We start from the raw sequence: 62,252 nt of genomic DNA on the forward strand, positions 1-62,252 counted from the left end.
AAGACATCAAAAAGCAGAGAGAATTTGTGAGGGGAAACTTGCATCTTCTGTGCCATGTGTAGGTAGGTGTAAAAGATGTTTTTCATTTGCCTGTGGAGAGTGACCTCTGCTGGGAATGTGAAACAAATGACAGAGATATTTCACACACACACACACACACGCATAAAATGTCAAGGTAACATTATTCCTCCATGGGAATTATTTGTGAGATGCAGTGATATAAAGGCTAATATAATTTTGAGACAATATTTTGTCGACAAATGCAAGTGAAAACTTGAAACCTTCTAAGTTAAGGTCCACTTCTGTTTCCTGGCTGCTTTCTGACTCTACACGAAAGCAATTACAATCCAGACAAGGCACCTAGCTGTTACTTTCAACTAAAATTTGTGCATTTCGAGAAGGCTATGCTCAGAATTAAATTAAGGATCGCCTTTCTACCAAGCTATGGGATTGTCCAATATTGCGGTAATTTGTTTGGAGTCAAACCAGGAATTTAAAGTGATATTGCCTATGCCTTGCATACAAGCAACTAGATATAAAAAGACAAGGCTTTTTCTCAATGCACTTTCTTGAGAGAAAGCCCAATTGAAAACAGTGATGCTTACTATTGAGTAAATAAGCATAGGAGTCTGCAGTTAATCGGGTATCTTTTAGAATAAAGTATTTTGACAGGAAAGGAAACAAAGATTTTTGTTCTTGTTGATATTCATTTTGCCTGTTAAAAGCACAAGGAACATTTTAGCATTAATTAATTTATGTTGTGGTTTTTTTGATGCATTGCCTCTACATGGTGATTGTGACTACTCAGAACATCCAGTTGATGTTGGCAATGTTATCCAGGAATATGTGCTTTGAAGACTGCTGAGTTTAAAGATAAATTCACCAAAATCCAATGTTTATTTTGTGATTACAGTGGTACCTCGGGTTAAGAACTTAATTCGTTCTGGAGGTCCATTCTTAACCTGAAACTGTTCTTAACCTGAGGTACCACTTTGGCTAATGGGGCCTCCTGCTGCTGCCATGCCGCCAGAGCACGATTTCTGTTCTCATCCTGAAGCAAAGTTCTTAACCTGAGGTAATATTTCTGGGTTAGCGAAGTCTGTAACCTGAAGCATATGTAACCTGAAGTGTATGTAACCCGAGGTACCACTGTACATGGGAAAGTCTTCATGGCTCGGAGGAGGGATTTAAGATGGTGGCCTCTCAGGAACCAATCCATATGTTATTTTTTTAAGTGCTACAGGACATTCAGGATGATAATACAATTTCTCTTCTGGAAATTCTTTAATAGACTTTTCATATTTTCCATACAAGGGATTTTTTCCAGCCGTAACTCACCAGAACTCAGTTCTAGCACCTCACAGGTGGGCACCATTGCCATTATAAGAGAACAAGGGAGCTATTCATAGTGAGTTCTGGTACCTCTTTTTCTAGAAAAATAGCACTGGACTCAACTATCAGGTTACACTGGTACCGCGGGTTACACACGCTTCAGGTTACATACGATTCAGGTTACAGACTCCGCTAACCAAGAAATATTACCTCAGGTTAAAAACTTTGCTTCAGAATGAGAACAGAAATTGTGCTCCAGCCGCACGGCGGCAGCAGGAGGCCCCATTAGCTAAAGTGGTGCTTCAGGTTAAGAACAGTTTCAGGTTAAGAATGGACCTCAGGAACGAATTAAGTACTTAACCTGAGGTACCACTCTACTTTTGACTGTGCACTGTAACATTCAAGCTTGAACTGGAATCCTGAGATTAAGCCTCATTGAGCATGCATGGAATTATCCCACATGCCTAGAAAAGAAACCTGCAAAAGTTACTGTCCAAGGCAGAAGGAAAGGTAGCCTGCCCACCCACCCATATACATAAAAGTAACACTGATTTCTTTAAAAAAAAAAAATTAATTAAGAACTTTCCTAAAGCATCTTCTCCTGGTCGCCTAGAGATCTGTACTCATCATAGGTGACTAGGCAAGTTACAAGCCTAGTTACAATCATCTTTCTAATTGAAAATTTATTTCCTCTGAATGTAAAACAAATTTTAATAGCGGTTCTGTAATCATTCCTAGCCAACAGCATCCGAGAGGATGCGTAGGGGGACGGCGAAGGGAAGGGTACTGAAAGAGATTGTTCAATGAGTCCTGAGTGAGCTATTTGGCATGAGCCGCGGTTCAGCTGCGTCTTTTCCGAAGCTTTTATTACAGTCTCCAGAGCTATGTGGTTTCTTTCCTGTGACTTCCCGGGTTTCATATCGCCCGTTCAAATGGTTCTGCACAGTCTAAATGTTACAAAGCAACACTGTACAACCAGATGGCTCTCGTCCATTTCGCAGCTTGTTAAATGTAATTTGTTTAGCTTGGTTGTTCAATTAAGTCCTACGTAGCAATAAACAGAACTGTGTATTATCCAACATACAAGAAAATGATTTAAATAATAAAGATTTCTCTCTCTCTCTCTCTCTCTTGTCTGTTCTCATTACCATGAGCAGTGTAATATATCTTGCCCATTTAATGTTTTGAACTGGCTTTCTAAATTACAGATGACACCCCAAACTGGGGCAGGCAACGGTAGCCATATTGAAAATGTTACTAGTTGGGAATCATAGTAGATTTCCATACCTTAGTTGCATTAGATGATTAGTCATCTAATACTAATTACCGTATTTTTTGCTCTATAAGACTCACTTTTTCCCTCCTAAAAAGTAAGGGGAAATGTGTGTGCGTCATATGGAGCGAATGCAGGCTGCGCAGCTATCCCAGAAGCCAGAACAGCAAGAGGGATTGCTGCTTTCACTACGCAGCGATCCCTCTTGCTGTTCTGGCTTCTGAGATTCAGAATATTTTTTTTCTTGTTTTCCTCCTCCCAAAACTAGGTGCGTCTTGTGGTCTGGTGCGTCTTAAAGAGCGAAAAATACGGTACTAAGGCTGGATCTATACTGATTATAAAAAAACGCTTAAAAGAAGAAGCGTTATATACCTCTCAATGCAATTTTACATTGCTCTACAGGGCCCTCTGGTGTCACATGATTATAACGCATTTGTAACGTTTGAAATTGACCAGTATAGATTAGCCTTATCATATCTGATAGTCGGTTCCAACTGGGGGGACCTGCAGGCTACCAAGTACCAACCTTGGGAATGAACTGGGGATGCTGCCAGATTTGCAACCCGGCAGTGCTCCATGGATGCGCCATTGGAGAGAACTTGCACCTCTACGAGGGAACTGTACAGATGGATGCAGACCATCACTGCAAATCTATGATGCCTGCATATTTTGCCCTCATTGGAGCCCCCAGGCACTGAGGTCACCAGAGCTCTACAGACATAGCTCCCATGCCAGCAGATTAATGTAACAAGGAATGCCAAAAAGTTGGGCGTCACTTAACACATGCCATGTTCGGCTTTGCAAATCATGACTTATGGGCAGATTTCAGTAAACATCAACCTGGATTGCATGGATTTGCTGAAATCATGATTGCCGTGTATCAATTTATTTGTTTGCTTATTTCATAAAATGTATATGCTGCTGGTAAAGACCCTGATGTTGGGAAAGATTGAGGGCACAAGGAGAAGGGGCCGACAGAGGACAAGATGGTTGGACAGTGTTCTTGAAGCTACTAACATGAGTCTGACCAAACTGCGGGAGGCAGTGGAAGACAGGAGTACGCTGGTCCATGGGGTCACGAAGAGTCGGACATGACTAAACAACTAAACAACAACAACAACAAGCTGTTCATATAAAAACCTCATATCCAAGCTATTTATTTTCAGAAGTAATCAACAGGTTTTGTTGCAATTAACCCTCAGTAAATAGCGATGGCAACATATATTGCTGCAATGGAGATATTTCAACTCCCCTACCCAGACATCGTTTGTCACCTGATAAAGCTATCTACAATTATATGTTGAGCATTAACATTTCCTAGTCTATCCCTGTAGGTTTACTCAGCATTCTATCAACACAAAACTACGTATCTCTTGCTTGAAAGAATTACAGGCTGACAGCTGCTTCCCAGGTGGTCACGACATACAGAATTACCAACCAAAGTCATGTCAGCATCTCTGGAATGAAAGATAGTACACAGGAAAAGATTTATAAATTATCCCACTTGCTACAATGTGTTCCTTATGGATGCTTACGGGGTAGGGGGCAGAGAGGGAGAGGAAGAAATGAAAGAGCTCAGTACATTTAGACTTATAACTTTGCAGCTGAGGTGTCTGGGCAAGCTTTCTACCCCAGAAATAAAATAATGTATTGTTAAAATAGGGACGCGGGTGGCGCTGTGGGTTAAAGCCTCAGTGCCTAGGACTTGCCGATCGAAAGGTCGGTGGTTCGAATCCCCGTAGCGGGGTGCACTCCCGCTGTTCAGTCCCAGCGCCTGCCAACCTAGCAGTTCGAAAGCAACCCCTGGGTGCAAGTAGATAAACAGGGACTGCTTACTAGCGGGAAGGTAAACGGTGTTTCTGTGTGCGGCTCTGGCTCGCCAGAGCAGCGATGTCACGCTGGCCACGTGACCCGGAAGTGTCTTCGGACAGCGCTGGCCCTTGGCCTCTTTGAGTGAGATGGGCGCACAACCCTAGAGTCTGTCAAGACTGGCCCGTACGGGCAGGGGTACCTTTACCTTTACCTATTGTTAAAATAAGGTTTAGTAGAGCACTCTTGTGGAGTTGCATGAAGGAGTGGTAGGTACATCTTTAACATATACGCTATTCTTTACAACAGTTTGTCAGTAACCTAAGAACTTTATGTAAAAGTTACCACATTTGTCTCTTGAAATCAGCCCCAACCCTACTGTTAGGCATAGTGAAACGGACGCCTCAGGTGGCAGATGCCGAGGGGTGGGGATTGGACAGAGCTATGTGTGCATCATGTCGCCTAAATTGAACTCCTTAAGCTAACCTGCTGCCCTCAGGTGCAATGGAAGACCCATGGTTGAAATCCAGATTCAGCTGCCAGTGTGGTCAGCTTGTGTATCTGGAATAAGGAAGGGGCAACATCTTGCCCTTCGCCTCAGGCAGCAAATGTTTGAGGTCGGCCCTGATTGAAATACTACAAGTACTGAGGATATCTAACAAGGAAGACTTTTTATTATGTTAAGTGCTTTACTATATCTTTATTTGCTCAAAGAGGTACTTCACTGTCCGGAGCCCTCTGGAGACATCTTGGCAGGGCTGGTGAGAAGGGAAGAGGGAATGGGATGAGAATGTAGACCTGAATCTTGGGGAGGGGGCCAGCAGTCTGGGAGGGGCCCAATGTCTTTGAATGCCCTGACTGCCATGGTAAAACCCCCTGACTTGATTCTGGCACAGCCGCCTGTTAGTGAAGCACCCCAAACATGGCCTGACTTGGTATAAGGAAGCTTCTTCTGTGTTTTTTTTCTTTATTAAATTTGTTAATCATTTTATCTTTCCCAGGTCACCCCAAGGTGCCTTACAACCAGCCAACTAAATAAACAACAACAACAAAAAACCCCACACATATAAACCGGGGGAGTGGGAGGGAAATACATTAAAAACACCCAACACACTTCTAAAATGCCACTGAGAGTTAAAGGCCTGGTTACAGAGGAAAGTTTTGCCTGGCACCTAAATATATATAATGGCAGCGCCAAGCAAGAACTTTCCACAAATAGGGAGCCACCATGGAAGAAGGCCCACACTCATGTCGCCATGCTCTAGACTTTCTCGACCTGTGGTCCCCAGATGTTGTTGAACTACAACTCCCATCACCCCTAGCTAGCAAGGCCAGAGCTCAGGGATGATGGGAGTTGTAGTCCAACAACATCTGGGGACCCACAGGTTGAGAACCGCTGCTCTAGACCTTTCGTGGAGTAGATGCATAAAAAGGGCCTCAGATGATGGTCGCAGGGTCCAGGTCGGTTCATATGGGTCCCCATATGTTCCTGTTAAATGACCCCCTGAAGTTTACTTCACTATTGGGATGTCAAGGCAGCCTGATGCACCACTGGATAGCATATCTTGCACCAGTGCTATTTTTCTAAAAAAGAAGTGACAGAACTCACCATGAACTCACCTTGTTCCCTTATAATGGCAATGGCACCCACCTGAGAGGTGCCAGAACTGAGTTCTAGTGAGTTCCAGCTGTGAAAAAAGCCCAGTCCTGCACTGCAGTCTTAACTACCCTAACCTAATGGTTTGGAAAACAGCTTGAAGCGGACTTTCATCTTTAATTCATTCACGTTTGCAAGAATATTGTGCCTTGACATGTATAATTGGAAACAGCACGAAGAGTCAGACCAGCTAGGCACATGACATGCACAAAGAAAGAAACGAGACTGTAAATCTTCTGCCTTGTAACATGCTCCCTTTTATCTCCATAATGCAGCGTTATTGGTCCAGGCGTAATACAACTTCTCAGAAACAATTCCCTCCTATCACCCAGCTGCAGGGAAAACAGCGAGGAGTCTGGCCAGATGTGCAGGAAGGAGTGGGCAGCTTGTGCAAAGGGATGATGTGGCATGCACACTTTCCTCGAGGAACATGGAGCTGGGGAATAATTGTGCTTCCTAAGTTTATATTTCAACAGCGTCATCGGAACTAGAGGGATTAAAAGAGGGAGTGCAAGGGGTCAACTGAAAATTGAAAAAAAGAAAAAGAAAACTTTCCTTGGCAGTGTTGGTGTTTCATTAAGTGAAGTATAATAAAGCACAAGTTATATATTGGGGAGTTTTGACTCCGCCATTGTTTTATTTATAAATAGTGGATTAGCATATATGAACAGTACTTAAAAATTAAAGCAACATTGTGCATCCTATCTTGCTAAGTTCCCCTTTCCTTCGCTTCAGCAAGGCATCTGCAAAACATGTCTGTATGCAAACTTGCAACACTAGGACATACTAAACTTTGCTGAATGCATTACAATGGTATCTCGCTTCAGGTTACATGCACTTCCAGTTACAGACTCCGCTAACCCAGAAATAGTACCTCGGTTTAAGAACTTTGCTTCAGGGTGAGAACAGAAATCGTGCAGCGGTGGTGCGGCGGCAGCAGGAGGCCCCATTAGCTAAAGTGGTGCTTCAGGTTAAGAACAGTTTCAGGTTACGAACGGACCTCCAGAACGAATTAAGTACTTAACCCGAGGTACCACTGTATCTGCATCCAGAACCTCGATTTTATTTGCTACAATAAACCCCTACTATGCAAGCAAAGTTGCTGTGTTTCTCTCACTCATATTGCAAAGTGAATCTCATAACATCCAAACTCAAAACCAACTCAGCTTATTGGCTTTTAAAAACACTTACAAGCAAAAAAATTACACTTTATATTAGGCAGTGAAATGCATGTCTTAACAGAGTAAAGCATATACATTTTATCATTGAATTTAGATCCAGATCCAGTCAAATGGCTGCAAGCAGTATATTTTTGGTGATAAAAATGCAGGTTTTCATGAAGTAAACACAATGGTTTGAAAGGAAAAGATGAGTCAACTCCAAGGCTAGGCAAAATATGAATTTTAGGATTAATTTTGTCAACTGACAATTGCATGAATTGAATTCTAACATTGTTATTGCAATCATTTCCCCTCTAGGTCTGAATCTCAGGAATAACAAATAACGATAAGAGTCTTGCTAGAAATTCATGCAAATACTTCGTCAATGTGGGGATACTTTTGACTATTTATAAGTCATCACCTTAGCATCTAACCTCCCAGTATTTTCTCTCTCACACTTTTCTTGCCCTTAAGTGACGTGAGACATAACGGTAAAGGTAAAGGACCCCTGGACAGTTAAGTCCAGTCAAAGGCGACTATGGGGTTGTGGAGCTCATCTTGCTTTCAGCCCAAGAGAGCTGGCGCTTGTCCACAGACAGCTTTCCGAGTCATGTGGCCAGCATTACTAAACCGCTTCTGGTGCAATGGAACACCATGACAGAAATCAGAGCGCACAGAAACGCTGTTTACCTTCTCGCCACAGTGGTACCTATTTATCTACTTGTACTGGCGTGCTTTTGAACTGCTAGGTTGACACGAGCTGGGACAGAGCAATGGGAGTTCACCCCGTCGCAGAATTCGAACCGCCGACCTTCTGATCAGCAAGCCCAAGAGGCTCAATGATTTCAATTACAGCGCCACCCGCATCCCTGTGATGTGAAACATAATGCCTACCAACACTACACTAAAGGTAAAGGTACCCCTAACCATTAGGTCCAGTCACGGACGACTCTGGGCTTGCGGCGCTCATCTCGCTTTATAGGCCGAGGGAGCTGGCATTTGTCCACAGACAGCTTCCAGGTCATACCAATACCTATTTGTTAAGTTGTGGGTGAACATATCAGACGACACAGTGATTCTTCAAACAGCTCTTGTTTATTCACAGGCCAGGACAGAACTGAACTGAAGGGCTCAGTCAGCCTGCTCATATAGAGCTCCAGTACCACGTTACTGTAACAACTTTCTAAAACTATCCAATCACCGAACGTCACTTTCGACCCTTCATTTGCATAACTATCTACAGTATCCCCCTGCTGGCCCAGGGTGAGAACTTCAGTACATAACACTATTTTTACATGGTGTCTGGGAACCATTGGCTATAACATCACATCAGGAATATGGCAGACCTCCTGTTGCCTCAGAGAGCAGGCTGGCTCACTGTCTTTTAAATTCATGGTGACATTATTTTCTGGGAAATCATTGAATGTACAATGCTGACACCAACCCACTATTTCTTTACATTTGTTGTGCAAAATGGCTACCCACAATCAGCTTACAGTTTAAGGATATGCCAAACCATCCCTTTCCCCCTAGTTATCACCTTCACTTTCAACAGATCGGATTTTGTTTTTAGTTAATGTGAAAAATTACTCTAAAACAAAGACTCTTGTATCCTGAGAGTGGGTGCAGCATTTAAAAGGATTTACAAACGTCAAGTTCACCTGCACTTTTTATTTATCAGTGAGTGAAGATTAACGTGTTGTCCTGAAGGATGAACAACGTTTTTCAAACTTATTGTCTGACTAGGATTTTGACTTTGTTGTTATAATTTATCTTCTAAAGGATCTTGTAAGTTGGTTCTCATACAGTTAAGGCACAATGCAGGGTTTTGGAAAAACTGTGTCAGTTTCATTTATTTTCACTGAACAAAAGTAGCTTAGAGGAAAAGAAAACCCACACAAACGATTCATCCCACTTATCTCCCTGCAAACCGCTAAGAGGACAGAATATAATCCACAAATTCCTCTTCCCCGCCGCCAGAAAATCACAATGAAAGCCAAGTATTTTATACTGAATAATCAGATAACAGAATCTCCTTGTCCATTTCGATTTTCAAAATGGCAGGGCCCTCAGTGTTTCTATATTCTGTTTTTGGCGTGCCTTTGATGTTCACTTCAAACTGAGAAGTGAAACTCAATCATATTATTGGAATTTCCAAAACTACCTACACAGATGAGACAGATAAGCTGACTCTAAAGCAAAACTCAATTTTATCTAATAATCCATCCAGGGTTGCTCTACATTTCACTAGTGAACTCGGCAGGGAAAAGGAGTTCTGGGGAGCTATGGGGATGGTCTTACAGAATTTTAAAAGCCACACTTTCCTGCCACTAACAGAATAAACCATATTCAAAGTCTTTGTCAGCCTCAATATTCCACATTGCAACTTATATTCTATATATTCTGTATTCTTCTTGTCTAAGCAAGGCAGGCTATAATATTAAGTGGGATAAGAAAGCCCAAATTCTGAAATAACCTTGAAAAGTAGTAAGTGGGACAGATGGTGGTGGTGATGAGGATGATGGCAGCAACTCTCATTCTAGAGGTGCCCATGATGTAAAACATAAACAGCTTTATGGAAGACCCCACAACCTGAATGATATTCTGATATACAGATTGGAGGGTTTACTGCTGGATCTTAGCCACTTCCGCAAACAAAATGAATCAACCCAATATTCATGAGTTTTTTAAATGCCATGTTGATGGTCCGAGCAAATCCAGGTTTGTTCAGAAGTGATTCTCATCAATTTCAATGTGGCTCTCCATCAGATAAGTGTGCATTAGGACTGTAGCCATAAAATGCAACGTTTATCTTTGATGAGCATCATCTGTGCTTAGAGGCAATGCATTTTGGCTTATATATCCTGTTACTATTTTAGTGTTTGGTGCGCACATGGCTAGATTTTGAATAGAAGAGTATGTAACGCTGATGAAGTGATTTCATAGTGCTTTCCACATTTTTAAAATTAAGCTTTCATTCAGGCCAAAGCCTGCCATTCATTCTACAACCTATAGTGACAGACACCCTCTGTGATTTATGAAGAGCTATAGTGATGAGTCAGTCACATTTCTAACCCCCCCCCCAAAAAAAGTGGAAGAAAACGTAGTTACTAGTGAGTGAGATTCTTCTAGTGCATTAAATTCTGAATTACTAGTAAGAAATATGTGCAATGCTGTCTTTAACAGAGAGAGCCCTTATGCTGTATCTTATATAAACATCAGCTTCTTTCTTACTTCTAATGACAGAGAACAGACCTAAATTCTATCTAAATGCCAAGAGGAGGAAAATAGGCACAGCTGTATCTACAGTAGAAAAAGAGTGGGACACCTCCCAGGATTCATAATTTTGTAGAAGCGTCTATCAGATTCTGCGACCTTTTAGCCTTTTTCTTTTTCGGTTAATTAAAAGCAGTCCCTGATTAATCAGGCAACACATTTTCTTTTTTTTAAAAAAGTCAGTTGTTTTAAATATATCTGCAACAGATTGTGCATGATCTGAGAGCAGCACGTCTCCACCCTTCATAATTTGGTATGCAAAACGTATGTGGATTGAATCAGTGAATTAATCAAAAAGAGATAAGGATAGATGGATTAAATCAGTAAATTAATCAAAAAGCCATAAGGACAGATCGGCTGGAAATTTATTTAAAAACCTTTGTTTAACAGCCTTTGACCAGCTTTTGCGTGTCCACAAAAAAATAGAAGCAAGACCCGCACAGCATCAGCTTCCATTATTCTCTACTGAAGCAAAGAGCGATGGCTTTTTGGTTCTCATCCTTGGGTCCCCAGCTGTTGTTGGACAACAACTCCCATCACCCCTGATCGTTGATACTGCTTGCTAAGGTTTCATGGGAATTGTAGTCCAACAATAGGTGGGTGGGGGGGATCCTAAATTTGAGAAACAGAGAAGGCTGGAAACCGATGTGAAGCCGCTTCGCTTTACTACCGCCAGCACTTGAACACGTCCGCCCACTGGGACCCCCCTTTCCCCTACAGCGCATGCCCAATCCAAAGGGCATCTAGAGAAATAGCTTAAACTTCCGGTACTAAACTAAACCATGAACACTCTGTGGGTATTATTAGACACTCTATAAACAACTTCTTTTTCTTCATCATCATCATCACTGCCACAGGCGAAAAGTCTTCCGCTTGCCTGCTATCAAAGAGCAAAGCAGCCCTCCAGCTCGATTGACTACCGCAGTTCTTCGTCGAAAGAGCGACGGGACGGTCCCTTTGGTCCTCACCCTCCTGAGGACGCCTTCACTCTCGCGAGGTTACCACTTCTCCCACCCGGTTCTCCGAGGTTTTCCTTCCCGGCGGCTGGCGTCAGGGGCTTCCGGGCGCATGCTCAGTCCGTGCGGCGAGGCGACATGGCGGCGCCCAGCTCGGAGCAGACGGCCCGGCCGCCGCGGCCGGGGAGAAGCGGGCGGATCCTGCTGGTGCGGCACCTCCCCGCCTCGCTGACGGCTTCGGAGAAGGAGAGCTTGCTGAGGCACTTCGGGGCCGCTTCCGTGCGGGTCCTGTCCGACCGCGGGAGGCTGGTAGGGAAGGCGCGGCTGGGGGGGCGGGCGGCCGGGGCGTGAAATGCCGCCCTCGGGGGGCTTCTGCCGCCTGAGGCAGCCGCGGTGCCAGAGCCGCCTCTGGCGTTAGGCAGACGGAGGCAGCTGCCTCGGGCGGCAGAAGAAGCTTCGAAGGTTGCAGAAGCAGTGCCTAAGCTAAACAAGCTCAGGGGTCAGCAAACCTTTTCAGCAGGGGGCCGGTCCACTGTCCCTCAGACCTTGTGGGGGGCCAGACTATATTTTTTTGGGGGAATGAACGAATTCCTGTGCCCCACAAATAACCCAGAGATGGGTTTTAAATAAAAGCGCACGTTCTATTCATGTAAAAACACCAGGCAGGCCCCACAAATAACCCAGAGATACATTTTAAATAATAGGACACATTCTACTCATGTAAAAACACGTTGATTCCCAGACCGTCCCTGGGCCAGATTTAGAAGGCGATTGGGCAGGATCCAGCCCCCAGGCCTTAGTTTGCCTACCCTTGAGCTTAGGGCCCCACTCTCTTGTGCCCCCCCCCCATATACTTACTCTTAATTGTATTTCAGTTCAACAATTACTTTGACAAAAGACATATTTTGTTATGTGCAAATAGCTTTAGATACCATAAATTAGCATATAGCATATATTCAACGCAAAAAACAGCGACAATTTGTTGTTGACAAACACAGCTGGACATATTAAGGCCCCCATTACCTTCAGTAGCTCAGGGCCTCATCAAACCTAAATCCAGCCCTGGGTAGAAGCCTCAGCAGAAGCGGTTTCGGCTGGAGCTGCGCATGACCTTGCGAGCATGCCCTGAGACCCCTGGATATAGGGCGTTATATAAATTCAATTAATGATAACAATAATCTCACCCGGATTCGCCGCTTCTCTACCAGAATGTGGCAGGTGGAGAACCAGGGGCAGGGAGGTCAGGGCAAGGTGGCGCTTCTTGTTTTGCCTTAAGCCTTGATAGGAATACACCTCCTATGCCATCCAGTGAGGTCCGGCTGGTGTCTTCACCATACACCTCTAGGCACCAGGCGAAAGCATTCCTCTCCAACAAGGCTTTTGGCTGAATGACATCCGATGCCCTTTTAAAATGTGTTCTGAAAGCGGGGCGGGGGGGGGATTATGGGGTTGTTTTTGTTTTTATTGCATGTTTTCTGTTTTGTTTTTATATTGTGATTAGTGCCAGATTGGCATATAAGCTAAACAAGCTATAGTTTAGGGCCTCACTCTCTTAGGGGCCCCCCAAAAATGCAAAGGAAAAAAACCCCTGGATGTACATTTCCAAAATGTAAGATAAAAAACAAATAAAATAAAACCTACAAACAGCAACAGTGTTCTGTGTTGTGTAGGCTCTGATGATGTAAGTAATGGGCCCCGCCTGCTCCCTAAAATATCACTGGTTTGCTCATTTCTATATATAGGTGCCTACATTCTGCATGGACTGGTTGCTTGCAACTTATGCAAATGTCTTTAGATACCTATTAGGTCCATAAATTACCATATAGCATAAATTCATCACAAAAAAACAACAATTTGTTGTTGAGAAAGGACAGCTGGACATATTAGAGGCCCCATTACCTTCAGTAGCTTAGGGCCTCATAAAACCTAAATCTGGCCCTGATTGTGATGTTAACATTGAGAATGGCCCTGAAATCTGTGGTTATAGGGCAGCGCACATATTTAATAAGTAATAAATAATACTAACACACTTGTTTGTATGTGTGTATGGATAGATAGATAGATAGATGGATATACATGCGCACACTGACCATTTGTTAACATCTGGCACATGTATTTATTCAATCAAATTATAGACCACTTGCTTTAAAATAATACAGTAATAATAATAATCTCAAAGTATGTGATAAGAGTTAAAACTAAAATGCAAGGGCCAGGGTGGCATTGCACACTAAACCAAATGTTGGGTTAGTGCAGCGGCAGAAAGGACCAGAGAGGAGTAAAGTGTCTGGGAGCTTCTCTTTTGGAGCCTGCTCACAAAAGCCAAGTTTCTTCTATTTTCGTGCCTGCTTATATTAAGAGTGCCATGCAAAGCGGCTCAAGATCTATCTACAAATGTCTATGAGTAACCTCTACTCAGAATGCAGAGCAATGTAAAGTGGCAATCGGGTATTTACTGAAAACTAGGAAACTGGTTAAATAGGGGATTCGGAGCTGGTTAGAAAACTGGACTCATTCCACATCTTAGACTCTCTTTCTTGGTGTTCCAGTTCTAACAAGGGGAGGAGAAAGAAAGATGGTTGCCCTTCCTGCTTTGCCTTTAGGTGCAGCCACATTCACGTTTAAAAATTCTGCAATACCTTGGATAATTTGTGTGTTAATGTTCTCTCTGCTTATATTGGAAAATCAACGCTTGGCATGTTCTTTCCCTCACTCAGAAACATACTGCTTTTGCTACTTTTCCGAATGAAAATGCAGCTGCTCAGGTGTGTATTTGAGACCATTACAGATCTTCTTTCTTTTATTTCTTTATTTCTTTTCTGCTGTAGTGTTCTATGGCTGTAGGTCAAGATGTTTGCCTTTCAATACAGAAACAAAATGTTGAAGATAAGTCTAAGGCTGCAGTCTTAACCCTGCTTACCTGGGGAGTAAACCCCATTGATTTCGATGAGATTTATTTCTGAGGATTGGGTTGTAAGGCTGTGATTGTTTGCATATCTACTTAGAATAAACTCCATTAAGATTGGAGGGAGGACTTGCATTAGAGCATTCATGCCTGGATAAGTTTCCTCCAATGATGAGCCTGGATAGCTCAGTTGGTTAGACCATGGTGCTGATAACGCCAAGGTTGCAGGTTCTATCCCTGTATGGACCAGCTGCATATTCCTGCATTGCAGGGGGTTGGACTAGATGATCCTCAGGGTCCCTTCCAACTCTACAGTGCTATGCTATGAAAATGCTTTAGATAATTATATATTTAGGTGTTGTTAGAATACAGCAAGGACACTTTAGCAAATGAATATTAACTGTTAGCATAAAGGCAACAGTGTATGGTACTGATGACTGTGTGTACGTATTAGATGCTAATATTAAAACAGGTCTGCTTAACTTGTAAATGTGCAAATGCAGGCTACCCGTTAAGTGTTCAAGACTGTAGAGCAGGCTTCCTCAACCTCGGCCCTCCAGATATTTTGCGACTAAGTTCCCATCATCCCTGTCCTGCTAGCTAGGGATCATGGCAGTTGTAGGCCAAAAACATCTAGAGGGCCCAGTCTGAGGAAGCCTGCTGTAGAGAAACAGAAAATATATTGAGTTGCTTAGCTTTATATTTTACAGCTCTTTCTGTATTAAGATGACAGACATTCTGTTGTCATCTTAACTTCGCCTCTCCTAACTTCTATCGTCTATCTAACTTAAAAGTGTAAAATCCTTGGAGTAGGAAATTTATAAAAGATATTCATAAGATATCTATAAGTAACTTACATTATCGGAACAGAAGTATAAGTTTCAGTGTCCAGTTCAAGAACTGGCAAGAAGGCAATTAAATCCCATAGTCATTAACAGTGCAATTTTCTGCATGTGTAGCAAGACTTTTCTGCAATGAGAAGTAATTCTCACTGATTTTCAGCATGCCTTTCTCGCTGGTAAGTTGGTATAAAATTGTAGGCAACGGTCGGGACATTATCCATTTTGGTCATTAAGAGGGATTAAATGGAAAGGTATTGCTCTTCCCCCAAACAAACTTTCTATCCGTGTTACTTAGTTTTTAGGCAAAGTAAATTGCAAGAGGGGAGAAGAAAGGAATAAACCGAGAAGTTGATGGGTCAGAGTGCATTTTAAATGTTAGTTGATTTAACTGCATGTTGTGTTCAATTGAAGGCTTTATCGAGATTGCATCAGCTGAACCTTCTAGGCCACACTCTGGTAGTTGAATATGCAAAGGACCAGGACAGTGTTTGTGCACTTAGCCAATCTTCTGAAAGCGAGAAGGACAAAAGGTATGTAGATGCTTCTGTATTTTCAAATTCAGTGGGCTTACAAAATATTTCTAAGATTCATGAAAGTATTTTCCAAAAACTCCTTCAAACTTTGCTGTGGTAGATCCAGGAGGATCCAGGTTGTTTCTTCAGATCCCATTGTATTAATACTGTAGATCTGAAGTGCAAGAAGTAAGTACTAGTGAATACAGTAGGACTTCCAAGTAAGTGGGGTTCGGATTACAGCCTTATTTAGGCTAGGTTCCTGTGGTTACATAGCAGATATGCTTTTCCACTCCATTTTTACTGTGTGACCATCATACTGGGGAGATCTTGACACATTCAAAGATAAATTTTGGTCAGATTGTCTAGGACTGGGACTGGAGAAGTTAGGAGTTCTGCCACAAAGACAATTCTGTTTGATTTTTTTTCCCACTGAGCAAACATAGGAAGGGAAGAGAACTGAGCAGAATCAAAAATACAGATTTTTACATATATGGTTCATCTTATTCACCACCTTTATTGGAATATAAATTACGGCTACCTCACAGAATTCAACAACTGAACAAAATAGATTTGAGTGGGGATTCATATTTATGAGCCAAAATTGGAGTTATGACTTCATAGAAACTGCCATATCTAGTCATTTATATTGTGTTATGTTTACCCCTATTACTATTGTCCTTCATTTGGTATTTTTTTCCAAATAGATGTTGCACAAGTAAAGAATGAACAACAACAAATTTTCTTGGCGACTTTTTTTTAATACACTTTGTGTCCAAACACAGTGGCGTTCATTTACAGTTAGGGTTATTTCAACATACCACATAATGTAGTAGATTGCTCTTGTGTGTGTTTTAGCCTTGAAGAACCAGTGAAAGAAGAGAAAGAACAGAAAGATCTAGGCTGCCTCAAGATAGAAAGTGGAATTGCTCCTAGCCATGGGTTAGTACTTAAGTTCTGATTTTGTATACAAAAATTGTTGTTGAAACCTAGCCTTTAAACCATTTGTGAACTTGTTTAGGCAAACATATGAGAGACCAGTAATATTTTCTTAGCTTGGTTTCCAAGAATAAATCACATCCTCTCTGTTCCTACAATTATATCACTACCCTTTTCTTAGTACTTTTTTTTCCTGCTTCTGATTAAAACAGAAGTAGCTAACCTGCAGTTTGTCAGATGCTGTTTACCTCCACTCCCATTGGCCCCAGTCAATAAGCAGTAGTTCAGAGTCCAGCAACATTGGGAGAACCCATGTTAGATACTTGCATGGATGTGGAACTTTCAGTAGATGTGATAAGCAACAGAGCAGATTTGTGTGCTAAAAAGATTGCCACACTTAGTTTTCTGAGGGCTCCACAAACCTCTGTCTGCAGATATTTGTTGCCTGTCACTATTATTGCATATGGATTGGTATTTAAGAGCTACTACGAGTGTGTAGCAGCTTGCTCACACACATTTTTTTCTACTGCGTATTTGCATTGAGTAAGGGTTAGGCCAGGTGACCTCCCAGTTCTATGATCAACATGCTTTTGAAATTCCCTCTAGTTTCCAGTGTCTCCTGTAGTGTTGGTAGCTGCTGTTCAACAACGAGAAGCATTACAATCCCGTGGTTGGTAAATATTTTTATTAATCCCTGGATATCATGGAATCAGTCTCTCATGTTTCAGAATTGCTGGTATGTGAGCTAGGGGTTTCTTTGTTTGGTGCTTTTAAACTCTAAATACAGTGGTGCCTCGCAAGACGAAATTAATTCGTTCTGCGAGTTTTTTCGTCTTGTGAATGAAAAATCACGAAGCACGGTTTCCCATAGGAAATGCATTGACGGTTTCCCATAGGAATGCATTCACGGTTTTAAGAAAAAGGCGCAAGACGTTTTCATCTTGCGAAGCAAGCCCATAGGGAAATTCGTCTTGCGAAGCAACTCAAAAAACAAAAAACTCTTTCGTCTTGTGAGTTTTTTGTCTTGCGAGGCATTCGTCTTGCGAGGTACTACTGTATTGAACTCTTCTGCATAGTGAAGCTTTTTTTTTAATAGGTTTGAATTGTTTCTAAGGTTGGTTTGTTTCCCCTCACAGGTTAACTTTCCCTATAAATTCTTGCCTCAAATATCGATACCCCCCGCCTTCCAGTACAATCCTAGCCAACATAGCAAATGCCTTGGCAAGTGTGCCTAAGTTTTATGTGCAGGTAAGTGTAGATCCCCTTCCCCAACCTGAATTCAATACATAAACCTTATACTTATTAGTATGGTATTGCCGAATTGTTATTTTAAGCAGCTGTAAATTACTGACTAGGGCTTATGTCCTGTATCTGCTTCTTTGAAATAAGCTCCATTTATCTCAGTGGGACTTGCTTTTGTATAGCATTCTGCTGTGAATGTTGCATCGCTCCACTCCTATTTGAGTTTGTAGTGGCATCAGTTAATTTGAAAGTGACTGCAAAGGAGCTCACAAAGACTTTCAGTATGAGTTATTGGATCACCTTTAGCAGTAAGAATATTTTTAGTATGTTCTCATAAGCACTGTTTTCAGCCATCAAAGCTATAAGCTATGGTCTGAAGGTACCATGCAGCTACCACCTTGCTCAATATATGCATGTCTATCAGTGCCTGAATGGATTACTTGCTTTGGGATTATATGTGTGCCATCATGGATTCCATGGCAGAAGTAGGTAGGATATGCATGTTCATTGCAGAATCTAGGGGTGGTATTCAGCTAAGTTTTACTCAGTGTCTTAAATGAGAAATCACATGGTTCTTTAAAATTTATTTCCGTCCATTTTTTAAAAACTGCAACTTCTAGTCCATATTGTTAGATGCTTGGAAGTATGTAACCAGGTTTTCAAATATGTCCAAACTAGTTGATATTGTTTTACTGCCTAGGTCAAGATTTTACACCTTTTCTGTTATAATTGTTGTACAGATATCTCCCTGTATTGCCAAATTATTTTATCCCAGTATCCCATCTCCCTGTGAGAAAAAAGTCCTTAAATAAATCACATTAGGTAGATATATTAAATCTAGTTCTGTCTGGCAAGCACAACTTATTATAACTTGTAGAATTATTCATTTTTTATGGTTCCAGAATTTTATGTCATGTATTCTACTCACTATTGATGCAGAGTAGAACTCCAAAGTATAGTTAGCAGAGTAAAAACTTAAATTCGTTGCAAGATTCCCCCAAAATAGACCAGAGGCATTTCATCCAGCAGAACTTTACTGCTACCAAAGGCAAATGAGCATAATGGTCACAAATCTAATACATTCAGGATTGCCACTGTCCATAAGAAATCCAGTTGCAGCAGACTTCACTTAAACTTACAATAACTTATAATAAAACTAAACCTTAACACTAAGCATACTATGTACAGAACACCACACCCAGGCTCCTTCTGGCCTCTTATTATAGTCAGCATGACCTTGACAGAAAGAGATAAGAGAACCAGTTTAAGCCAGCTGTATGCAGCTTCTCTGAAGGAATAACCCAAACATCATGAACCTTCTGCTTGTTTCTTTCATGCAGAGATGCTTCCAGAACCCTCTTGAATTAATTAGAATAGGAAAGAGCTCTGCACATCAGATCAATACTTTCTGTACTAAGAAATGCAAAGTGACATTTTAATCTTCAGATGAAACATTTCCTGCCCATTAGCTATGGCAAATGTAAAACCATTATAAAATACGCAACAAGTTTGGTTTATGTGGGATACTTGGAACGGTTGTAGCAAGGATAATATTCGTCCCATGACAATTAATGGCATGTTTACTCAAGTATTCATCTTTGAGTACTTGGAGAAGATGCTAAGTTGCTCTGGTTATCTTTCAGGTTTTGCATCTTATGAACAAAATGAATCTTCCCCCTCCCTTTGGGCCAGTTACTCCTCGACCTCCTATGGTATGAAACTGTTATTACTTGAAGCACTGTGAATAAATGCAACATTGTACAGTGGTACCTCGGGTGGCGCTGTGGGTTAAAGCCTCAGCGCCTAGGGCTTGCCGATCGCAAGGTCGGCGGTTCGAATCCCCATGGCGGGGTGCGCTCCCGTTGTTCGGTCCCAGCGCCTGCCAACCTAGCAGTTCGAAAGCACTCTCGGGTGCAAGTAGATAAATAGGGACCGCTTACTAGCGGGAAGGTAAACGGCGTTTCCATGTGCGGCTCTGGCTCGCCAGAGCAGCGATGTCACGCTGGCCCCCGGCCTCTTTGAGTGAGATGGGCGCACAACCCTAGAGTCTGTCAAGACTGGCCCGTATGGGCAGGGGTACCTTTACCTTTACCTTTTACCTCGGGTTACAAACACTTTGGGTTACAGACTCCGCTAACCCAGAAGTAGTACCTCAGGTTAAGAACTTTACCTCAGGATGAGAACAGAAATCGTGTGTCAGTGGCAATGGGAGGCCCATTAGCTAAAGTGGTACTTCAGGTTAAGAACGGTTTCAGGTTAAGAATGGACCTTTGGAATAAATTAAGTTTGTAACCAGAGGTACCACTGTATTTATAGTTTTAAGATACCCCTTTCTTTAGCATTTTTGGCTAGGATGCAAGTAGGAGTGTGAACCTAGTGGCATTTTTGGCTTTCCCCCCTTGAACAGCTGATTATCATGCCATATCAAACTACTTTTGCAACTCCTCAGTTAGAAGTGTCACTCCATCTTTGGGCCCTGTTCTTCATTATCAGGTGGACCATAAAAGGTGCGCTTTGAAAAATATAATGGGAATTTCCTATCATTACTGAAATATAAGTTCAACATATTGAGTTGTATATTGACTCTTCTCAGAAGAAGAAGAGATGCAATTGATGTAGTCAAACTCTGTACTCGAGATCTGCTAAAGCATATTGCCCATCCCTCGCAACAGCTGAATCTGCACTTTGCATTGTGGTTGCCCCACGTTCTGTTGGTACAATGGTGGGATAAATTGCACCATAAATATTCTTAACCTTGTTCTTCCCTCAGTCTCCACTCTTGACCTATATTTCCTGGGTGTGCTGCAGGAGTGATGCAGTAGCTATGGCCTTTTGTCCAAACCCTTTCTTATCACTGCCCACAAGAGGGTATGTGATAATCTAATGTCAAAAACTAGACTGTGGTGCAGAACACTTGCTTGTTGAGTACTGTATATGCTCGCTCTCTCTCTCTCTCTCTCTCTCTCTCTCTCTCTCTTTCACACACACACACACACACACACACACTTGCATTTGAACTGTTAACAACTGAAATACCAAAAAGGTTGTGCATTTTATTCTTCCTTTAGTATGAAGAGTATATCCCTTTGCCCCCTCCCATTCCTCCTCTGCCTCCTGAGGAGCCTCCTTTGCCTGAAGAGGAGGACAGTCAGGACTCGAGCAAAGATGAATCTGAGTATGAAAGTGCTGATGAAGAGGAAAAAGAAAGGTCAGTGACATTTTGTAGCCTGCTGCTCCCTGCGTAAAAGTTGGTGTCCTTGTTTTTCTCTGCCTGCAAAGAGTTAGTGATATTTTGCAGTCGAAGAAGAAGACGAAGCAGCCGCCACCCACCTGACTGGGTTTCCACAGCCACTCTGGGTGGCTCCCAACAAAATAAAACTGTAAAAGTTAGCAAATACTTAAACTACGGGATTGGAACCCATAGTTTAGGAATTACCTGTGCCTTAGTAATCAATGTCTCTGTCTCTTTCTCTCTTGAATACATAGCAGTAACATAGAAGCCCACTTTAGTACCAACTAGATTTCTTTTAACAAGCAGTAAATATATTTTCAACTAATTTTAAACCTTGCTAAAAGTATTTCAAAAGTATATTTTAACCATAATTGAGTATCAAGGTAGGGTTGTTGTTTTGGTTTTGTTTTTTTTTAAAAAAAATACTCTTTTCTTAAAATAGTGCATTTTGTGTGGTGCTTCCGGCAAATAGTTACATCTCGTATCCATTAAATATATATCCCCAAAGCTTTTGGCCTTGCCCTTGAAGACCTATAGAGCATGGAATCAACTGATGTAATTCAAAGAAATGAATAGGTAGGGAAAGCATACCTCAGCCTTAACTTGATAGGGGTTAATTTGGTCTGTAGACCCTGCAAAATTGATCTCAATTTCAGATGCCCCCTTCTTCCCATCCCTTTCTTTATAGCAAGTTTAGATCTGAGAAATAGCCTCTTCCCTTCGTGTGTGGTGAGGTTTGAGCTTCAATGGACTTCATCAGCACATGACCTTTTAGAGAAAGTGAAACCAAAGAAGACAGCTGCTCTGGCTGCTCCTTCTCTTTCATTTACCAGACCTTCTTAGGGCAGTGGCGTGTGTTTCCCAATCAGCTCTCCCCAGTTCTCCGTCTACCAGGGTTCAGAGTGGAAGAAATGGCAGAGTAGTCAACATCAGCTTGTCTGCAGCAGGCATCTACTAAATAGAGTCTTCTTTTAAAAGCCAAGCTCTAAAACCCTGAGGGTGGGAGGTTTGTTTCATTGATAGGTTTAACTATCCCCCCCCATATTTTCTGTGGAAATACCTTTTTTCCAATAAAGTATTCAATATGTTAATAATTCAGATTTACAAAGCTGATGGAATTGGCTACCCTCCAACCCAAACGACGGATCCCAACAAAGCCGCACCGTACGAGAAAAAGGAGAAAGATCAAAGACTTATTAAATGTCTCCCAGCTTGCTTCCCACAGGTATGGATATATGAGTATTGAATGTGGATCATTGCTATGTAATGAGTACATAGATATCTTGAGAAATTACCTGACTGAACTGTCAGAAATATTCAGCAAGTAAAAATATAGATTGTCCAGTGGTGTGATTGTATATAGCACTATATTGTAAGAAAAAAAACCAGTATTACCAGAATATTGCTTGCAACTCTTACCTGTAACGTGCTTAGCAACCCTTTTTGCAATCCCTTTAAAGAAATCTAAAATCATTAAGAAGTAAACAATTCTGTGCATAATCTTTCTTGTAAAGAAGCTTTAAACGAAGTTTTATGATGTCTTTTTGAACAGCAATTTGCACCCAGCCCTGTCGCCTTCGGATGTGTTTGAGCAGCCGCACCCTGTAGGTCTCAAAAAAATTGAATTTCACATATCTTCAGAGAGCCCTGGCATTCTTCAGAAAAGCTTGGAGGAGCAGCATAACAATGGTATGCTGTGTGTGTCAACTAAAACGTGTTTATATGTACATGGATTGTGGCACGTTATCTTGTATTTAATTTGGTTGAGGTCACTTGTGTCTCAGGATCACATCCCAACTAAACCTTCTCTGTGTTTAATTGTCTTAGACATCTATGCAGCCATTGATGAAATATCTGGTGAAGGGTTTGGAAAAATCTTACCCGCTCTCCGTTCCAGTCATAAAGAAGAGACAGAAGAGGAAGAAGAAGACGACGAAATACCTTCGGAATTTGTTTCTAAAAGAGAGCTAGAAAAAGGCAGAGTCTCCCATAAAGGTGATTTTATTCCCATTAATGTATTTTTATGACATGCAATGAGGATGTTGCTTTATTTAAATGTGATGAGCTTGTTTGGCTATATTGCTTAGTTGATTTGGGTTTTTTCACATCAAATATACATTCTGTTGAGAATCAGTTTTAATTATTTAATTAAGCCTATTTTCTAGAATGGAGATTACAGCTATATATTTTTCTTCCTGTGCTCAAGAAATGGAAACTCTTGCTGTCTTCAGAAATTATGAGCCTGGTGAGCCAAATTGTAGAATTTACGTGAAGAATCTGTCTAAACAAGTTCAAGAAAGGGTAAGTGGGAATTGAGCAGAAAGTGTTTGGTTCCTTCCGCAGAAGTAGCTAACTCTTCCTGCTCTGCTTTTATTTAAATCCCAGGATTTGAAGTTTATCTTTGGAAGATACGTTGACTTTTCATCAGAAACTGAACGTATAATGTAAGTGATGGCTGGGTGACTTCTTCCGTAGGTTGAGCCGCTCTTGACTTGGTGAGCCAAATGATATATCCATGAACTTGTATGTTTCCACCTATTTTCCAGTAGAAGAGTCCAGCACCCTTTTTAATGAAAGACTATAGTGAGGATCATAGAGGATAATGAAACATTAGGATTGAGAGCAGCAGAGTGGGCATGGGGAGGGCCTATACTACTTGTGACAATAGAGAGAGAAGAAGCCACTGGGGTGTAGAAGGAGAGAGTCAAGTCAGAGAAATGTGGCTGAGAAAGCGAGATTGTGGGAAGGGGTAAATTGTGCACTGGAAAAAAATAGGGCATGGAGAAAGGAATTAGGAGAATTGGGAATTGCAAAGGAGGGGTGTGGGAAAGAGAGTAGACGTGTACCAAGTGAGGATACTGTTCTTTTAAGAGAACTGTAGTTCTATTACAGAATGTTGTTCTAGTAACAGAACTGCAATTTTATTCCATGGGTGCCACAGCTTGGGAAGCTGAAATGTATAGTGATGTATCAGAAGATACCTGCTTTGTCAGAATCGGGCAAGAACCTGAGCAGGCTGTTTGTACAGCAGGACTCTTCTGTAGTCCTATTGAGAACTACTGAAACAAATCATGGCTCCTTCCTTCATCTGCTGTGATATGTACTGGGCAGCTGAAGCATTTACGTCTTGCAATTTATCCTAGGTTCGATATACGCTTAATGAAAGAAGGCCGTATGAAAGGACAAGCATTTGTTGGGCTTCCCAATGAAGGAGCAGCTGCAAAAGCTTTGAAAGAAGTCAATGGATATGTTTTATTTGACAAGCCTATGGTGGTCGTATCCTTTTCTTAAAATAAAGAAAAGCTTTCCATTTCATTTTCAGTTAAATATTGGGCCTGCTTTTAGAATCTTGCTTTTGGTAGCAAGGTTTCTTTGCAAATTATTTGTCCCCATTTAAATTGTAGGCAAAACAGAAGACATGGTTGTTGCAGCGCAGGTGAGAGGGAGGGGAGCGAACCAGCTAGCAGAGTCCTTCACTCATTTGTCCTTTTCCTGTGTTCCTCAGTCCTCTCCACTGCCACCAAAGGAATACACTTATTTTCCTGGCTGCCTTCGCTAAAACAGCCCTCAAACGTTTGTCTCCTACGTTGTTCTCTGCAGCCATCTTCTTGTACTTGGTTGAGTGGAACCCAGTGAAGTCATGGAGTGAAAATCAAGGCCAGGCACAGGCAAACTGCCCGTCCAGATGTTTGGGACTACAATTTCCATCATCCCTAGCTAACAGGACCTGTGGTCAGGGGTGATGGGAATTGTAGCCCCAAACATCTGGAGGGTCAGAGTTTGCCTACGCCTGATCAAGGCAATCAAACCATCCACAAATTTTGTTTTTTGCTTTTAAAAAATGGAAAACCAGTTATTAAAACAGTTACTGGCCCATTTTGCACGTGACAGTGAGCCAGGGCTGGTGAACCTGTTGGACTCCCAACGCACACCAGCCTCAGCCAACATGGCCAGTGGTCAGGAATGATGGGAGTCACAGTCCAGAAATAGCTGGAGGGGCCACAGCTCCCACCTCCGTAGTAAGCCATAGTCAGAAATAAACCATAGCTTATCATGAACAAAAGTGTACTAGTGCTCATTGTCTCCTGCTTCACATACACCCCTCCAACTCCACCCACCACTCCAGTCTCCTCCATTCCTCTTTCCGGCTCCACAATGTCTTGGTTCTGGTTGCATCAACACAGCAACAATTATTTTAACATACATCTTTCTCTGCAGCACTAAGAAGGCAAAGTGAGGTAGATTTTTCTCCCATCTCCAGCTGAGGTGGTCTAGCAAGCTTTTTTAGTTTTAATAAATAGAGATTAAGAAGTATCGTAATTTTGTGATGCTTTTGTGCCCCATAGTCTTTGTTTCTTGCATTTCCCCTCCCCCCACCGCTTATAAATTGTTCTTGTTAACGCTTGCCATCAAGACTTTTATTCCTTAATAAAACCAAGCAATTTGCTCGATCTGCGAGACCAAAGCCGGATCCCAAAGAGGAAAGGAGAAAAGAGAAGGGGAGAAGACCCTGAAGGTAAGTAAACTCCCTTGTATTCCATTTTGCCCTCCTAACTTAAAAAAATGCAAAACAGAGAGAGCATGGCTGCATTGCGTCTGAACTGGTAAACCTGACTTAGACTTGACTTAGAAAACTAGGTGGTGAGATGCGTTCCCTACTAGCCTCCTTCCTGATGCGCCAGCTTTCAATGTGCAACAGGAATCTCCTTGTGTGAGCAACGTCCCATCAATGTGTCATCGAAGTGGTACAATCCAGACACAGGTTTGCTTTCCGGTGACAAACAGGCCTTGACCACCAACAGGAGCTGGTTTAAGAAAAGACTTCTAACTTCTGCTTGATCAACACAGCAGCACGTTTTTTCTTTCTGGCTGAGAATTTTTTTTATAAATATAACTTTTTGCATTCATTGTGTCATCAGTTATAGAATGTCAGAGTGCAAACGAATTTGGCCTTTGGGCTCCTCTTCCACTGTTCTCCTAGAACTGTGGGGTCTCTGGCCCTTGATCTAAGATCAAGTTGTATGGCTGCTACAATCGCTTTGTTATCATTTATGATACTGCATGTTTTGTTTGTAAACTGCCCCTAGGATTTTGTTTCTTGAAGATGCAATAACTAACAGCAGGTGGCCCTAGACGCAGATGCACATTCATTTTAAAAAAAGACACATCTAGCCAGTCGAGTATGCTTGTAGTATTGCAAATGACCATCTGGAAGCAAATCGGAGCGTTGGTTTTGAGTGTTTTCATCCGTATTTTCCAGTAATCACAACGTTCGTTTTTGTTTACCAGCCTGAATTGCTGATGGTCATAGACCAGGGGGTGGGGGGGGGATGGGACTGGCAAATTGCAGGTTGAGCATGCTGCTGAAGTTTGACCTTTATAAATAAAATTGCATTCTGTTGTGTTACTGGCTTCCATAACCTTGTATCCTTTGCTAAAACGATTGTATAATTCCCGTCAGTTGTTTGGCAAAAATAGCTACAGATGAAAATAATGTATCCATTGTATTGCAGTGTCTTTTTAAAGATGGATATTTCTTATTGCTGCGGTCCTGTAGCTTTGGTAGCCAGTCAGAAATTGTGCTTGCCTTCCTCCTCCTGAAGGGGGAGGGACAGATTTTCGACTCTGACTTTCTTTGCCTCTGCATAACAGCAGAGGCAAGTTTCTGTCTCCTTCCAAGTTTGTCTCTCTCCAAGGATCAGTGCAAGATTGGGGAATTCCTCTTTTTCTCTCCTCCCCTGATCTCACCAGAATAGCAAATGTGCAGCACAGTGCCATGAGCAGGAGATAGGCTCCACCCAAGGAATACGAATGTTACAAAAACCACCCTTTCCTGATTGGTTTTTATGCTTAAAAAAAGAGCAAAAGTAGCAGACAAAAGTTGTCTCATGATAAGTGGCCTCCTGATGCATCATTTCCCAGAAAATATTTTTAACAGATATATTTGTTATGGCTGGGTAGCCAGCAGAATTGTAGCGGGACCATGCTAATACATTCTAGAGCTGGCTAACTTCTAGCTAAAACTACATTGGAGACAGAAATGCTTAGCTTTTGAACATGGCAAAAAGCCAGAATTCTGGTGCGTATTCTGGCATTGTACTGATCAAATAGTTAATACTATATTCTTTGTATTGGATTCAGAGCTGTTCTCCCGAGTTCCTGGTGCATTTGGTCTGAAGATTTAAAAATTGACCACTGTTTTAAAATAGGTAGTCTAAAGAATGAAAGCTGTAACAGAGAATAAAAGGATTAAACCGCATTCTGCTGTTCTTCTTTAGAAACATTCCTGCCTAAATACTGCAGTAATACTGTGTCATGCAAAGTGTATCCTTTCTTGCTGTATCCTTTTTTTGTATATATACATCTTTTTTTTTTCTAGTAAAAGGTTCTGGTGTTCTCTTAGCATTGCGCTAGGTGGTCATCTAGCAGATCTCTAGTAATAGTTTGTTATTTTACTAAACATAGCCCCTGTTTGTTAACTTACCAGGGTACCCATGGAAGTTTATAGCCTTAAAATGTACTTAAAAAAAATTCTCATATTAACAGTAGCGCAATTTTGGGCTGCCAGGCCTTCAGCAAGTGTAAACCTCTCTGCTTACGTTGGTAGAGTTTTAAATGCTGTTTACCAACTGAAGATCTGGCCTCAACTCTATATTTTTAACCGCCTTCCAATCTCATGGTGTCTAGAGGAAAACAGCAACACCTCCATAGCAAATGCAATATGCATCTTTAGCTGCTTTGTTGTAAGCCTCCTTACTGGATAGAGAGCAGCAAGTGAAGCAGTAGAAATGGAGCAAACTAAATTATATCTTCTGCTTAGTCTTTCTTGCTGCTTTCTAATTTGTTCTCAGGCTAGCACATTACAGTAAAATACAGCTGTTCCAGAGACAGTTTTAGCCTTGGATCCCTTAGAACTCAAAACCACAGCCCTGCAAAAGGAAATGCTCTTTCCATTTACAAGAGGGGTCTGTATGGGTCCCATCCTGATGGGATGTTGCTCACTTTTTTCCTGCAGCCATCCCCTATTGCATTCCATACTCTTCCTAATGGTTCCCCAAACCCCTGGAACAGCTTTTGCTGGCCGTAGGGTGTTTTTGAGGGAAGACGGATTTGGTAAAAATTCCCTCCGTCTTTGCCCATAGCAGGAGCAGACTTTTGCTCACAAGCTCTCCACCTTAGTTTTTCTTATTATCCAAACTTTTCAGCTTTCTACTTTAGAAATGTGTGTTTTCAATGCACCTTTAAATCGTTCCAGGTTCGTTTTGAGTTCCCTGTCTTTCAAGCTCTGGGAAGAAGATGCACGGTCGGCCGAACTATTCAACAGTGCGTAAAAGCATTTAACATGTATTTAAAACACGACACAAATGTTCTGCTAACCTTAGGTGTGTTGTGTGCTTTTAAACAATGGAAGACCTTGCTGCAAGTCACATAGTGGATGTGGAAAATGTTTCAATTAAAGATCTAATAAATTATTCACTTTTGCATTGTTTCTGTGTTCTTTTTTCTTTGCCAAAGCATTCATTATTTTTTTTCACACAACCAATGACATTCAACCACCCTACCACAACCCTGTTTTCAGCACAAAAGCATATTCTCCTGTTCTGTCACTTCACTTCCTTAAGATACTTGAATACCTGTGCAGATTGGAAGCTGAGACCCTGAGGCTCGGAGTAGAAAACGCCCCATATTCATTCTTAAAATGGAAGAGGAAGGTTCCTGTCAGCACTTGACCTACTTCAGGAATGCAAATATTAAAGTGCAGCTGGAACTAAGTTAGGGTGGGACAGACTTGTCCATCCCTATTTCCACATGGATGTTTTAAGGTAGGAAGGAGGGAATAGCTCAGTAGGGCACAGGACTCTTAATCTCAGGGGTCATGGGTTCGAGGCCCACATTGGGCAAAAGCTTCCTACACTGCAGGGGGGTTAGACTAGATGACCCTTGTGGTCCCTTCCAACTCTACAATTCTATGTAGATTATTTAGGCTAATGCTGGAGAAATCTTAAGGAAACAGCTCTAAAGCATCACAAATAAATTGAGTATTTGCAAGGTGGAGGGAAGGCCACTTTCCCTTCTTGTTTTAACACACTCTGCAGCTATTCCAAGCATATTTACACTGTATCGCCTCTGCCACACCCTTTAAAAATTATTTTTAAAATTGTGCAATTGTATGTCCAAAGGGCCAGATTAATATTTTTTAAAAATGGCTGCATCCATGTTGTATCGGTGAGGATAGCTCTCTTTTTGTCCATGCTGTGTGGTTTTGTACACAGTTACACAAGAAGTATTTTTACCCAGTAGGGTGGTGGTGCTGAGCTTTGAAGCTGCCCAAGCAAAAGGAAGAGGCAACAACGTGGTCCCATCTCCAAAGTGCAACGATCAAATCAGTCCTTGAGTTGTACGATTGGGATCAATGGGATGAAGGAGGGAGAATTACGCTAAATGGTATTTTACGATCACAGTGTTTGGAGCACAGACGAAACGCCACAATGATTCTGCAGCAGCACAACCAGACACCTTCATCTGCCCTAGTTGCAACAAAACATGTCTCTCCCATATCCGGTCTCTACAGCCACAGCAGGCGCTGTAACTCCCCAACGCTTCGACCACCCCTGAAGGCTCACTCTTCCATTGTCTTCCGACGCAGAGGGATGCCAATGTTCCATTCCAAAGATTGCTTCAGTGGGATGAAGGAAGGTCGCATTACATCAAAATTGGAGGCCAAGCCAAAATCCTCTAACTTTCCTATAGTTAGGATCTCTCTAAATGTCTTCCATGTCATTAGGTATGACAGCGGTCCTATTCCTTGGGCACCGAAAAGTAATGAGCGATAACAGGAGGATGAATGTTCTTACTAGAGCTGAAGGCTGCATTTGTGTCTCAATAGTCATTTCCCAACAATAGGCTGATGCCTGCACCTAAATTCAAAAACCCTTTCCTGGATTTTCATTACAAACTCTCCAAGAATGTTTTTTTTAATTATTCAACAAAAAGCTGAAACGTGCTACTAAAACGAAACAAAAAACAGTGCCACTTGCTATGTTGTCGCTCCTGTCTTTAAAAAGTAGCTCGCAAATATCTCGGTAGAGCAGGAGCCTCTTAACCTGAGGGTTGTGGGTTTGAGCCCCATGTTGCAGAGGGGTGGATTAGATGACCCTCGTGGTCCCTTCCAACTCATATAATTCCAAAGGAAATAAACAACTATCTGACTTTTAGAAGACCTCTGAAGGCAACCCTTTTTAGGGAAGTTTTTAATGTTTGATGTTTTATTGTGTTTTAAATAGTTTGTTGGGAGCCTCCCAGAGTGACTGGGGAAGCCCAGCCAGATGGGCGGGGTATAAATAATATATTATTATAACTACACTGGTACCTCAGGTTAAGAACTTAATTCGTTCTGGAGGTCCATTCTTAACCTGTTCTTAACCTGAAGCGCCACTTTAGCTAATGGGGCCTCCCGCTGCTGCCGCGCGATTTCTGTTCTCATCCTGAAGCAAAGTTCTTAACCCGAGGTACTATTTCTGGGTTAGTGGAGTCTGTAACCTGAAGCGTCTGTAACCCGAGGTGCCACTGTATATAATCCTATGATTCCGATACCAGGCAGAAAAAAGCACCTTGCGGTGAAAATTAAAAGCATGAACGCTAGAGGGCAGCATCCAAGTGTTTATGCAACCAGGCATGAGAATTTTGCCCAAGACTTGAGTGAAAGACAACCTGAGCCACACAAGCCGGTTGCAGAGGCGGGACGTCGTTTGCTTCCTTTCCAATGATTGGCTGCCGTTCCCTCTACTGCGAGCCTTTTCATTGCGAAGGTGGGAGCCCTTAGGGGAGCCGCGAGGGGAGCCGTGCCTTGTATTAAGCCTCCGAGCGCGTAGGTATGCCACCTGCAATGCATTCAGTGGGATTCTTCTCTGCTAATCCGGGGAGGGAGGGTGCCTGCAAGAAAACGCCAGATAAAACCCTTTCCTTCTCGGGAGAGGTTGCACCAGTCGAAAAGTGACGCAGCAATTGAGATTGTTGCAGGAATTTTTTTTTTTTTAAATCCCGTTCTTGGCAGCCCTACTTTTAGGTTCCGTGCTCCTAAAAATCCAGATTAAAAACAAAACGAGAGTTTTAGTGTGATTGTTTATGGGCCCCTGAAATTTAGTGCGAATAGGATTCACCCAAGTCCTCTGAGAATGGCTGCATTCGTTAATTCCTGCATTGCATGGGGTTGGATTTAGATGCCCCTGGCGGTTTCCTCCTTCTGTGATTCTGTTCGAACCATAATGGATTTTGTAGAGCCTATTCCTAACTAGGAGGGACGCGGGTGGCGCTGTGGGTAAAAGCCTCAGCACCTAGGGCTTGCCAATCGAAAGGTCGGCGGTTCGAATCCCCGTGGCGGGGTGCGTTCCCGCTGTTCGGTCCCAGCGCCTGCCAACCTAGCAGTTTGAAAGCACCCCCGGGTGCAAGTAGATAAATAGGGACCGCTTACTAGCGGGAAGGTAAACGGCGTTTCCGTGTGCGGCTCTGGCTCGCCAGAGCAGCGATGTCACGCTGGCCATGTGACCCGGAAGTGTCTGTGGACAGCGCTGGCTCCCGGCCTCTAGAGTGAGATGAGCGCACAACCCTAGAGTCTGTCAAGACTGGCCCGTACGGGCAGGGGTACCTTTACCTTTACCTTTAATGTTATTTCCACCTCCTCTCAAGTCTTATATCCTTCCCCCCAAAATGGATGCATTTGGCATGGAGACAGAGACATCTTCCTGTTTGTCTAATGGTGACCATTATATATATATATATATATATATATATATATATATATATCAGTTAGATATACTAGCACTCCATTGCAAATTCTGCCAAGTACCAGGCGGCCTGGGAACTAACTGTGTGCATGTACAGTGGTACCTCGGGTTAAGAACTTAATTCGTTCTGGAGGTCTGTTCTTAACCTGAAACTGTTCTTAACCTGAAGCACCACTTTAGCTAATGAGGCCTCCTGCTGCTGCCTCGCCACTGGAGCACGATTTCTGTTCTCATCCTGAAACAAAGTTCTTAACCCGAGGTAATATTTCTGGGTTAGCGGAGTCTGTAACCTGAAGCGTATGTAACCCGAGGTACCACTGTAATTCCGATATATTTGGACCTTGAAGCATCCCTGACTTTGCATAATGAGTGCCCATTGCAGCAAGGTGGGATTAGCGAGCTATCAGCATTTTCCACAGCCATTTGGGGATGCAGGCTGCTGGCTTGCCTAACATAGTTTCGGCCACAGTTGATGGCTTTGTGTTAATGTCTTCAGCACCCTTGACTTTAAGTGGGACTAAGCAGGTACAGTACAGTGGTGCCTCACAAGACGAAATTAATTCGTTCCACGAGTTTTTTCGTAGAGCGAGTTTTTTCGTCTTGCGAAGCACCACGGCGGGGAGGGGTGGGGAGAAGCAGGACAGCTGCCGCAGCCGGTCCTTGGACTCACCCGCGCCTTGTGGACACCGCATGACACGGCTGCTGGAGGGCGGCGGGGCTCAGGAGCGCGACTCCGGCTGCAACGCTGGCTGCAGCGCTGGCTGCTGGCGGCAACGGCTCCTGAGGGGAGCGCGCGAGGGCGGTGGGCAGCGGCACGAGGCAGCTGGAAGGTCGGCAGGAAAGTGGGAGGGAGCTGGAGGAGCCGTCAGGAAGGTGGGAGGCAGCCGGAGGAGCAGGGAAGCGAGCGTGCGATCGTCGCCATGACAGGAGAGGCAGGGCTGTTTCGTCTAGCGAAGCAAGCCCTTTGGAAAATCCGTCTTGCGAAGCACCTCAGAAAATGAAAAACCCTTTCGCCTAGCGGGTTTTTCGTCTTCCGAGGCATTCGTCTTGCGTGGTACCACTGTATATATATCAGCTAGATATACTAGCACTCCATTGCAAATTCTGCCAAGTACCAGGCGGCCTGGGAACTAACTGTGTGCATGTACAGTGGTACCTTGGGTTAAGAACTTAATTCGTTCTGGAGGTCTGTTCTTAACCTGAAACTGTTCTTAACCTGAAGCACCACTTTAGCTAATGGGGCCTCCTGCTGCTGCCTCGCCACTGGAGCACGATTTCTGTTCTCATCCTGAAACAAAGTTCTTAACCCGAGGTAATATTTCTGGGTTAGCGGAGTCTGTAACCTGAAGCGTATGTAACCCGAGGTACCACTGTAATTCCGATATATTTGGACCTTGAAGCACCCCTAACTTTGCATAATGAGTGCCCGTTGCAGCAAGGTGGGATTAGCGAGCTATCAGCATTTTCCACAGCCATTTGGGGATGCAGGCTGCTGGCTTGCCTAACATAGTTTTGGCCACAGTTGATGGCCCTGTGTTAATGTCTCCAGCACCCTTCACTTTAAGTGGGACTAAGCAGGTACAGAATGGACGCGGGTGGCGCTGTGGGTTAAAGCCTCAGTGCCTAGGACTTGCCGATCGAAAGGTCGGCGGTTCGAATCCCCGTGGCGGGGTGCGCTCCCGTCGTTCGGTCCCAGCGCCTGCCAACCTAGCAGTTCGAAAGCACCTTCAGGTGCAAGTAGATAAATAGGGACCGCTTACCAGCAGGAAGGTAAACAGCATTCCGTGTGCTGCGCTGGCTCGCCAGATGCAGCTTGTCATGCTGGCCATGTGACCCGGAAGTGTCTTCGGACAGCGCTGGCCCCCGGCCTCTTAAGTGAGATGGGCACACAACCCTAGAGTCTGGCAAGACTGGCCCGAACGGGCAGGGGTACCTTTACCTTTAAGCAGGTACAGTAATCTCAACTAAAGCATCCCTGACAGATGGTCATCCAAACTCTGCTTGGAAACCTCCAAGGAAGGAGCGTCTATGAGTGGATAGACAAGCTAATATCATTTGTAGAGGCCAGTAAGTTTCTTGGGTTTGTTTGCAAGGCTCTCTCCAAAAGTCACTTCTGATGCACAAATAGCCTGAAATGTACTCTCTTAAATAATAATATCCTCATTCCGCATAATTCAGCAAACGGGTTCTATTTTTCCCATGGGAAAACAGGCAAAGCATCCTAATCTTACAGTAAATTAATTCCTCCGCTATGCTGGCTCACATTTAGTGAGAGCTGAGCTCATTAAACAGTTCATGGGCGGCTGTTTTGTCTCTATTCAGCCGGGTCTGCCGCCGTTCCCAAACTCGATTTCCGTATTGAAATGGGGCAGTGTCAGTTTCCAAGCAGTTGTGCTTCTAGCTGCGGCTGCAAAATGCGGCGACAGCTGGTGGCAACGGCGTCTGGCAGACCTGCACATTGTCGACTGGCACACTGCGCAGCGAAGCAGGTTCCAAAAGAGCACATTGGCACACAGAAGTTAGTTATTTCTCCTTTGTAGCTGAAGCAACAGCAAGGAGATTGCTCTGCAAAAATAAAGTGTAGTGTAAGAATTATCAGTTTTTCTCCCCTTCCAACTAAGGGACATACATGCGCAGAGAGAGATTTCTGGGTGTGCATCTGTGGCTGAATGGGAGACACCAAATGCAGTAAGCGTTCCTGTGCATGCATTTCCAGTTCTGGAAAACTGGTATCCCACTGACTAGTTGTTTGGAACAGAGAAATGGATTCTGTTCTCTTCCCCGCCAAACAGCTGATTGGTGGGTGTTCAATGCTTTTTTTAAAAAAAATGTATTTTGGAAGTCTCTCCTTGCATTCTGCTGGGTTGGAATCTTGGTGTTCAGAAATGCAGGCTCCTCCTTTCAGTCCCTCTGATTGGCTCAGGCATGGATTCAGAGTCATCAGAGCCTGCCCGCCACTCGATCCATGTGGTTCTGAGAAATTCTGCCCATCAGTCTCAGGATGCCATTGAAGAACAAAACCTTATGCTGCCCCTGACTGTAGGTGAGGCAGCCCTTCTTCCAACCACTTGGCCACCTCTCTTCCTATAAATAAAAATAATAAAATAATAATTATTATTATCCATCTGAGGATGAGGATGAATGGAGGAGCGCCTCAGTTTCCTTGCAGTTTATGTGAGTGGGAATAATATTTCCATAGCCTAGAACATAGAATAATAGAATTGTAAAGTCGGAAAGGACCATGCGAGGCATCTAGCTAGTCCAACCCCCTGCTTTTCAGAGTTGCGGGGTGTGTGGGGGGGGGATGAATCTTCATGCCCTTGCTGCCCAAAAGTCACTGTTGCAAAATCCGCTTCCTGGCAGCTTACTATGAATGCTGGAGTGCAAGCGACCTCGGCCTGCGTTGCGAGGAGTGACTTGGCTGCATTTGGTGAAAAGACCGCGCACACTTTTCCCCGAGGTATTTCAACCAATTTGTATGCTTTCCAATCTACAGAGGTGATATACGGTAGGGTGGGATCATTTGAAAGGTTTCTTGAGCAACATAGAGTAATAGAATCATAGAGTTAGAAGTGACCCTGAGAATCATCTAGCCCATGGGTAGGCAAACCAAGGCTCGGGGCTGGGATCCGGCCCAATCACCTTCTAAATCTGGCATGTTTTTACATGAGTAGAATGTGTCCTTTTATTTAAAATGCATCTCTGGGTTATTTATGGGGCCTGCCTGGTGTTTTTACATGAGCAGAATCTGTGCTTTTATTTAAAATGCATCTCTGGGTTATTTGTGGGGCATAGGAATTCGTTCATATTTTTTTTCCAAATTATAATCCGGCCCCCCACAAGGTCTGAGGGACAGTGGACCGGCCCCCTGCTGAAAAAGTTTGCTGGCCCCTGATCTAGTCAGCCCCCCTGCAATGCAGAACTATGAAACTGTCCTGTACGGGCATCGAACCTGCAACCTCGGCATTATCAGCACCACACTGTAACCAGCTGAGCTACCCAGGCACATGGAATAGAGCGTGAAATTGGACCGACTTCTTCCCACTGCTTACATTAAGAGAATTGTGTTTTTAAGCATGTATATTATTGGGGGACGCGGGTGGCGCTTTGGGTAAAAGCCTCAGCGCCTAGGGCTTGCCGATCAAAAGGTTGGCGGTTCGAATCCCCGTGGCGGGGTGCGCTCCTGTTGTTCGGTCCCAGCGCCTGCCAACCTAGCAGTTCGAAAGCACTCCTCCCGGGTGCAAGTAGATAAATAGGGACCGCTTACTGGCGGGAAGGTAAACAGCGTTTCCGTGTGCGGCTCTGGCTCGCCAGAAGCAGCTTAGTCATGCTGGCCACATGACCCGGAAGTGTCTCCAGACAGCGCTGGCCCCCAGCCTCTTGAGTGAGATGGGCGCACAACCCTAGAGTCTGTCAAGACTGGCCCGTACGGGCAGGGGTACCTTTACCTTTACCTTTATTATTGTAAGACAAAGGGAAGGGAAAGGTTACAGCCCGATCTGTTGGTACAGGGCAGAGTGATGAATATAACAAAAGACCTTTTCAGTCTTTGGGTACATAGCAGAGGTTGGTGAGCCTGTAGCCCTTCAGCTGGACTACTCGCCTTCCCAGTTGGTAGTAACCTGCCCAGTGGGTCTGTGCCACCATTCACATAACAAAAGCTACCATGGAAATGTAACTTTTTTCCCTTCTTTCTAAAGTAGGGGGCCCATAGCTTGGCTTTTGAAAAACAAGGGGTCTGCAATACTTAGCTAACTGGGGACCACTGCACTAGAGGGCATGACTCTTTTTTTGGAAGAGTCAACAACAACAATTTTATTTACCGTATATCCCACCCATCTGGTTGGGTTGCCACCCTCTGGGCGGCTTCCAGCACATATAAAAACATGATAGAACACCAAACATACTATAAGATTCAAATCCCAGACTGACCCTGTTTAGGGAGATGCCTTTGCTTATACAGTGGTACCTTGGGTTAAGAACTTAATTCATTCTGGAGGTCCGTTCTTAACCTGAAACTGTTCTTAACCAGAAGCACCACTTTAGCTAATGGGGCCTCCTGCTGCCGCCACGCCGCTGGAGCACAATTTCTCTTCTCATCCTGAAGCAAAGTTCTTAACCCGAGGTACTATTTCTAGGTTAGCGGAGTCTGTAACCTGAAGCGTCTGTAACATGAAGCGTATGTAACCTGAGCTATGACTGTAATCAGTAAAATAACAGCAAATTGCAACGTATAGAATACAGCAAAACATACAAAACCATGTAAAAGGATCAAATTGAGAAACAAGGACACCAACAAGAAATAATAAAATTATTTCAAAAAACTGTCCCTGAACACAAGAATGGGCCTTTTCTGTGATGGCTCCTCGACTGTGCAATGCTCTCTCCAGAGAAGCTCACCTAGCACCATCATTACATGGCTTTAGATAAAGGTAAAGGTACCCCTGCCCGTACGGGCCAGTCTTGCCAGACTCTAGGGTTGTGTGCTCATCTCACTCTAAAGGCCATGAGCCAGCGCTGTCCGAAGACACTTCCGGGTCATGTGGCCAGCGTGACAAGCTGCATCTGGCGAGCCAGCGCAGCACACGGAATGCCGTTTACCTTCCCGCTGGTAAGCGGTCCCTATTTATCTACTTGCACCCGGGGGTACTTTTGAACTGCTAGGTTGGCAGGCGAACCCAAGGTACCACTGTACTATTATATATGTGGGAATTAGCCAAGGGGCTTACTTAGTATGAGGCATAGTGGGGACTTCTGATACAAACAGAATCTGGACGTTTGCCTGATCATACAAGGCAATCAGTTTGTTTTTATAGGCTTAGGTGTTCTCCCCGCCCGCCCCCCCCCAAAGAAAATACCTCAGTGAAAGGCTTGTCTGCTACAGAACTGTGCCACAGATAGAGCTGGTGTGTGTAGTGCTTAGAGCTCTGAGTTACTAATGCAAGCTGAACTCATAATTTGGTCCCTTCCCTCCCTTATGGTTAGCTGGCCTAGATAGCCAGTACCTGCAGTGAGGTGGTGATGGTGCCACTTTTGTCACTGCTGTTGTATAAACCAGCAGGCTTTGAAAATCAAGGAGGGGGAAGATTTAAGCCCCTACCCATGCCATGGCTCTACAGTTTGACTTCTGATGGAAAAATCCAATAAAAAAGCAGAATTATCTTTTAATGAACATTTCTGCTAAATAGACCCGGGATCCTAAATGGAACACCAAAAGTGGAAAGAAAAGATGTTCCCCATCATCGTAGTTTGTAATCTCAGCCTTCAGCAGTCACACCTGTCAATTCTCCAATTTGTTTTGCTGCCAGAGTAACTAAGGTATTCTAACGCCAACTTGCACGGTGTTACATCTGGGCTTTCTAACAGCTCGAGGTTTTTTGTTGGGTTTTTTTTTTTAAAAAAATTGGTTTAAAATTTAAAATGTTAAATCCAGTTTGAAGTGTTGCTAACGTGCTGAGAGCTTTGCAAAGAGCTCTCGTTGGGTCTGGCAGCTGGGGTTGGGCAAAGCTTTAACTGGAATTCGTTTGACAAGTTCTTTTCTTTGATTAAGCAAGCTCAGTTGGGGAAAATGAAGCTGTGCTATTCAATATCACCTAGGGAACTTTGGCAAAAGTGAATGCTTAAAATATAGGTCAGATCATTGGATCAGGAATCGGGGTGGATTGAATTCAGGTGCCCACATGCATGCCACCTCAATATAGCAGCGTTGTGCCCTTTCCAGTTTGATACGATGCCTGAGCAATGCGATGGATTTATATTTATTATGATTTAATGTTTTTAAACGAGTCACATTCCTGTGCCGGAAAAGCAGTGCCTGCAGCAACATGCAAAACCATTCTCTCTCTCGGGGCTCAGTGTGAGATAATAACATATTCAAAACTGATAGCTAAAATACAGAATTTAAAACGAGGATCTTTGCAACAGCAAATTTAAGCCAGGTGAAACTCTCATCTCATGCCCTGGCCTGAGACAAAATTCAGGATTTCTAAAATTATTATTCTGAAGAAACATGAGTGAGGGTGGGTATTGCACATGAGTTTTTGCCCTTCTGTGGTTGACAGAACTTCCCTTATTCTAGACTCCTAAGTTCATGAATGCTGAGATGAATGCACACTCTCCATGCTTCGATTTGGTATGGCCACACGCATGACCCTAATCCTGATTTTATCTGTGTTTATCGTAGTCTCTCTGTGTGTTTGCATACCCTCCAGCATTTCTCCACTGAAAACAGTGATGTCCTATTCCATAATAATATTACCTTTATTATTTATATTTCACCCATCTGAGTGGGTTGCCCCAGCATATATAGAAACATAATAAAACATTAAACGTTAAAAAAACTTCCCTATACAGGACTGCCTTCAGATGTCTTCTAAAGGTTGCATAGTTATTTATCTCCTTAGCTCAGGGGGTTGCATAACTCCATACCCTCCGACATTTCTCCGCTGAAAATAGTGACAATGGCAGGACATTCCAGGATCAAATGAGAAACCGGGATGGCTTCTGTAAATCCAGAACTGTCCCTGGAAAATAAGGACACTTGGAAGGTCTGTGATTGGGACTGAATGCAGAGACTCACCATAGATTTCTAAACTTGTCCAACATGTTGACCACATTAAACCAACAAGCACTGTCTCTTTCACGCCACTGACATTTATATTATTGGTAGCAGCCTGTGCCACGGATTCCCCACAGTTGTCTGTGCTTTAAAGCTACATGCTACAGATAAGGTGGAGTGTCGGGGTGCAATTGTTAAACTGTGCTTTGCTCTGCCTTCAGAAGTGCAGAAGGCTGTTGAGAAGGATGTCGCCGAGTGTCAAGGACAACATGAAGAACCTGTTTCTTCTTCTCCTGGCGGCCTTTGGACTTTGCTGGACCCAATACAAGACCAATCCGAAGCCTGTAAGGACATCTATTGTCCACCTCTTTGAGTGGCGCTGGATTGACATTGCTCTTGAATGTGAACGTTACTTAGCCCCAAATGGATTTGCAGGTGTCCAGGTTAGTACTCTCTCTTGTTTGCTGAAGGCAAAATAACTACCTGGTAGATTCTGGATGAGTTTCTACCATCCAGTTCATAGCACCCAGTTAATACACTCATAGTCTTCTCACCATGCATGTATGAGATGGATGGTCCACTGATAAACCCACGTTTGTCTGGGCCTCATATTGTGGAGCTGGAAAAGGTTGAGGAAAATGGCGTCTCATATGGCTACTGTGCTGGAGTTTCTTCGCTTAGAACAAAGGAGGATGTGACAGAGCTAGATAAAATGATGCCTGATTTGGAGAAAATGAATAGGGAGAAGGTTATCTCTTCTATCATAATAATAGAACTTGCAGCTCTCCAATGAATGTTAGAAATACTAGAATCTGGGGCCATGTTTGAAGGTTCAGGTCAGACAAAAAACCGTCTTTCTTCACATAACATGTAGTGTGTAGTTTGACAAATTCATGCCTATGAAGGTTATCTTCTACCTCCACTGTTGGATTTAATGTAATATTTTTCTTCCCCCTTAAAGAGGGGAAGAATCACACAAATTGGTCTTCTCCGCCTGTAGACCAAGTCATGGAGTGACTGACTTACACAATACCTAAATATGCCTAATGGGGAGGAGTGTATTTGCCTAAAGCAACAATTCCCAGCAGGTGAATTGTGTGAACTTGCCCTCAGTTTACCAGAATGCCATTTATTGAGGATTTGCACTAGGTTAAATATTAATAGAGTTTAGAAAAAGAAGTCCTAGTCAATGAACTTTAGTTGCAGGGTTTGTGAATCCTCTGTACGGAGATAGTAACAAAAAGTGTCTCACTAAAGGCTGGACCAGGATATGTTATAATGTACAAATCGAGACACTTGACACATATTTAAGAGCTAGCATGTGGGAATCAGGCATCAAGTTTGCCGGGGCTGACCAGTCAGATCCCTGTCCTACTTCACAGGGTTGTTTTGAGGATAAAATTGCTGTGGAGGTTGGAGAACCTTATATACCACTGCAAACTTCTTTGAAAACTGCTGCTGTAAAATGGATGAATAACTTTATATATATATATATTAAAAATCCTTTTAATCATTTATTCTGGTTCTGCGGAATAAATGATAAAAGAGCTAGGCAGGCTACTGAAACTCTGTGCCCTAAGAACTGGAAATCCCACTCAGCAAATCCTCTCCCATCACGACTTCTAAGATATTGCAAGCACCAGCTGCATGCCTTTAAAACTGCCTTTGCAATCACAAGAGCTAGAAATTAGCTTTGGAAAGTAAAGCTTTTGCCAAACCAGAATAAGGCAGGCATAGGCAAACTCAGCCCTCCAGATGTTTTGGGACTACAGCTCCCATCATCCCTAGCTAACAGGACCAGTGGTCAGGGATGATGGGAGTTGTAGTCCCAAAACATCTGGAGGGCCGAGTTTGCCTATGCCTGTCCTAAGGCCAAACCGGAACCTACCTCACAAATCCCTGCATCCGATACTAATACCTGAGTTTGTGCAGTTGGATTGTGGATGCTTATTATCTTGCAAAATCCATATCTTCCCATATCATATGATACATATGATACATTTTTTCTCCTTTCGCTTGGGAAGCCATTTTTCATGCTCCCCATCTATCTGAAATGTAGCAGTCAGACACTAGAGAGGGGACATTGTGGTCCATGGTGCCCAGATAGTGGAAGTTGAGGCCTGGCCTCCCAGCTTCAGATGTGAAGAAAAGATGGTAACATTATTCCAGTGAGCTTTCCAATGGGCCACTTCTGGATTACCTAAAATGCTACATAGCCAAGGTGTTGGCTTTTGAAATGAACCCATATGGAGAAAAGCATCTCCATATGGAGATAGCTATTGTTATGCATCAGTTAAGAATACTTGAAGAGAAGAAGAAGAGTTTGGATTTGATATCCCGCCTTTCACTCCCTTTAAGGAGTCTCAAAGCGGCTAACATTCTCCTTTCCCTTCCTCCCCCACAACAAACACTCTGTGAGGTGAGTGGGGCTGAGAGACTTCAGAGAAGTGTGACTAGCCCAAGATCACCCAGCAGCTGCATGTGGAGGAGCGGGGACGCGAACCCGGTTCCCCAGATTACGAGACTACCGCTCTTAACCACTACACCACACTGGCTCTCTAAAAGTGTATGAGTAAGGGATGCAGGGTCTGTGATTCCACAGAAATTATCTTGGAGGGGGTATTACAAACCACACACACACACACAGAGAGAGAGAGAGAGAGAGAGAGAGAGAGAGACATCTACCAAAACTAACCATCCTTAACATAATTGCTAATGTTTGCACTGCTGTATTTATTGTCACGTCCGTCACATTCTTTAGTTTAAACTGTGATTTAAAAGGGGCCTATCTACCTTCAAACATCAGACTGATAGGAAGAGTTCGATTACGTTTTTATCTCCTACTCGCTCACTACATTTTTTAATTATATAGGTTTCTCCTCCAAATGAAAACCTTGTCGTTACGAGTCCCTGGAGGCCGTGGTGGGAAAGATATCAACCAATCAGTTACAAGTTATGCTCACGTTCTGGAAATGAAAATGAATTTAGAGACATGGTGGCCAGGTGCAACAATGTCGGAGTAAGTGGCTTTCAGTGGCTATTTATTTTTGGACAATCCTGCTTTTCATTCCAAAGAACGTTGAAGAGCATAATAAACCAACAATCGATTAAAATGGTAAGACTGCAAAATTCTGAGGCAAAAATCATGGGAAGCCTTTCCAAGGTGGAAGATTGGGAAGGCTACATCCTGAACGCTAAGGACTAGAAACCTGAACAAACATAGAGAGGTGCTAGAAGAAGCTAAAACAGATCACTGAAAATAAGTGGCTTGCTAACCACCATGCAACTCTGCTGCTTGTATCTTCCGCAGGTGTATATCTATGTGGACGTTGTCATCAACCATATGTGTGGCTCTGGGGCTGGCTCTGGGAACCGGGGGACTTGTGGCAGTTATTTCAATGCAGGGACCCGAGATTTCCCAGCCGTCCCATACTCTAGCTTTGATTTCAATGACGAGATATGCAAAACACCCAGTGGGGATATAGAGAATTACAGTGATCCTGTTCAGGTAAGCTTTACACTATTGATACCTGATATCCCTGGCTCTCTTAAGATGCTGTTGGACATCATCTCCCATCAGCCTCAGCAATGTGGCCATTGGTTAAGGCATCATGGGAGTTGGAGCCCAGTGACACCTGGAAGACTCCAGCTTCCGCTCTTACAATATAGCTAAGCTGCCAATACCATTTATTTCCTTCACGGGATCTTATTGGGTCTTAGGTTTGAAATTGTGTTCCAAATGTATTTTTTGTTCTTTAAATGGCTAATAATAATAATAATAATAATAATTTATTTATACCCCGCCCATCTGGCTGGGTTTCCCCAGCCACTCTGGGTGTCTTCCAACCGAATATTAAAAACAATACAGTGTCAGACTTTAAAAACATCCCTAAACAGGGCCGCCTGTTTTACTTTTTTAAAAGTAAAATAGTTGTTTATTGCCTTGACATCTGCACAGGGCAGGTGCCACTACCGAGAAGGCCCTCCTCCTGGTTCCCTGTAACCTCACTTTTCACAGAGAGGAAACCACCAGAAGGCCCTCAGTGCTGGATGGGCTGGATGATGGGGGTGGAGATGAATAAATTGGTGGCGTCAGTAGACCCTAACAGCTTTTGTTCAGGATGGGTGTTGGGCAGCTGTCACAAATACTTTGGTTATTGTGTGTTTATGCTTTGGCCGCTGAACCAATGGCGGTTTTCCCCACACGCACAGGTTCGCAACTGTCGCCTGTCTGGTCTCGTCGACCTCACGCAAAGGAGGGATGACGTGCGTTCAAAAATGGCCAACTACCTCAACCACCTGATTGATATTGGTGTAGCAGGGTTCCGAATCGATGCTTCCAAGCACATGTGGCCTGAGGACATCGCTGCTATTTTAAGCAAAGCACATGACCTCAACACACGGTGGTTTGCCAAAGGTTCACGGCCTTTTGTCTATCAGGAGGTAAGTAACAGGGATTCTAAGCGTTTTGTCTAGCACTTTCCAGTGTTCAAACTGTTCTGCATGCCGTACTTACTTATGTGTCAGGCTTCAGGGAATCGACTTCCTCCCCCCATGGCAGTAGATAAGAAGATCAAAGAAAGGAACATCTTACCAGTCAGAAACTTTAATAATCGCAGCAAGAGAACAAAGAAGATATCTCCTAGAAATGGCGGTGTTTCCAATTAAGGATTACACCCCCTTCCATTCCTATGAATCTACGTAACTCCTACATCTTGTAATCTGAGCTTGTACGTTCTGTGTTTTCTGTTCTGCCACTTTCTGAGCTTTTCTTGACCTTGGGCTGAGCAGAGGAATTCTGTCCAGAGACCGTGAATCTGTTAACCCTCTCCCTTCCAGTGTTTCTTCTCCTAGCTGTTCCCCATCCAGTATTTCCCAGCTTCTGCCTTCTGAACTAGGCCCCTCTGCAAACCACTGTTCCAAATCTATACTGTCCTCCTGGGAAGAGGCAGGAGCAGGGGGAGGGGGTGGCTCCCACCATTCCTCCTCAGTGCAGCCCTCCTCAACATGGTCCCTGGCATCACACATTCTCTCCCTGGGGGGCTCTTGGGCTGGCGGCTCCCAGCTCTCCTCCTCATCCAACCAGGTTCAGACAGGTGGACAGGAAGCACTCCACAATGCAACATTTTGCTGGAAGTCTAACTTGTATGCTCCGAATGCCAGATACACGGGCATCTGTTGTTTGGAACAGAATGCTAGACCTCATGGAGTTTTGGTCTTACCCAACAAGGCAATTATTTTCTCCAAGTCAACCCTTAAAGGTAAAGGTAAAGGGACCCCTAGCCATTAGGTCCAGTCGTGACCAACTCTGGGGTTGCAGTGCTCATCTTACTTTACTGTCCGAGGGAGCCAGTGTACAGCTTCCGGGTCGTGTGGCCAGCATGACTAAGCCGCTTCTGGCGAACCAGAGCAGCACACAGAAACACCGTTTACCTTCCCGCCGGAGCGGTACCTATTTATCTACTTGCACTTTGACGTGCTTTTGAACTGCTAGGTTGGCAGGAGCAGGGACCGAGCAACGGAAGCTCACCCCGTTATGGGGATTCGAACCGCCGACCTTCTGGTCGGCAAGTCCTAGACTCTGTGTTTTAACCCACAGCGCCACCCGCGTCCCAAGTCAACCCTTAGATATTGCTTAAAAGAATGGAAGAACTGATACACTTGGGCACAACTAGTGCAAATATTGGGTTGGGAAGGAGTTTGCTGTTCCATGTGGAGCCCTTTGTAAGAACCGTTAATTTTAGCGCATTGCGATTGGCGGGACTTGAAAGTGCTTCAGGTCAGCTGCTTCACGTCCTGATATATTTCCATTGTTCACGCTAGTGCCTCGTTTCAAAAGTGTAAGATGCTAGAGCCCAGACGAAACCAACTCCATAAGGTAATGGCCATAATAGCCCAAACCATTTCTCTGGTCATATTGGAGATAAGTCGAAATTGATACCACTAGATGTAACACAGTACGTACCACAAGATATTTACGTCTTAGTTCAGCTCGCCGACTATTCCTGCAGTAGCCTACCTTCTGTCAGTGATGTTGGTTTCTGCAGCAAATTGAAATCAATATCCTGTATCCTTTTTCTCTGTGTCTTCCCCCGGCTTTTTCCAGGTAATTGACTTGGGCGGTGAAGCGGTCCACAGCTCTGAATACTTCAGAAACGGCCGGGTGACTGAGTTTAAATATGGCGCAGAACTCGGGACAGTCCTCCGCAAGTGGAACGGAGAAAAGATGGCAAATTTAAAGTAATTTGCTTTAGACTCAATCCATACCCAGGTGCCCATGCACTGAGGGTGGGGTGCAGGGGGGGGGGGCCCTGCATGCAGATGGAAGCCAAACACTGCAGATGTCCATCCCCCCATTGCTAGTGCAATAATACAATCATGGCCTACAACAGGAGTGGGGTTTGTATATGAAACTCCGCAGGTGTGCTTTTCAGCCTATAATCAGAAGGACAGGATTATTCCCCCCCCCACCTCCTTTTTAAAAAAATAAAAATGCAAAAATGTGTAGTGGTTCCCTGACTGGAATTTCTTCCCCCTGGAAACCCAAATGGATCCAACGCTTTTGGCATTTTGGTCCATTTGCCCAAGAGGTTATGGAGCATTACCTGCCACTGCAATTCTGAGTATTTTATTACCTGTTTTATGACAGATTCTGGGTGCTTTTATAACCCCAATCCTAACCTGGCTTTACTGGCTGCCAGTTAGTTTCCAGGTCCAATTCAAAGTGCTGGTGTTGACCTATAAATTCTTACACAGCTCAGGACCTCAATAACTTAAGAACCACTTCTCTCCATATGAACCAACCCAGACCCTGTGCTTGTCACCTGAGGCCCTTCTTGATGTTCCCCCTCCCTGAGAGGTCCAGAGGGTGATGATGGTGATGATGACGACGATAATTTATATATAGCCCGCCCATTTGGCTGGGTTTCCCCAGCCACTCTGAGAGGCTTCCAATACACACACTATTAATAATAAAACATCAAACATTAATAGTAGCAATCAGATCCTATATAAAAAGTCACAATAACTTTAAAACAAACAATTTATTTCAAATAAAGCAATATTCAACAATCCATTAGAATCCAATAGTAAACAGTAAAATTAAACATCAACAAATAATAATTTAACAGTTTACATTTATTACAGTAAAGAATTACTAATTATACAGTTGTACCTTGGTGTGCTGGTCCCGGGGGTAAGGTACCTTGGGTGTAGCAAAGTCCACACGAAGAGGGGCAAGGTCCGAGGCAGAGTGCCGGGCGGTGAACAGGAACGCTGGAACAGGAGGCTGTGCAGGGAACAGGAACACCGGATGGTCGGGAACAGGAGGCCGAGCAGGGAACAGGAGTACCGGATAGTCAGGAACAGGAGGCCGAGCAGGGATCAAGAACGCAGGAAGGTCCGAAGCCAACAACGACGTTGCTCCCGCAACCTGGGGCCGGGCTGACTGGGCTTTTATCCTCTTCTAAGGCCAGGGGCGGTCCCGGCCCCCAGGAGCCCCGCCTCCTCTGGCCTTAAGGCGAGCACTCCTCCTGGGGGCAACCAGCTCCCTTCGCCTCTCTGCTCTAAACCTCTGCAGATCAGGAGAGGCCGAAGGGTTACTGGGCCCTGGAGGAGGCTCACCTGTGGCCACTGAGTCGTCAAGCCTCTCTGGGGCCAGAAGGGCTTCACCTGGGGCCAGCTCCTGATGCACTGCCACAGGTGCAGGCTCTTCAGCATCTAGGCCTGGCCCCAGTTCAGCCGGCCCTGGAGGCGGGGACTCCTGTGCAGGCCGGGATTCCTCTGTTTCATCCTCCGAATCGGAATCCCAGGCCATCACACCATCCCCCCTCCCAGGCCCCCCCCTCAACCGAGGGTCCGGACCCGGCTTGCCGGGGTACGTCGCATGGAACTCTCGGAGGCAGGCAGGTGCGTGGACGTTGGCCGCTGGTTCCCAGGAACGGTCCTCCGGTCCGTACCCCTTCCAGTCAATGAGATACTGCAGCTTCCCCCTGCGGTATCGGGAGTCCAGGATGCGTTCCACCTCGTACTCAGGCTCTCCCCGAACCAACACTGGCTGCGGTCGGGGACGGTTCGGGTGGAACTCGTCGGGTGGGGCCACCGGACTCAAAAGGGACCTGTGGAAGACCGGGTGAACCTTCAGGGTTGCGGGTAACCGGAGACGAAATGCCACAGGAGAGACTTGGTCTACGATAGGGAACGGGCCGGTGAAGCGGGCGTCCAACTTCCGCGAAGGTCGAGAGGGGTGGAGGTGGCGAGTGGAGAGCCAAACCAGGTCACCGACGCGAAGTTCCGGCCCCACCTGGCGGTGGCGGTCGGCCTGGGCCTTGTACGCTTCCTTGGCCTGGTGCAGTTGCTCCACCAAAAGCTGTTGCTGGGACTGGAGCTCTTGAAGCCACTCCGTCACCGCCGGGACTGCGGATGTCGGCAGCACCTCTGGAAACAGCCGTGGATGATAACCATAACTGGCCTGGAACGGGGTCTGCTGGGTGGACGCATTCACCGCGTTATTGTAGGCGAACTCCGCCAATGCCAGGTGGTCGACCCAGTCATCCTGCTGGTAGCTGCAGTAACACCGGAGGTACTGCTCCAGCACCGCGTTCGCCCGTTCCGTCTGGCCATCGGTCTGTGGGTGGTAGGCTGACGAGAGGCAGACCTCCGTCCCGAGGGTCTGGTGTAGTGCTTGCCAGAACCGGGATGTGAACTGAACGCCCCGGTCGGACACCACGCGCTCAGGTAGGCCATGCAGGCGGAAGACATGCTGAAGGTACAGCTGAGCAGTTTCCTTGGCTGTGGGTACAGATGGACAGGGAGCGCAGTGCACCATCTTGGTGAAATGGTCGGAGAAAACCAGAAGGCAGGTACAGCCACGAGACGAGGGTAAGTCCACTACAAAGTCCAACGAAACCGTGTGCCAAGGGTGCGGTGGAACTGGCAATGGCTGAAGTAGGCCGGGGGGTCGCCCGGTAGGTCCCTTGGCGCGCCGGCAGACATCACAACCAGCGACGTAGCGAGCCACGTCAGCCTTCAGGCGGGGCCACCAAAACTCTCGACTGACCAGATGGGTGGTCCGATACCGTCCAAAGTGCCCCGCTGCTGGGGCATCATGGGCCATCCGGAGAACCTCCAGCCGTAGTGGCCCTGGCGGGATGTACAAACGACCGTGGTGCATCAGAAGGCCCTGATGCAGGACCAGCCCCGGATACTGTGGGCTGGACCCTTCAGCCAACTCCCGGAGTCGTTCCTGGGCCCAAGCGTCGACCCGCTGCTGTTCCCGCACCCGAACCTGCAGTGGCTGCGCCTCCTGGGTGGCCAGGAATGCAGCCGGAGGTAGGATCGTGGTGGGTTCTGCTTTCTGTACCGTGTCTGCGTTGTCGTCAGGTTTCCGGGACAGGGCATCCGCCTTCTGATTCTGAGAGCTAGGGATGTAGCGGATCCGGAACTGGAACCGGGAAAAGAACAACGCCCACCGGATCTGTCTTTGGTTCAGCTTGCGGGTGGTCTGGAGGTACTCCAGGTTCCGGTGGTCGGTTCTCACCTCCACCGGATGTCGTGCCCCCTCAAGATGGTGGCGCCAGACCTCAAAGGCTACCTTGATGGCCAGTAGTTCCCGCTCCCACACAGTATAGTTACGCTCCGCTGGTAGGAGCTGGCGGGAATAGAAGGCACAGGGCAAGAGTGGCGCTTCAGGACCAATCTGTTGAGACAAGACGGCACCGAGAGCCGTACTGGAAGCGTCGGTCTCCACCACAAAGGGTCGAGAGGGGTCAGGATGTTGTAAGATTGGTGCCCTCTGGAAACAGGCCTTCAACCCCTGAAACGCCTCCTCTGCCTCCTTGTCCCAGGAAAACGGCGTCTTTGGGCGCAGTAGCCGGGTCAACGGGGTGGTGCGATGAGCATAATCAGCGATGAAGGTCCGGTAGTAATTGGCGAACCCCAGGAAACGCTGTAGGTCCTTGCGGTTCCGGGGTGCCGCCCATTCTTGAACCGCTGTCACCTTCCCCGGGTCCATTTGCACCCCATCTGGAGAGAGCCGGTGACCAAGGAAGTCCACAGTCCGCTGATGGAACTCGCACTTGCTGAGCTTTGCGTACAAACGGTGCTCACGCAAGCGCTGCAGCACGGTCCGGACATGTCCCTCATGGCGAGCCGGGTCACGGGAGTAAATCAGTATGTCATCCAAATACACCACCACGTACTTGTCTAACAGGTCCTGAAACACGTGGTTGATGTAGCGTTGAAACACAGCAGGCGCGTTGCACAAACCGAAAGGCATAACCAAATATTCGAACTGCCCGTACCGGGTCCCAAACGCTGTCTTCCACTCATCCCCGGCTCGGATCCGAATCAAGTTGTAGGCCCCCCGGAGGTCCAGCTTGGTGAACACCTGTGCCCCTTGCACCCGCTCCAGCAGCTCCGAGATAAGGGGCAAGGGGTACCGGTCTGGGACGGTAATTTTGTTCAGGGCTCGGTAATCATGGCAAGGGCGGAGTTCCCCACATTTCTTCTTAACAAAAAGCACCGGCGCCGCGGTGGGCGAGGTGGAAGGCCTAATGAACCCACGCTCCAGGTTCTTGCGCAAGAAGTCCTGCAAAGCCTCGCGCTCTGGCTCTGTTAGGGAATATAAGCGACTCGCTGGTAAAGGCGCTCCGGGTTGGAGGTCTATGCCGCAGTCAAAAGGCCGATGCGGCGGCAGCTGGTCTGCCCCCCGTTCCTCGAACACGTCCTGGTAGTCCTGGTATACGGCTGGGAGCGTGGGTGCTGCCTCCTCTGAGGGCGCGGCCGCCAGCGTTCCGGATTGAGCATGGGAACATGGGTCTGGGAAGTGCACGGTCCGTTTGACCCAGTCAATCTGAACGTTGTGGGCCTCCAGCCAGTCCATCCCGAGCACCAGGGGGAAGCGGGGCATAGAGGCAATGTCCAAAGTTCGCAACTCCCGGTGCTGCTGGAGACACAGGACCAGAGGCTGGGTCTCCTGAGTAACGGCACCTGAACGCAGAAGTCGTCCGTCAATCGCTTCCACCTGGACCGGTACTGGCTTGTTCCGAAGTGGCACCTGATGATGGGCGGCAAAAGCAGCGTCCATATAGGAGCGGGTTGCCCCTGAATCTACCAAAGCATGGGTGAGGATCCAGGGCCCACCTGGAGGGTATAAACGTACCGAAACCATAAGATGTTGCAAGTCCATTGGTGCGGGCCCATTCTGTACGGTTTGGGACCCCCGGTAGCTAGGGCCATCAGCTACTGGGGTTGGCGGTTTCCCTGCGGCTGGCGTTTCTCAGGGCAGGACCGAGCGAAGTGTCCACTTCCGCCACAGTAAAGACAGAGATTTCCATCCCGACGCCGCGCCTTCTCTGCGGGGGAAAGGCGTGGCCGCACTGCCCCGAGCTGCATAGGCTCCTCCGTTAAATCAGTTGTGACCGTGGGGCTGCCGGAAAAAGCTGGTGCCGTGAACTGGAAGTGTCGGCGACCCCGGGCCTGACGACGATCCTCCAACCGGTCGCCTATTTGTAGACTCCGTTGAATGAGAGTGTCCAGCGTGGTGGGGCGTTCCATTGTGGCCAACTGGTCCAGTACCTCGTCCGAAAGCCCTTCGAGATACTGGTCCCGCAGTGCCGAGTCATTCCAGGTCAAGTCCTGTGCCAACAGCCGGAACTCCGTGGTATATGTGGCCACCGTGGACTTGCCCTGTTTCAAATGCCGAATCGCCCGGTTGGCTTGACTCTCTTTCTGGGGGTTGCCGAACGCGGCCTCCAAACGATTGCAAAACCCCGTATAGTCTGCCAGCAAGGGGGAGTCTTGCCTGAGTAGCGGCAACGCCCACTTGGCCGCCTGGTCCTTTAACAAGCTAATCAAAAAGTGCACCTTGGTACGGTCGTCAGGAAAGTTCCGGGCTCGCCCCTGAATATACAGTTTGGCCTGGGCCAGGAACATGGGAAAGCTGGCCGGGGCTCCATCAAATTTCTCAGGCAAAGCCACTGGGTACTTGCCCGGAGCCGGGGCGTCGGCCCCAGAAGCCGGTAGGGCTTCCAAGCGTTGCTGAAGTGCCTCAACCGCGTCACTGAGCTGCTGCACGGTGTGAGACAAGGCCTGGTTCTCCTGGGCCAAAGCCACCAGTGCAGCCGCCTGTTCCGCCATGGCCTCTGGCTCTTCCCGAACGCACCCCGACGAAGGGGGAGTGCGGGAGGTGGCGGGAGCAAACTGTGCTGGTCCCGGGGGTAAGGTACCTTGGGTGTAGCAAAGTCCACACGAAGAGGGGCAAGGTCCGAGGCAGAGTGCCGGGCGGTGAACAGGAACGCTGGAACAGGAGGCTGTGCAGGGAACAGGAACACCGGATGGTCGGGAACAGGAGGCCGAGCAGGGAACAGGAGTACCGGATAGTCAGGAACAGGAGGCCGAGCAGGGATCAAGAACGCAGGAAGGTCCGAAGCCAACAACGACGTTGCTCCCGCAACCTGGGGCCGGGCTGACTGGGCTTTTATCCTCTTCTAAGGCCAGGGGCGGTCCCGGCCCCCAGGAGCCCCGCCTCCTCTGGCCTTAAGGCGAGCACTCCTCCTGGGGGCAACCAGCTCCCTTCGCCTCTCTGCTCTAAACCTCTGCAGATCAGGAGAGGCCGAAGGGTTACTGGGCCCTGGAGGAGGCTCACCTGTGGCCACTGAGTCGTCAAGCCTCTCTGGGGCCAGAAGGGCTTCACCTGGGGCCAGCTCCTGATGCACTGCCACAGGTGCAGGCTCTTCAGCATCTAGGCCTGGCCCCAGTTCAGCCGGCCCTGGAGGCGGGGACTCCTGTGCAGGCCGGGATTCCTCTGTTTCATCCTCCGAATCGGAATCCCAGGCCATCACACCTGGGTTAAGAACTTAATTCGTTCTGGAGGTCCATTCTTAACCTGAAACTGTTCTTAACCTGAAGCACCACTTTAGCTAATGGGACCTCCTGCTGCTGCCGCGCTGCCGGAGCACGATTTCTGTTCTCATCCTGAAGCAAAGTTCTTAACCCGAGGTAGTATTTCTGGGTTTGCAGAGTCTGTAACCTGAAGCGTATGTAACCTGATCTATGACTGTAATCAGTAAAATAACAGCAAATGGCAACGTATAGAATACAGCAAAATATACAAAACCATGTAAAAGGATCAAATTGAGAAACAAGGACACTAACAAGAAATAATAAAATTATTTCTAAAAACTGTCCCTGAACACAAGAATGGGCCTTTTCTGTGATGGTTCCTCGACTGTGCAATGCTCTCCCCAGAGAAGCTCACCTAGCACCATCATTACATGGCTTTAGGTGCCAAGCAAACCATTCCTCTTTTTCAAGGCCTTTGGCCATTAAATAATCTATGGCCTGTTAAAGGTGGGGATTATCAGACCGTTATCATGATCATTTTTTATTATGCTATCCATCATCATGCTTTTTTTTATGTTATTATTGTTATGCTCTGTAAAATGCGTTTTATCTCTTGATAAAAGGCAGTATATAAATCAAATTAATCATTATCATCGTTATCACCATCGTCACCAAACTTCTAAAGCTGTGCTTTTACCTGCTCTTAAGCTGTCTGGAATGGTGTGGTTGTAGTGGTTAAGAGCGGTAGATTTGTAATCTGGGGAACCGGGTTCGCGTCTCCGCTCCTCCACATGCAGCTGCTGGGTGACCTTGGGCCAGTCACACTTCTTTGAAGTCTCTCAGCCCCACTCACCTCACAGAGTGTTTGTTGTGGAGAAGGAAGGGAAGGGAGATTGTTAGCCGCTTTGAGACTCCTTCTTTGTTTCAGTTTGGCGGTCACCCCCTCAGAGATTGTGTCATGAGCAGTGGGCTAAAAAAATATACCTGGTAAACAAACAATAGTTTGCACCGAAGTGAATTGTGAATAAAGTTTTGATTATTTCTTCACAATTTAGGCGCTGTGGAGAAAACTGGAGTTTGATGCCTTCTGACAAAGCCATTGTCTTTGTAGATAACCATGACAACCAGAGGGGCCATGGTGCTGGCGGAGCCTCCATTCTTACTTTCTGGAACCCAAGGTAAGCCGCGTCCTTTTGAGGTTATTGAGCAACAATGTTTATTTCCTGAGGTCTGAATATCCAGGCATGTTGAAACGGACCGTTTCCCCACCTGTGCCACTGAAGGCAAAAAATATGTGTTCCAAAGCTCATCAATAATAGGAGGGAGGGATGTACAGAGTTGTAACTGGTTTATAAAGGAACCCTCACTCCCACATCAAAAGCAGTTCAAAAGAGCAGGAATCCTATTGGTCTGCTGGGTACCCAGTGGCAAAACAACAACAACAAACCTATGGTTACGTGAAACATTCTCAATAAACACACAAGACGTAACCGGCTGTATTTTGGAATAAATAAGGTATGCTATTCATTGTATCAAATTGTAGATTTCAACGGAAGTCTCATAAAGTTCAACGAAAAAAGCAGAAGACCCAGTGGATCAGTTCATTCACTAGACAGTTCATGCATAAGGTCCATACAAGTATTTGTTCCACCTGTCTATTCGTAGAGTCCAATAATCCACATGAAGGGTTGTTATGGTTCCACAGAATGCTTTCACAGAGTCTAAGACAAGGATTCCAGTATATTAGCCTTGTTTCACTACTACTATGCTATAAGATCCACTATCCTGTAACATTACATATGAGCCTGTTCTACTGATGAAGCCTAGGCTAATGTGGATTATTGGACATACATTAATATATAAAAATGTCTTCCCATACATTAATATATAAAAATGTGTATAGTCTTATTATCCAAATACTAATTTCTTTATCAGTAACCTCATATATTCTATATAAAGTCATCCCAAATATCATTACATTTAGCCAAAGTAATTATTTGTCTATGAATTGGAACATTACTGTGCTGTATCTAATCTCTGCTTGAATTATCTTCCTATTGAAGAGATTTTTGCTGGTCTGACTCCGTGTTTAAACTGCACATATTTGGAGAAAGTGGCAGGACTCAGAATGTCCTCTGGATGGTGCTAACATCTAACATCCTTGGCTATTGGCCATGCTGACTGCAGCTGATGGGAGTTGGTCTCCATCAGTGTCTAGAGGGCAGCATGTTGGCTGCTTCTGCACTTGTAGATAAACTACCTATAAGGAATTATTAGTGTGGTGCAGAATTCAGGTTTCCTGGGCAGTATACACAGCATGAATAGAAGACACCTGAGAACTGTATTATCGGGAATGGGGAGTTGCTTTGGAAGAGAATATGAAATTCTTGGGCCTGTTTATTTTCTGTACTTTGGTACACTTTTGGCAACTAGGTGCTTCCTATCCATTTTTCAGACTCTATAAGATGGCAGTTGGGTTTATGCTTGCTCACCCCTATGGATTTACACGAATAATGTCAAGTTACAGGTGGCCAAGAGTTATCCAGCATGGAAAGGTAACTTTATTCCGGTTCACAACAGCTATTTGTTAATTCCATATCAAAGACGTTCTGTCTTAACACTTGGAAAACACTTGACACTTGGAAAACAGGTTTTTAGACCCCAGAGCCAGAGCAGCAGTTGAAATCTATGCTTTAAGTTGACTGTTTCCAATTTAGCAGTGTTATCCTGTGCATGTCTACACCCAGAAGTAAGATTTACTGGATTCAGTGGGACTTAATTTCAGGTAACCGTCATGGGATAGCAGTCTTTTGTCTTGATTAGTTTTGGTGAGATTTAAGCAGGATTCGTGTTTTTGACTGAGATCACTGACTGCAAAGCCCTCCTCCCTCCCATACACACGAAATAGACTTAGGCGGGTTTCCACAATAAATTTAGCCTAAGGCTGTGCCTCACAAGCATCAGGCCATCAAATCTAGTGTGCAAGGATGGGTTATGTCAGGGACTGGCAGGATGAAGAGGAGTGGTGGGAGGCGACAGCCGGGGAACCTTAAGGGAAGCCTGAGAGAAGGAAGGCTCAGAGCCTGGGGAGTGGTGGTGGGACACTGAGAACAGGTCAGAGGATGAAAGAGGGGGGCAGAATGGTGGGAGGCTAAAGAAGCAACAGGTTTGAACGAGAGAGAAGAGCCAGATGCAGAAAGCAGTGCAGACTCAAGACATGAAGCAGAGAAGGAGGGGCCAGAGGCTGAATAAGCACAGCTTGGCTTTCCTCCTGTAGTAAGCTCCTCTCCCCCTTGTCTCCAAGGTCCTTGACATAGTTTAAGGCTGCTGGGGAGACATCCAGCTGGGGAGGAGACTTAGTGGGAAGTAGAAGGCAAATACCTTCAGTCCTGGCAACAGTTTCATAGGGGTCAGTCCTGTTTGTAGGTATTGCTGCCTGGTACGCTGTTTTCTTGAATGAAGAGCGAACTTTTCTGCCTGTCTCTGCATCTTGAGTGCTGACCTGCATCAGAACCAACCCTGACAGACAAGCACATCAGTGTAGTCCAGTCTCAGAACCTTTGCTTGCTATAAGGTTCACTAGTATAATCAAGTAGATTTTGAAGCCTTGTTGTTGTACCTTAAATCCGGCCAGGTCTGTCATAAGTCACATGGCCCAACTACAACTCCCATCATACCTGACTATTGCCCACGCTGGTTGGGGCTGAGAGCTGGAGGGACACAGGTTAGCTACCCCTGTTCTAAATGGAGGCCATGACTACTCATTTGGGGAATAATCTAGTCTATCATGGTGCCATGACTTACGACAGACCTGGTCTGGTTTAAGGTACCTCAACCAGCATGTTGAGACTCACGGCCAGCCAATTTTATTCTCCATGTGATAGTGTCATTTCTTGTTGTCTAATCACTTTAAATGTCATATTCCATAACTAGGACCTAAATGACTGGGTTGGACCACCGAGCAACAGTGATGGATCAATTAAACCTGTTACGATTAACACAAATGGTACCTGTGGTAACGGCTGGGTCTGCGAACATCGTTGGAATCAAATAAGGTAATAGAAGCCGCCAGATGTGTCATCTGTTCCTGCGGGAGCCTTCTTGAGATGGAGAAAGCCTGTTTCTCCAGATGTTTAGGATTCCAATGACTCGTGCCGTTTGCATAAGGAAGTGATACACACGTCTCATTTCTAGGAACATGGTGGCATTCCGAAATGTAGTGTACGGCCAACCTATTACAAGGTGGTGGGATGATGACAACAACCAGGTGGCGTTTGGACGTGATGGCAAAGGGTTCGTTGTGTTTAATAATGACGACAGGTAATGTTTTTATGTAGAGATGAAGGCGTTCATAAATTACGCATAGCAAGTCATTTGCCAAATTTGTATAGCAGATTAATTTTGCTGCTTGTCTTTTGCATGTCTGCTTGTGCACCCAGGGAAGCAAATGATCCAGAATGACAATGTGACCAGAAGTATATAAACCGAGTATGTAAAATGGCATTAAAAAAATACAATTATTATTTTTGTTTTCTTTTGTACAGGGCCTTGTCAGTAACGTTACCAACCGGTCTCCCCCCTGGCACTTATTGTGATGTTATTTCGGGACGAAAGGAAGGCAACCTCTGCACTGGAACGCAAATCCACGTTGCTGCTAATGGCACTGCTCATTTTCAACTGAACAGCCAAACTGAAAATCCATTCATTGCAATTCATGTCGAAGCCAAGCTGTAATCCACACTGAATCTCTTTTTGTTTGTTTCTCGGTCTTAGTTCTTCTAAGCTTTATGAAGCTAAATTAAAGTAAAATGCAAAGCCTCATAAATTATCTCTAGATGAATAAAAGTCACTTGTGGCTCAGCTTATTTGTTTCTTTTCTGATTAATTTTAGAATTCCTATCTCATTCGTCCTTCAAAGAAGGTAAAGTCCTGCTGGATGAGAGCAGTGTGCCATCTTAGTGTGCCATCTTGTTCTTGGCATCACCCAGCCACATGCCTCTGGGAACCTCACAAACGAAGTATGAGGAGGACACCTTTCTCCATCACCACCATTGTTTGTCTCCCAAACAAGCTACCCCTGCCAATTTTATGCTCTTCAGATCTTTGCTGTTTTTCTTTTGATCTCATGCGGATTTTGTGTGCACTAAGAAGACTTCTTTTTCTTTATATTTAGATATTTATGTATGTATAAATGAAACCCAAAGATTTGCAGATTTTTTTTATTTAAAAAATGCAAGTCAACCAACACTAAATGAGCTCAGTCGTCGTTGAACAGTGATGGACTTTGGGGTGGGTGGAAGTTGAATGGAACCACTGGACTCAAGGGCATCCTGATCAAATTTGCAGATGACACCAAACTGGGAGGGGTGGCTAACACCCCAGAGGACAGGATCACTCTTCAAAACGACCTTGACAGATTAGAGAACTGGGCCAAAACAAACAAGATGAATTTTAACAGGGAGAAATGTAAAGTATTGCACTTGGGCAAAAAAAATGAGAGGCACAAATACAAGATGGGTGACACCTGGCTTGAGAGCAGTACATGTGAAAAGGATCTAGGAGTCTTGGTTGACCACAAACTTGACATGAGCCAACAGTGTGACACGGCAGCTAAAAAAGCCAATGCAATTCTGGGCTGCATCAATAGGAGTATAGCATCTAGATCAAGGGAAGTAATAGTGCCACTGTATTCTGCTCTGGTCAGACCTCACCTGGGCACCACAGTTCAAGAAGGACACTGACAAACTGGAACGTGTCCAGAGGAGGGCAACCAAAATGGTCAAAGGCCTGAAAACGATGCCTTATGAGGAACGGCTAAGGGAGCTGGGCATGTTTAGCCTGGAGAAGAGGAGGTTAAGGGGTGATATGATAGCCATGTTCAAATATATAAAAGGATGTCACATAGAGGAGGGAGAAAGGTTGTTTTCTGCTGCTCCAGAGAAGCGGACACGGAGCAATGGATCCAAACTACAAGAAAAAAGATTCCACCTAAACATTAGGAAGAACTTCCTGACAGTAAGAGCTGTTCGACAGTGGAATTTGCTGCCAAGGGGTGTGGTGGAGTCTCCTTCTTTGGAGGTCTTTAAGCAGAGGCTTGACAACCATATGTCAGGAGTGCTCTGATGGTGTTTCCTGCTTGGCAGGGGGTTGGACTCGATGGCCCTTGTGGTCTCTTCCAACTCTATGATTCTATGAACTCTGGCCAGCAGTGCTTCATGCTGAAACACTTTGCTGCAGGTCCCATGTGTCGTGTAATAATGCAGTCCATTCCTGCATAGAACTGTTTGCTGGAGGAGTGTCTACAAAAACAAGGGAATCGATCCCTGAGTCTAAGCAGAATGACTAAGGTGTCTTGATAATCATTCATAACTTCCCCAACTAAGCGTGATAAATGAACCATTGGGATTAACGTTTGGAGATAGGGTCATACTGACTCTTATTATATTGTTTGGGCTTATTTGTGCAACAGTTACAGGTTACAATTTCATGAAGAGAAATCTAGCTCTGGGCACCTCCTGGTGACCTCAAGCACCTTAGAAAGCAGTTCTCACGGTTCACATGCTGCAGGGAGCTTTTGTTTTTGCTTTGCCACCCAAATCTTTGCACCTGTGCAAATATGAAAGCTTGTTTTCCTTTGGTGCGTATCAACAGCCAACCTTGCTTTTGCTCATGGTTTCATTGATCGACTTTTCAAAAGCAGGTGTTGTAAGACCACCTTAATTTTTGACGCCGTTTTATTTCAAGGAACTGTAAAGCTGATTATATTAAAGGAATTGGCCTTTGAATGTGGATTGGCAATAGCTCTGACCATATTTGCAGCACCTCCTGTGATTTGCCTAGTTGGTGGCACAACAAATTCTCTCTTTTTTATTGCAATTTAAAATTCCAGATACACATCAACTTTTCCTTTACATTAACATAAATCTTAAACTTTATTCTTCTGTCTATATATGCATACTCTAAATAATAATTTTTTACTTCCCTCTACCCCTTAACAGCTTCTCTCTTTATTTCATTTTCTTTTGTACTGTGTCAAAATCCTATCAACCTTCTCGCTCTCTTTTTTAATAATATTTATTAAAAGTTTAATAGTTACAGGAAAAAAGGAAAAAAGCAACAAAGAATTTAACAAACAATACATCAAAAATAAAAAACGGAAAAAACAATACATCAAAACAACAAGGAAAACAAAAACATTTAAAAACACATCCAATTTCCATATCTTTACCTTTCATTTACTTGTTTCATTGACCTCACACCTCCCTTTTTTGTATTCTAGTTCAATTAGCTATTTCAGCAAATTCTTTCCATCTTTCTCAATTTTTTGTTCTATAGTTTATCTTAACACAGTCTAACTTTAAATTTTCCACTTTGGCCCATTAACAATCAATTTTTGCTTAATTCTTTATAACATTTCTACTAAAACGATATAACTTCTTTCCAGCATTCTTCTAACATTCATTAATTTTGCAATGTTTCTGTAAATATACTTTGAATTTTTTCCAATCTTCTTCCACCGACTCTTCTCCCTGGTCTCGGATTCTGCCAGTCATTTCCGCCAATCTTCTCTTTATATATAATAACTGCTCTACAAATTTTGTAATTTTGTGAAATTTACTCTAGGCACATCCAAGTTTTGATTGGGGAACACTGTTTACACAAATAGTTTTTTAAACAAACCCATTCTTTTTTAATCCTTAAGGTCGAGTGATTTCTTATTGCTTCTGTCATTTTGGCTAGTTCGACATACACACTTTCTTTTGCCATTCTTCCTTAGTTGGAGTCAAATCCCCTTTCCAGTATTTGGCAGTTAACACTCTAGCCTCAGTTGTTGCATAAAGAAATACTCTCTTGCTTTCTCTTGAGATGCTTATTGTCATTATGCCCAGTAAGAAGGCCTCTGGTCTTTTGGGAAATGTTTGTCTGAGCATTTTCTTTAATTCTTCGTAGACCATGTCCCCCCCCCTTTTTTTTTAAATTTGGGGACAGGTGGTGGCACAACTAGTTCTCTACTGATGAATTCTCTGACCGTTTTAAAATCTTCAGCAATCCTGGAACAATTACATTCCTGATCCATGGTAGTGATAAAGCCTCCTTTCCCTTTCATTTTTCTTACATTTAACCGTCTTTCATTCATTCATTGTATTCTTCCTTTCTAACAGGGAACTCAAGGCAGTATTTGTCCTCAAAACAGCCCTGTGAGGTAAGTTGGGCTGAGAGATTATGATTTGCCTAAGGCCACCTGGTGAGCTTTGTGCTTCGAGTGGGTCTTTAAATTCTCGGGTACCAATCTGACACTCTAACCGCTACACCATCTCGAGCCAAAGAATGAGCAGTGGTCTGGACATTGACATAGAGGGCCATGGTGGCCAGGTCAGATAGGCCAATGAGAAAAGCTGTGAGGGCACTGGAACTGAACCCCCATGAGCTACAGACTCCAGTTGTGATCCCCTAGAAAAGAGGTGGAGAACCTCAGGCCCAGGGCTTCTGTATTTGGTGCAAGAAGCTGTCCTCAAGCCACACCTTCTACCCCACTGGCTACCCTGGCCTCATTTCATACCCTCCTTGAGTGTCCGTCACCCCCAGCTGGACTGTGCTCTTGAACCCTGCTTTCGTTTGCCTTGAATGAAGGATATGTGAGTGTGCCTACCGTACTGAGGTAAAATTGACATAAACCGCTCCACCCACTTTTGTCGCTGGCCTTGCCCAGCCCTGGCATGTGCATACCCTCCAATATTTCTCCAATGTAAACACACATCCTATTAAACGATAACGACAGTTTTATTATTTATATCCCACCCATCTGACTGGCATCCACTCTGGATGGCTTCCATCATATATAAAAACATCACAAAACGTTAAACATTACACAACTTCCCTATACAGGGCTGCCTTCAAATGTCTTCTAAAGGTTGTAGAGTTACTTATCTCCTTGGCTCAGGGGCCGCATAACTCCACACACTCCAACATTTCTCCAATAAAAATAGGGACGTCCTAAGTGGGACATTCTGGGATCAAATCAGAAATCGGGATGGCTTCTGTAAATCTGGGACTCTCCCTGGAAAATAGGGACACCTGGAGGTTCTGCATGTGGCCTCCAGAAGAGAATGTGACCCTTTGCAACCTCTTCAGAGGCCAGAGCTCTCTTGACCAGGGGTCTCCTGCTTCCCCTTGCCCACACAGGCAATAAACCCAGTTGGAACTAGCAGAGACAAAGGGCTGTCCCTTTAAGTCTCTCCACGCCCTGGGAAGAAGACAGTTTGGGATATAGGTTTGGAGTCAGAAATCTGTTGGAGCAAGTCATCTGCTCCATGGGATCTGTCTGGAATACCAAGAGACCTTTCTCTCACTATCCTTGTTCTCCAGGACATAATACCTGAATTTATCATCTATATCAGGGGTTCCCAAACAGAGATCCATGGACTACCAGTGATCTGTGAGCTGCATTCAGGTGGTCCATGGTGTGTCTGTGAAGAACAGACCCTCCAAGTGCCCCCATTTTCCAGGGACAGTCCCGGATTTACAGAAGCTGTCCTGCTTTCTGATTTGATCCTGGAATGTCCTGCTTTTCCTTAGAACATCCCTATTTTCATCAGAGAAATGTTGGAGGGTATGGTAGGATGTCCCTGTTTTCATAGAAATGTTGAAAGGGACGTCTCTATTTCATGGAGAGTATGAGTACAGTGGGTGCATTAAATGACCATACTGTTTTTTAAATTGTATTTTGATTGCCTCTTTTATTTCTTATCTTGCATTTTCTATTTATTATTGTAGTTTCTACTATATTCTACGGAATTAAAACTGAAATAAAATAAAGACATGAGGTACAAAACACATAAAATGTAGAAGAAGCATTAGAAATATAATTAAAGATCACACAGCATTTAGCACAGCTCATTGCAATTGCTGAAATAGGCAGAAAAATCATTAAG

At 44.8% G+C, this 62,252-nt stretch overlaps 2 protein-coding genes across 5 annotated transcripts; both read left to right on the forward strand.

The window, feature by feature from the left end:
• The first annotated feature begins 11,565 nt into the window (after window positions 1-11,565).
• Window positions 11,566-28,619, forward strand: RNPC3 (RNA binding region (RNP1, RRM) containing 3). Of its 4 annotated transcripts, none has more exons than XM_083445216.1 (15): window positions 11,566-11,772; window positions 14,181-14,228; window positions 15,622-15,740; window positions 16,581-16,664; window positions 17,798-17,909; window positions 19,547-19,615; window positions 20,972-21,111; window positions 22,235-22,360; window positions 22,688-22,824; window positions 22,963-23,130; window positions 23,342-23,436; window positions 23,521-23,579; window positions 24,279-24,411; window positions 25,575-25,651; window positions 27,414-28,619. In XM_083445216.1, exons 1-14 carry the CDS (start codon window positions 11,602-11,604, stop codon window positions 25,647-25,649), a joined length of 1,536 nt encoding a protein of 511 aa, XP_083301342.1. In that variant the 5' UTR covers window positions 11,566-11,601; the 3' UTR covers window positions 25,650-25,651; window positions 27,414-28,619. The 4 variants fall into 4 exon arrangements, with proteins under 4 accessions (XP_083301342.1, XP_083301343.1, XP_083301344.1 ...); XM_083445217.1 differs by having other exon boundaries at window positions 11,575-11,772; window positions 25,575-25,655; XM_083445218.1 differs by having other exon boundaries at window positions 11,575-11,772; window positions 25,575-25,655; window positions 28,391-28,619.
• Window positions 28,620-35,286: 6,667 nt separating this feature from the next.
• LOC310679661 (pancreatic alpha-amylase-like) lies at window positions 35,287-57,185 on the forward strand. Its single transcript, XM_083445213.1, is given in 12 exon segments — window positions 35,287-35,318; window positions 35,320-35,379; window positions 39,699-39,920; window positions 42,350-42,496; window positions 42,788-42,985; window positions 43,690-43,920; window positions 45,584-45,717; window positions 53,376-53,498; window positions 54,776-54,875; window positions 56,254-56,375; window positions 56,515-56,640; window positions 56,865-57,185. Coding segments are annotated over 12 exon segments (1,683 nt in total). The 5' UTR covers window positions 35,287-35,288; the 3' UTR covers window positions 57,055-57,185.
• Window positions 57,186-62,252: the final 5,067 nt, after the last annotated feature.

This window comes from Podarcis tiliguerta (assembly GCF_965153285.1).
Source record: "Podarcis tiliguerta genome assembly, chromosome: 6".
Classification (NCBI taxonomy): domain Eukaryota; kingdom Metazoa; phylum Chordata; class Lepidosauria; order Squamata; family Lacertidae; genus Podarcis; species Podarcis tiliguerta.

What these genes read in the sequence shown, in the direction of transcription:
- RNPC3 (XM_083445216.1), top strand. Translation starts at nt 11,602, where the DNA reads ATGGCGGCGCCCAGCTCGGAGCAGACGGCCCGGCCGCCGCGGCCGGGG. An exon ending in TGTCCGACCGCGGGAGGCTG is followed by an intron (nt 11,773 to 14,180) that starts GTAGGGAAGGCG and finishes TCCCTCACTCAG; the next exon opens with AAACATACTGCTTTTGCTAC. An exon ending in TTACTCCTCGACCTCCTATG is followed by an intron (nt 19,616 to 20,971) that starts GTATGAAACTGT and finishes TTCTTCCTTTAG; the next exon opens with TATGAAGAGTATATCCCTTT.